The following is a 72,089-nucleotide window of genomic DNA, read 5'->3' as shown; positions in this document are numbered from 1 at the left end:
TAAATTCATGTTCAAGAATACATCACAGCTGAAATTGACTGCAGTATTAACATTCACATCAGCATACTATTTGAACAAATGTGCTTGTATTCGTTCAATTCGAAATAAAATTGAGAATGGAAATGGGGAATGTGTCAAAGAGACAACAACCCGACCAAATAAAAAACAACAGCAGAAGGTCACCAACAGGTCTTCAATGTAGCGAGAAATTCCCGACCCCGGAGGCGTCCTTCAGCTGGCCCCTAAACAAATATATACTAGTTCAGTGATAATGAACGCCATACTAATTTCCAAATTGTACACAAGAAACTAAAATTAAAATAATACAAGACTAGCAAAGGCCAGAGGCTCCTGACTTGGGACAGGCGCAAAAATGCGGCGGGGTTAAACATGTTTGTGAGATCTCAACCCTCCCCCTATACCTCTAACCAATGTAGAAAAGTAAACGCATAACAATACGCACATTAAAATTCAGTTCAAGAGAAGTCCGAGTCTGATGTCAGAAGATGTAACCAAAGAAAATAAACAAAATGACAATAATACATAAATAACAACAGACTACTAGCAGTTAAGGTATATTTATGGTATACCGCCATCTTGGATTGTACAATCACAGTACAAAATCGGTCTAGTTATTTGCCCAAATCAGCAAATTTGGAAACAGTTTTGCAATATAATGGTTAAAATGTCTAATTATATAAAGAACACTTCTTAATTTATTGTTTTATTAAAAATATTTTTACAAATATCAACCTTTTTGGTTTTTAAAATCATTTTTTTCAAATAAGCCATTTAAGGAGAGATAACTCTTTTTGTACACAATTTATACTGGGCTAATAGGGAAATTGTTTATTCTGGTGGCATGGAAACAAGTTCGGTGACACCATTTTTTCTTTTTATTTTCTTAAAACATATTATGAAACCTATCTTCTCACAATTTATTTCAAAATGCTATCTCATAGAAATTTTTTTAAGCACTCTTTTGTTTTTTTTTCATGAACAAACTAACCAAATTTAGGCAATTTTCAACGACTCATAGATTGAAAAATAGCACGGTGACCCATACTTTCTATTATGTTTTTGAAAAAAGCAGAGAAAAATCTTCATTTTGGCAAATTATAAGAAAATTCTGTCTCAAAAAACATTTACTTATGATCTACCTTAACTGACATGCCAGCTCCAGACTTCATTTAAACTGACTGAAAGATTATGATTTCATCATATGAACATCAGGCACAATCCTTCCCGTTAGGGGTTTAGTATCATACCATCATAACATATATGAGAAGAACATAACCTGTGTCATGCCAACAACTGTTTTTAGAATAAATGTGTTTAGTTCCGATGCAAAGACCTTATCAGTGACTCAATATTAACGCCAAAATATGCAATCTTTAATGACTTGACAACATTATCGTAATTATATCCCTTCTTAATAAGTCTTTTCAAAGGTTTTGTAAGTTTCTGAGGTGAATACTGACACCTTTGTGCTTTATAAAGAATATTTCCATAAAAAAAATTGGATGTGAAATACCTGAACGTATTAGAAGTCTGTATATTAACGAAATTTATCCTGGTGAACTTACTTTAAATAAAGCTAATACTAACAATGACCACTGCCCTTTCCTCGATCTTGATATCTATATCACTAACGGAAAGCTGAATACTAAAATTTATGATAAAAGGGATGATTTTTCATTTCCTATCGTTAATTATCCGTTTTTAGATGGTGACGTTCCCTTGTCACCATCTTACGGTGTTTATATATCTCAACTTGTACGATTCGCTCGTGTATGTAACAATGTTTTAGATTTTAACGAGAGAAATTTATGTATTACTGAAAAATTATTACACCAGGGTTTTCGATATCACAAACTAGTCAAAACATTTACTAAATTTTATCATCGGTATAAAGACATCATTCGTAAATATAGCTCAACATGCAGACTTTTTATACGTTCAGGTATTTCACATCCAATTTTTTATGGAAATATTCTTTATAAAGCACAAAGGTGTCAGTATTCACCTCATAAACTTACAAAACCTTTGAATAGACTTATTAAGAAGGGATATAATTACGATACTGTTGTCAAGTCATTAAAGATTGCATATTTTGGCGTTAATATTGAGTCACTGATAAGGTCTTTGCGTCGGAACTAAACACATTTATTCTAAAAACAGTTGTTGGCATGACACGGGTTATGTTCTTCTCATATATGTTATGATGGTATGATACTAAACCCCTTACGGGAAGGATTGTGCCTGATGTTCATATGATGAAATCATAATCTTTCAGTCAGTTTAATTGAAGTCTGGAGCTGGCATGTCAGTTAACTGCTAGTAGTCTGTTGTTATTTATGTATTATTGTCATTTTGTTTATTTTCTTTGGTTACATCTTCTGACATCAGACTCGGACTTCTCTTGAACTGAATTTTAATGTGCGTATTGTTATGCTTTTACTTTTCTACACTGGTTAGAGGTATAGGGGGAGGGTTGAGATCTCACAAACATGTTTAACCCCGCCGCATTTTTGCGCCTGTCCCAAGTCAGGAGCCTCTGGCCTTTGTTAGTCTTGTATTATTTAAATTTTAGTTTCTTGTGTACAATTTGGAAATTAGTATGGCGTTCATTATCACTGAACTAGTATATATTTGTTTAGGGGCCAGCTGAAGGACGCCTCCGGGTGCGGGAATTTCTCGCTACATTGAAGACCTGTTGGTGACCTTCTGCTGTTGTGTTTTTTTATTTTGGTCGGGTTGTTGTCTCTTTGACACATTCCCCATTTCCATTCTCAATTTTATGTTGAGCTATATTTACGAATGATGTCTTTATACCGATGATAAAATTTAGTAAATGTTTTGACTAGTTTGTGATATCGAAAACCCTGGTGTAATAGTTTTTCAGTAATACATCAATTTCTCTCGTTAAAATCTAAAACATTGTTACATACACGAGCGAATTGTACAAATTAAGATATATAAACACCGTAAGATGGTGACAAGGGAACGTCACCATCTAATAACGGATAATTAACGATAGGAAATGAAAAATCATCCCTTTTATCATAAATTTTAGTATTCAGCTTTCCGTTAGTGATATAGATATCAAGATCGAGAAAAGGGCAGTGGTCATTGTTAGTATTAGCTTTATTTAAAGTAAGTTCAACAGGATACATTTCATTAATATACATACTGAAGTCGTCATTATTGAGAGCCAAAATATCATCCAAATATCTAAAAGTATTATTAAATTTGTTTATCAGATGTTGTTTCTTTAAGAACACCTAATTTGAACGGTTGACTTTAAATCTTCCTGATGATAATGTCCTTATTTTCTTATTCTTATAGATAAACAAACTAACATGATACCTCAAAGACTGAAGATTGTCTGTAACGAATCTGACATTTTGCGATTTGATACGTCATCAGTAAACCCTACATATATCCATCCAGAAACAAACGGTAAACATTGACACTTTAAGCTGAAATAAATAGTTTGTTCGCATTCGTGCTTATCGTGAACAACTTCGTGACAAGATAAGATGGTCACTTTTTTTTATTCCAGTACTTTAAAAAAATGTTTTATTATTTCAAGATTTAATTCAAAAATAAAAGAAGGAAAAAGAAATTGTTTGCACTGTCAAAAACGCTTTTCGATTTTAATAAACAGATTAAAACATAAACAGCCGTTGATACTGTCTGTACTTATCTAAACTAAGAGCCTATCTTATTTATCACAAATGTGTATTTGCTATGTGTGTAGGAATTATTGGTATTTAAGGTCTATAGTATTTCAGTTTTTTTGTATATATATTACATGAAATAATCTGTATGATTGATATGTATACTATCTTTTCGTCTGTATAACTATAAAACGAAAATGTCGGATGATTGTCAATGAGACAACTCTCAACAAGAGACCAAAATGACACAGAAATTAACAACTATATGTCACTGAACGGCCTTCAATAATGAGCATCAGTAATAAAAGACCGCGAATTGACAAATTTTAAATAATTCAATCGAGAAAACTAACGGCCTAATTTATGTGCCAAATAATAAACGAAAAACAAATATCAAATATCAACAAACGATAACAACTGAATTACAGGCTCCTGACTTGGAACAGGCAAATACATACAGAATGTGGCGGGGTTTAACATTTAAGCGGGATCCTCGCCCAAACATTGGGCAAAGCCGAGAGCAAAAGTTGGTATGAGAGGGGACAACAAACATGCTATTACCCGCACAATCAGTCATTAGGTGTTTTATTATACTGAACAACACAATCATTAAGTGTTTTTATATACCAAATTAACTAATTTTCTAAGAATGTACTTATATCATCTGAAAGAAAAGAAAAAAATGTCACATAACTTAACATGCACAAGATGAGCTATACGTTTTCTTTTATAGTTCTTCTTGTATTTGTTTATACTTCATTAATTGCAATCAAGACTAGAAATAATTGTGTTAAATTTCCGTCCATATGATAAATGTAAGCTAAAGTACACCAAACGTAAATTCACTTTTAGACCGAACTCATATTATGAATAAGGTACTATATTTTAGATCTTTAAAAAATGCGCAAGAAGATTTTCTCTTTTTTATATTTGCTTCTTGTCAGTGAAATTACAATCGACCCAAACAGATTATACTGTGAACAATATTTAGTCCAGTCAATCTAGCTAAAAAAAATGCCCAACCTCAAACTAATTGCAACAAAAGGTTTCTTGGTAAAATTCGATCTATTGGTATATGCTATTGATCATATAAAAAATCGACAGAAATCGATCGGCTAATTTTCGCTGATTTTGGGGTCAAAATATGTGTTTTTGCACAAAAATCGCTGAAAACTGGAAATTTCTTATATTTTATTATACTGACAAAAATATAAGACATGACTTAAATGTACGAGAACAGCTATACGGATTTCTTATATAAGAGACAATATTTCATAAAAAATCTATTTAAAAAGTGGAAATTTTTGGTTAAAAAACTGTATTTTTGTGAAAAAAAATCGATAAAAACTGGAAATTACTCATCACTGATAGTCAAAGCAGAAACAAGGCGATTTTAAAACATTTTGTTACCTCACAATACGATGATCATCTTTACTGTTTAGTAAACATCCAAATTTTTGGGTAAAAAAGTAACTTTTTAATTAAAAATTACAGAAAACTGAAACTTAAACTGTTTTTCTGTGTAAAATGTACTTAAATAAAACACGCTATAGATTATTTTTTTAAGAAAAAAGTGATTGAATATTTGTGATTGAAAAGAACGATATGGAGCTTATTTAAAACAGAAGTTTATCTTCAAAATTGATAAAATAAAAGGACATTTTAAGTGGTTGCCTCCTTGACGTACAAAATATGTAACTGACAACAATATATCATGAATAATATCAGTTTTTAACTTGAATCTGAGAAAAGTTCGTCAGCTTCTACATCAATGTCACCATGCCTTGAATTCATACAGCTCTGACCACGACATTCACCACATGAGATATTACATTCTAAACCGTGTTTTCGACATGTGCAGCGACGAGTATCACAATTAGTCTTACAGTTGCAACGTATGATTGAAAGGAGTCTTTGTGGAGCGGGTTGTCTTTTAGTCTTAATAGGCATCAGTTTTCCATTAACGATTAACCAACCGAAATCACAAGGATCTATCTCTTCTCCTCCAATCCATGTCTGAACTTGGAAATATGCTCTTAAGCTGTGATATGTAGCAGTTTCAGTAGTTGGTGGTAGAGTATGTATTTGAATCACTTCTTTGCAAGTAAGAACTCGGTTTGCAAACTTTTTATATCTGAGAATGTCAAGTGCCTCGTGCGGAACTCCTCCGTACAAAAATGGGATTACTTTTTCCCCGGCATTCTTGACGTCTTCAACAAGAGACTCTTTCAAAAAGACCTCACCAAGTTCTTTTAATGTTGGACTATCTATGAATTTCTTTAACGTAGCTACCTTCCCTACACCATACAACTTTGATGTCGTATCACAACCACTTATTGCGTGAATGATCGGAAGGACTTTACACATGTCTTGTCCAAGAACGACTTTCGTTTTATTTATGTCCCATATATTTGACTTAGTCTTTTTATCATGGTTTGGTTTGAAGATCAGATTTTTAGATCCAAAATTATAGTACAACAGAAGTACCAACAGGTCAGTATCTTCACCAAGGAGTATTGTTGGGTGTGAAATGGACGATTCCACTGCAGTTTTAGCGATGAGGACATCTGCATCTGCTGAGGCATGTTTCGTTTCAATACCATTGGAATGCATCTTTTTACTCAGCATTTCAATAAAGTTCTGTTTATTTTCATTGTTAGCCAGAAATGTTTCCTTCTTTGACCTAAAAGGCGTTGTCTCTGAAAATGTTACCTTTGTCCCGAAGATTCCTTTCGTTCGCTTAAGATGCATTGCATCCTTCGAATCAGGACCAGATACGTATCCATCAAATACAACAACGACTGAATTTGTTCCATTACACTTTACAGAATCAACGTACCTTTTACAGATTTCTCCAAATGTTAACCCACTTTTCCACGGTATTTTATGCATAAGTGATCCGCCGTCAACAACATAACTGTAAACAGTATCTGTATATTCAGTGGTGCAGTCTCCAAGATTCCAAATGGCATCCGCTAGAGTTGACTTTGATGCTGTCCTCAGAAATCCGGACGAATCAAACATAGAACTTGGTTGACTAGATAGTTCATAACTAAATATTTCTGATTTGTCTTCATAGATACTGTCTGCAGCTACGATAAATCTCTGAAATAGAAGTTGTGGGTCGATTGTTGCTATTTCAGGTTCTGCATTTATACAAATAGGTTTGTCTTGAAGTGTGATGGCTTGGTGTTTGCTTTTGAAAGTGAAATTGGATACACAGTTACCTTCCATTGATTTTAATATACGGAGTCCAATATCTTTAGCTCTATCTGCATTTACATCTGATGTTGCTGATACACCCGTCTCTATGTTTCTCATACCCTCTTCTTCAATAAACGGGTTTCTCTCCTCCAGAAAGAAAGCAAATATCATTGTATCTTTCGTGTCCCTTTTTTGACGACTTACACCATCTTCTTTATGCTGATCTGACGAATAGAATTTTGTCCCCGTAAATGACATCATTGCGCTATTTAACTCGGCACAATCAGGCATAGATAAAATCCAGAGTGCTCTTTGACTTTCACTCATACCTCGTCCTCTGGTAAGTCCACCTGTTGTCTTAATGCTTCGCATTAACGCTTGCTCTATCGCCAAATCAGATGAAATACCTGCCCAATATTGATCGGTACGTCAGATCACATGATATCCTGCTTCAAATAGAGCTGCTACTTCCGCATTTTTGTCCTTAAGACATTCCATTTGGTTTAGATATATCCATGCAGACTTCGCATACAAATTGTGCCCAGAGGCTGTAAAATATGGTAGCATAGCCTTTAGAGATTCCAAATGTAAATTCAAATTCCCAGTTCTCTCAGCCTTTATAAAATCACGTAAGATGCATATCATGTCCATATACTGGAACCAAAGATTAGCTGTTTTGTACTTCGATCGCGACTGTCGAAATTGTTCTATTTTCTCTTTTATAGTGTCCAATGAATTACTCTGATTTACGTCTGCCAGACTCACAGCTCCTTTTAAAAATAAATATAACAGATCGGTAGCATGTGACACTTCTTCTGTGTAGCATGTGTCATGAATTTGAACTTTAGAAGTATCGTAAGTTTGAGTAAAGTTTTCCTCTGCATTTTCTTCTGAGTTTACTTCAATTTTCGGAACTGGAATCCCATAAATATCTGAGAGTATTAATGCAGTGAGAGCAGTGTCTAGTAGGAAGTGACCCCTTACAGCCCTAGCAATTGCTTTTCCACTTAACATATGTGATACCGCTGTGGATGCATATACAGTTTCGAAGATATTCATCAATCCTTATCCAGACATAAGGTATCCGATGCTCCCGACAAAACTCATCTCTGCATGGAATCCTCCAAGTTTTAGTACAAGAGATTTAAGTGAGCTGGTAGTAGGTTCGTTTTGAACTATCATCATAGCCTTCCAGTACAATGGCTGATCAAAAGTTAATTTAGGAGTGCATTTGCTCTTCTTATCCTCGTTACAGACAAAATGAAGTGTTGTATAGATGCATGACTCGTCGCTATGATTAAGATCGATCATAGGAAGAAATGTTATATTTGACTGCCCAGGTTACGATCCACTAGTTTTATGCATTATAGCTGACCAACTTGCACTGAACTTTATGGGCCAGCAAATTTTTGATAGTAAGTCGAGCTTCCATGACTTATTTTCTATCTCTCTTTTCTCGAATACTTCATATTTCAATTTTTGAAACGAATTGGATTGTTCTTTATAGAATTTGATATTTATTTTAGCTAATGCAGTTATTTCTTTTATACTTGGTTTGTGCGAGGAACCGATCTTGCTGTTTTGATGCCAGGAGTTGAGGCTGCTATGATACCCATCCCATGAAAAGTTCCGAAACCATCTAAAGATCTAATATTGTGGTCAACATTATCTGCAATGTACTGTACAACTGATTGGTTTTCATTTGCAATCTCTGTGCTTCTTGACGCAGCTGCATTCATCTCAAATTTTTGTACCTCACTATATGATGAGCAGAACCCAAGATTGAATAGTGTGTCAATAAGAAATCGAGAACTAAAGTGGTGGTGCATTTGAATTCCTAACCCAATCTGCAATGGTGCTATAACACTCCGCGGTCTTGTTGCCTGTATAATTGCATGTCCAATAGCTGAAATTTTAGTGACACAATCTGCTTCGCTAAATAATGAGTTCAAAAATATTCGTAGTGAACGAGGGACATAGTCAGCATTTGAGGTCTCGGACTCCATTTCTTCTGCAGACGCATAGAACATGTCTTTCGATGTTACAAGCTTGATGTCTTCTTTTATAAGCTGTGCTGCAGTTGATATAATAGATTTTTTTTCTTCTTCCTTATTTTCTTTTCCTATACGGTTATAAAAGTTATGCAATATTGGCGAAATATTGTCACGAAAAGTCAGGACACTTGGTTTTCCTTCTTCTTCTGTAAACATCATAGATTTACCAAAATAATCCTGGATTTTCTTCTTCATGTGGACAACTGAATAAGTATTGTCTAAACCACATAACTTTTCCATTTCCCGTACTAATTCGGCGATTGATATCTGCTTTTGATTCTTTTCTATCCTCAACATAATTGCCTGGAATCCGTTTTCTGCTATGTCATTTTTTGGTCTACCTGCGTAGGATAATTTTCTCTTTTTCAAATTGTCTTCTGGTGTTTTAGCAATAGTTTGTGGCATTTGCTTGCTAGTTCTAAAGTTTGAGTTGCATTGTGCATGGTACACCGCATCTGCAGCATGCAAATCAGAATGAGCCATTTGTATTCTGCCTAATACTTCTTCTCCCCATTTGCCATTTCTCTCTCTGCATGAACTCTCAACTGAAGACTGAAATTCTAAAGTTCTGACACAAACAACGTCATATCCTCTTTTTCTTTTGTAGTTCTTTGCTGTTTGGCCGCAGAACAAGCAGTTTTCTTTAAATTTGACCCTCTTTCCGGAGTACTAATTTCTGTGTCTTCATCTACGCTTTTTTTCCATCTCGTCGATTTTAGGTTAATGAAATCACGTCTGCAATCATGGTGAACTCTAAGACCTGGAACAGTTAATATTTCTTGTTGTCTGTCGGAGCTGATTTTGTTGATGTTATCACACCCTTTCTTTCCCAGTTTAACTGTTTGTTCGCCGTTTTCCAGGAGCTTGTCACAAAAGATGCAGTTGTCCATTGTGCCATTTGAAATAATAATAATAAATGTTAATTTAAATATCAACCTTTTAGGGTTTTTTTTTTCATTGAATACATATATGCATGTATGTTATTTTGAGTCACGCATTAAACTTTTGGTTTTATTTACAGGATTTTAAAAATATAAAACAAATAATTAATTATTCTTTTGCCTCGTAAATTGTATGTATTCATTCACATTAGATGAAAACGCAAATAAATAAATAATATCACTAAGAGCCGCCAATATTTAAACAAAAATATACATAAACGCATATATGACATACATGAATATAAATAATAAAACGGCAATTTACACTATAAAATGTATAAAAAGTGAAAATATCAATTGGTTTTAAACGAAATAAAATAGTGATAGAAAATATTTAACTTGCAAAGGACAGAATTGCCCTTAAAACGTTAAAATTACAATGTTCTTTTCGATAATTGCAAATATGTAATAACGCTAACGGCTTTCCATACTTTTTTTTCATCCGAAATAGCGTAGGCTAGCAGTGGTCACCAAATGCGATTTTTTCGATGTTTTGGATAAATTATAGTAAAGGGTAATTGGTTTTATTAATAACCAAACGACTTATGACAGTTTCTGGGCTTAAATTCAATATTAATTCATAAGAAGACGTCACAAGAGCCAAGGTGTACAATATTGATTGAAAGATTGTACAAACCAAACAATTGTCATTACTGAACGTTTGTATATGGATTTCACACTATAAATATACCTACAATACTACTCAGGGTCTTTTATTTCATTAAAATACTTACCAATACTGGCAAAATCGTCGATACCTAAACAACAAATTCGTCTGCTACATTGCGGTTATTTCCCTTTTGTGAACTCTTTCACTCTACGGTAGCCCGAACGTAACGTAATTTACACGAAAGTTATTAGAAAATTTGAAATCGATTTTAAGAAATAACTAGCCGATCGATTTTTGTCGATTTTTTATATGTTATTTAGACATATATTATTATTCAAATTCACCAAAAATTTCTTTTGTTGCAATTAGTTTGACGTTAAACTTTATTTTGACTAGACTAATTATAGTTTGACGTTGCCAAGCAAAATTTTTGATGATATCATTATTGTTCAATGAAAAATTAGCATAAAAAAGAACCGGAAAGATGGTTATGAAACTATTAACCGGGGTAATAGTCTTTGAAACTATTGACTGGCAAATAGTCTGTGCAATGAAATAGCACAACTATTTCATTATTTTTTATATAGAAAAAACATACTGAGGTATAATAATACACCAAAAGAACTATTAAAATAAGTTGAAAAAGGCTTAACTCATTAAATGGATATGTCCGCACAATATTAAAATCATATGAAACCGCAAATTAAAAAAAAAGAAATGCAAATGTTTTTATAACTAAATGGATAGTTGTCATTATAAAACTTACATGACTTATGTGCATATACTTTTTTTTGAAAAATGTTCTTTAATTTGTCCATATTTAGAAGAAGTTTACTTTTAATTAACATCTTGCTTCCAAGAAGCAATTCGCCGGAATATGTTCCGTATACAAGTTACCTAAGCCTGAAACTTCTCGTAAAAATCCGGTAATCGCAATACGCAATGATGTGTTATTTTTAAAATAAACTATTATCTGATGTTATACACATGTATACATGCTTCTTTGTTAATTGTTTCCTATACGGTGACAATCAGTTAACTACGGCAATTTAACTATATTTTTGTGTAAGAAATGATAAAATCATGCACAGCAGACTAAGTTTATGATATATACATGCGTTGGTTTAATAATTTAATAAACATAATGTTTCGCCAGCCACAGGTTCAATCCACCAATGTCTACATTTAAAAATGCCTGTACCAAGTCAGGAATATGACAGTTGTTGTTCATTCGTTTGATGATGTGTTTTGTCATTTGATTTTGCAACTGTGATTAGGTACTTTCCAATTGAATTTTCCTCGGAGTTCAGTATTTTTGTGATTTTTTTTTCTTCATATGACTTAAATGCAATGATGGAATCGACTAACATACAAATTACCACTTAATTGATGGCATACATTGAATAGATTCAATACTAAACCTTGTCTTGAACAAGTCGACAATTTAATGATATTATTTTGTAATTGCATCGATAATTCCCTCTATGCATAAGATATATAAAATCCTTCATAGTAAGTAAAAGATTATTCGCCAGTTATATTTGTTTATTGTTCACATCAAAGTTTAGAGTGTCTTAAAAGTCTCGTTTTGTTAAAAAGAGAAAGAAGATACCAAAGGAAAAGATAGTGGCGACACAATGTTCATTTCCATTGGCGCAAGTGTTGGGGCTTTGATTGTCATTATCGTCGGTATCATTGTTATCGTCATAAGAAGGTAGGGAATGATAGTTTAAGATTGTTTTATTATTGCTTGAAATCAAATAGAAGAAAGATATATAAGACTATTCAAACTCACGAGTCATTAACAAAACGAAAATATCATGACGAAAAAAGAAAAATAAGATCTATATACAAACAACATTATACAAAGACAATAGGAATCATTTGTGCTATTTTGAATCTTGATTGATTGTATATTTGTTTGGCGATTTTTGGCTCTTTCCATTTTTTTTTATCATCTGGCTTTTTAGATACAAATCTGTTGAATGTCCAAAAGATAATTTGCATCTTCACGTCGCAAACAAGTCTTTTAAAACCTTGCTCAATAAGTAAGTAATTCTAATTAAACAAGATTTACCATTTGTGGTGATTATATAGCAATATTGCACCAATATGCTGTCCCACATATTCTCTCATTCTTGTCTGAAACTATTAAAACAATTCCATTTTGTTTAATATATTCATGATCTTCTAATTATACTCACTGCATTTCAGTAGGTAATAAAACCTCTGTTGTTGTTTGTCTTTTCGTGTTGATAACGCACCGTAAATTGAAACATCTTGGTAGGGAACTTAGCAAACAGGTTTTAACAAGGATAAGGTCAGTAATGATAACATAATAAGAATTATGATTTTTTGCAGACAATGTTGCAAGATAAAGGAGCCAGTGTCAATAGAAAACCTAAATATGCAGTATGACAACCTATCTGAGTCCAGACATATCTCAAACTATAGCACATTAGACAGACCAACAATCGATGATCAACAGTATGAAGTAATTCTATAAGGAAAATGACATATGAAAAATGCAACTAACACAAATGTTACAAATAATTCACGATACAAGTTTTGTAAATATTATAATCAAAAGAAGCTCTCTTTTCAATCCTTGTGACATTTCTTTATTTTATCACTATAACCTTTTGTGATCTAAATTTTCTTCTGACGAATGATGGAGGACTGATGATATTGATCACACTATAATTACTTGACAACAACTGCACAAATAATACACGATGGTCTTGAAGTAAAGATCCTACGTACTGACGTTGTTTATCATCTAAATAAAGTGTTATAGTATTGTTTCATTTGTTTTTATGAATATTTCTTTTCCATTTTGAATTTTCCTCGGAGTTCAGTATTTTTTTGATTTTATCTTCTGTTTATATATGTATCTTTGTCATTTTGCTTAGTTCTTTTGTTAACTATTATGACATCGAACTCGGACTTTAAAATTTAAACTGAGTTTTACTGTGTTTTTACTGCGTGTTTGTTTATTCTACAGTAGCTAGAGGTATATATATGGGGGAGGGGGTTGAGATCTCACAAAACATATCTAACTCCGCCGTATATTTGTGACTTTCCCATTTCAGGAACCTCTGGCATTGGGCAGTCTTCTTGTAATTCATTCATATGTTTTGGAGTTAAGTTTGTCGTCCGATTTTGATGAAATAGTATACAATTTTTTGTATGGTCCCAGCTGATGTCCACCTCCATGTGCGACAATTTCTCGCTGCATTGAACCCCCATTGGTGGCCTTTGGCTCGTATCTTCTCTTATCGGGTTGTTGTCTCATTCACATATTCATCATTTCCGATTTCAAAAGTTTAATTAAGCCGGGTGTAATTCTGTAAACTTAAATTTGGTATTTTTTTTTCTTTCTGAGCACTCTACCATTTACAGAATACCACACACATTAAAGTAGAAAACAATATAGGAACTACAAACCACACTGAACTATGATTTCAAAAGAGAGATTATAAAAGCAATAATTTTGATTTTAGGATAAAAAGAAAGTGTTAATATTTGAGTTAAAACGTTCAATATAAAACAAACAATGCAAACAGGAATGTGTCAAAGATAAAAAGTACACTAAAAGCCCTGAATGACTTTTAGCACCCGGAATCGGGTTTTGGCTTGCCCCGCAATAATAAAGTATACTTGTTCAGCAAAATGGACACCACACTTAACTCCGAAATATATGAATGAACGAAAGTCATAAGAAAAAAAAAGAAGGAAAAACACACAACCCGTTTATGGTGTATAAATAAAAGTCATTCTTTTAATGCAAAAACCATATGAGTAAAATTTAAAACATAGAAACGTACATTTGGCTTAAAATAAAATGAAACAGAAAAGTTGGGCACACATACCTAAATATATACAGGGGTAAAATATATTGCGAAGAACAATGGCAATACCGTGTCAATTATAATTAAAAATTGTCACACAACACAACATAGAAAATAGAAAATAAAGAATTAGAACCTTGCTATTTTAGTGATTAACTTATAATGTAGAAGTTGATGTTTGTTACTCTAGATCTATATCAATGTATTAGATTTATTTTTCGTTCATTATTTCGTACATACATGAAAAATAAATTTGCTTGTTTTAACTGTTTCACATTTGTCATTGTTTGGCATTTTAAACTTTTTGGATTCGAGCGTCACTGATGAGTCTCTAGTAGACGAAACGCGCGTCTGGCGTATATTCTAAATTTAGTCCTGGTATCTATGATGAGTTTATTTATATGAACATAGACATTACTTAACGTGTTTTGTATAGGCTATTTTGTCTTTTATACAGCTTTTTAACTATACTTAAACATGTACCGCGCATAAGTCAGCTGATGTTCCCACACTGATAATAACTACAGCACAAAGTATAAAGGATCTAAATCAAAAGAGTCGGAGCTATGTTTGCTGTTAATAAAACACAATGGAATAAAATATAAACTACTGCATTTTAATTAAACGTGTAAAGCAAACCATGTTCACCTCTACACAGAAATAATAACAAAGATTATATTCACAAATATAATAAAACTATATTAACTTTACAGATGGAAATTAAAAACGAAAGAAAAATAACCTAGCAGAGCAGATCATGTTGACCTTTACAATAGTCAACGTATTCTAATATATTTAAAACAGTCTTGTTGATCATCACAAAAATGACTCACGATAAAGAAAAGCATGCCATGTTGACTTCTAATAAGGCACAGAGTATGCTACTTTGATTATATTGATATTCATTGTGACAATTATCAAGTCATATATTATGTTGAAAACTATTTGACTTCCATCTACCCATGTATTGGTTCAAGGCTAAAGACATCCATCTGCCAGCTGCAGCATCTGCAGCTCCGATTTTGCATCCTTTATATATATGAAGAACTGAAGAAACGATGTTTTCCACTTTTAAATCGAAATAAGGATCGTGTGGAAAATAATATAATATATATACGTATATCCCCCAATAGATTTAACAGGACAGAGATCATTTTCATGACGTCCAGCTAAATGTATATATAATGTTCAACATTCCTGTAATTCATAGTAACTGTTATATTGCTCACATGACCATTTACTCTTTAAACTTTATATCTTCGCTTTGAATCAAATTTAGACTCATATATTTGACTGCATGTTCACCAATAAAATTAGCTATAGACATCATAGCATTTAACAAAACTTGATAATAAATACCCACTATTACTTTTAGTTAAGTTCTTAACTTATTTTACATCAATATCATAGGTTGTTGGCAAATGTTTATCAACAGAATGTCTCAACTGTTTTGTACCTTCCAACAAAAAAAAAAATTGTCTGAAGGTCCAGAAGAGACTAAATTTTATGTATAAAAACTGACGACTGATATGAATGATTCAAATGTAGTTGGCATACAATTTTGAATCAACAAATGAGAAATAAAATAAGCATTAGAAGATGGAAGTAGTATACCTCATGCAAAACTTTTCTGACAAAAATTGGAATAATCACTTCACATTCTATTATATGATGAAGCAGTAGCATCAGATAATAATTAAATAACAAGCTTATAATGTGGTCATTTTTATAAAGAGGTAGGGCCAATTTGCCTGGGATTTTTTTCACAGAAGGGCCAATTTAAAAAAAGTGTCGACAGAATAAAATTTACTATTAAAACAAAAAATAAAAATGCTTTTTGATCAATATCTCGATTTACATATATTATAATATGTGTGATCAATAGTTATTTTAAAATCCAAAAAGGCTGAAAGTCCAATATGCGGATTTTCGGGTGTTTTTAGGTGAACAAAAAACAGGGAATCCACCCAGAAGGACATTTCAAATCAAAAAAAAGTTATGCTTTTTATGACTGTTGTTATTCATACTACTATTTCCTTCAAAATGAAATTGGTTTAGTGTGTCCTTATTACATAAAAAACAAGTCTTTAAAGAAAAAGTTGTAAAATCGATAAATTGTACCGATATAGCTTCTTCAAAAAATATATAATGATAAGCATCGCCGTAGCTCCATCAGTAGAGCACAGAACTATTATTAAGTTATGGTTTTGAAGAAAGGGTTCGTATCTCGCTCAGAAATTTTGCATTTTTTGTGTTGTTATATAAAATTTTAATGTTTCTATCATATTTTTTCGGATGTTTGCTTAATTCATAGAGTCATTCTGGTTCATTTTAACTATATAGTTTACTAGTATATCATTTTACATGTATCAAAGAAAAAAATGTATCGCTTATTGTGTGCAATCTAATGACTGTCCATACTCTTGACTTCCTTTCTATTCATGTGTTTACATTTATTAAATATATTCAAGGGACAACTGCCGTTTCTAAAAAACATTTTTTCGAAACATTTTTTGAACATGGTATTATATGTTACAAATGCAGTCAACAACAATTTTCTCGCACACTGTATAGATACTAGTATTGAAATTGTTACCACCGTCCCTACACCGGTACCTAAGTCATCAGAAAAAAAAACCCCAATCAACAGAACAAATCAGTAACACTACAAATCGTGATTGTAGGTAAAACATCAAGAAGCTGTTGCATCTGTATCACAACGAAGGGTCGATTTGTTAAAATGACACAAAAGGCAATATAACATGTGTTAGTAACACAGGGTGATCTATGACCAACTGATGTAAGATGTTCTCCGGTTAAAATTTATCCATGTATTATCTTGTCTTATCTTATAGACGATAAAACCTTGAAATACCAGGACGATTCAGATATACATATATTCAGAATGAGAAAATCACGATTTGAATGTGTTCGATATTATTTGGCTCATTGACAAGATACGTGGTATGGCACCTTGCATAAAGGATGTTAATAATAAAATAAAATCAATCTTAAAAAATCAATAGTCTTGGCCTTGTTTTTGTAGGAATACCTGTTCAAGGTTTGAAAATAGATGATGTGACGTATTTTCATGTACTATAATTAGCATCTATCGGGCTATTTAAACATGATTTACCTATCTTATCGAATGTAACAAATTGCCGGCAAATTGGCTCTACCTCTTACCTGTTTACAAAACTTTGAATTTTTCGAAAAACTAAGGATTTTCTTATTGCAGTCATAACTATTCACACCACTGGGTCGATGCCACTGCTGGTGGACGTTTTGTCCTTGGGAGTATCACCAGCCCAGAAGTCAACACTGTGGTGTTGAAATGAATATCAATAATGTGGTCATTTTCATAAATTTACTATTTACCAAACTTTGAATTTTTCGAAAAACTAAGGATTTTCTTATTCCAGGCATAGATTACCGTAGCCGTATTTGGTACAACTTTTTAGACTTTTGGATCATCAATGATCTTCAACTTTGTACTTGTTTGGCTTTATACATTTTTTGATTTGAGCGTCACTGATGAGTCTTATGTAGACGAAGCGCGCGTCTGTCGTACTAAATTGTAATCCTGGTACCTTTGATAACTATTTACCAGTCATAAATGCAAACATTAAGGTGGAATGGCCACATTAAATGGAGTTCATTAAGGAGAGACACAATAATAATATGATGAATTGCCTGAAACGTAAAAAGGAGACAACAAATCACAAATAACGTTTGTTTTCCCTGGATTATGTTTAGCTCTTAAATAAATTTTGTACTCTATCACAGGAAGCACTTATCCTTGAATCGATTTCGTAATATTCGTTTACAGAGATATGTTTCATTAAAAATTTCAGCAACATCTGAATTATCTGTTTAACACGTTTAATGTTGATTTGCCACAGCGCAATATATGTATAAATAGTTGAAACAATTGGGAAATGTTGTTTCATTTTAAATTCAAAACCAGTATCAGAACTACTTATACTAGTCCCCATCTATACATAATCACTACAAAAAGTAAACGGAAAAATCCAATTTCAAACGAAATAAATATATTTAATGTTTAAATCAAATAACTCTGGTGACCATTAACCTAAACATCATTTGTTGTCGGCTTTTTATCATGATCAGTATGATAACCAAAGGAAACAAACTATATATAGGGCACCAGCAGTACAGTCATGTTTAACCCAGCCAAATTCATTATGAGGTCGTCATGAGTCTTGAGTTCAGTTCTTGGAGGGTGCATGTCTGTCATGTTTGCTTTTTTGTAAATTGTTTTAAGAAAAATATATTTCGAAATCAAAGCAGTTTATATGTAATCCTTGCTATGCACTGACTCAACGTTCGAACACAAAAAAGGAACATACAAAACATTAAGCTCTATGACGTCCAAACCCTATTTGATTAGTGTTCAAAACATCATTTTCCATTGTAAATATATCAAAATCTACCTATTTATACAACTAAGGTTTTTAGCGATAGTTTTAATAGTCTTAACACGGATATGAAACAAATATAAAATGCGTGTATGCAATTTATATAAACACATTTAAAGGTCCAATTTTTGGAAATCCAAATCAATACATTTATCTAACACACAATAATAAATATATGTGGCACAAACATTGCCTCCAGTACAAAAAAAGTATATGTATGAGATTTTATTTCCTTATTCACACAAAAATGATAGTAATTCAAATCGTAATTCTAATTGTGTGGATGCATTTTAAATCAATACAAGGTATGATTTTTAATTCATTGTTCTATAATTGTTAACCTTATCTTTCGCATCAATCCAGGTTAAAATGTACTAACAAAAGACAGGACAAAAACTGGTAAACAAATGAAACATAATGTCAATTATGAAAAGATAGACGTTACCATTTTTACATGGATTGTATCACAGTAAATGAATTGAAAAGAGCAGCATGTTTTGTTTTTAGTGTCTTTAAGTGTTTAGTTGGATTTTCCTTTTTTTCAAGTTGAAAGCAAATGAGTATTTGATAAAAAATCAAAAATCAAGTTAAATATATTTTATTGTCAATTAAAGACGTCCATGACAGGCAGAATAATCACAAGTTAAATATGGTTCAAATGACTAAAAAATGATAACAATTATTGGAATACAATTAAATAAATGATTACAACAACGAAGAGAAAAGAAAGACACATTAATGTATATTTATAAAATGTAAAACAAAAAAATATAAACGAGTCTAAATTGAAAACTACAATCAAACCTATGATTGCGTTGAATAAAAACCTATATATACAACTCGTCTAAACATCAACCCAACAATGTTAGATCTGTAAATTTGCTTTCGCAAATTTATTGTTCTTCCCTCGCGGGGATTCGAACCCATGCTACTGAGATATCGTGACACCAAATCGCCTGCACTGCAGCCGTCCCGCTAGACCACACGACCACCTGGGCTTCACTGATTTATAAAATATTTTGGGATGCTTTGAATAACAAAAGCTAAATTCATTCAAGTATGGACATCACAATAAGGCAACTAATTACATAACAATTAATTATGTAATGATTATGTCATAATGAAATTATCACAAATTGACAGAATACTCCTTCTTTTTTCTTTTGGGACCTCATTAATAAAATTTAAAGAAAGATGAGTGGAATTACATCAGTTTAAAGATTACTGATTGGGGATGAAAAATCTTTGTATTGTGCTACCTTAACAGAACACAAAAACATCTATCTATAAACATATTCATTGATTCGCGTGTCTGACGTCAGAAAAATTTATACGTCACATATATTTGTCGTTCAATGTACATACGAACAATTTTAAAATTTCACATAGGCAATGTTAGGATACAGGTTTAAAAAACTAAAATCATGTAAGAAGACATTTCAGAAATAGACCGATATTTAAAATAGTTCAAAAGTTACATACAAAACTTTGAATTTTTCGAAACACTAAGGATTTTCTAACCCAGCAATAGATTACCTTAGCCGTATTTGGCACAATTGTTTGGAAATTTTGGACCCTCAATGCTCTTCAACTTTGAACTTCTTTAGCTTTATAAATATTTTGATATGAGCGTCACTGATGAGTCTTATGTAGACGAAACGCGCGTCTGGCGTACTAAATTAAAATACTGGTAATTTTGATAACTATTATATAGAATTTATAAGAATCCCAAAATAGTTAATTCCATTACGCAATTGAATGATTTTGACGTTTATGGTTCAACGAATTTTGTAATTCATAATAGAATAATATCATAATGACATAAAATAGAACCATGTCATACTGACGGGATCTTTTAAAAATTATTGAAGGAGCGAGAATGCTATTGTGTGGTTTTTCCCACAAAATGGTCCCCTATGAGATTCATAAGTTGATGTGTATAAAAAAATTAAGTTAGGTGTCTTAATACCAATACATAACTTATAATGTTAAGGTATGTGGACAGTATTCTTATCTCTATAATCGTTTATATAATACACTGGTTATAATTAAGTTTCAAATGATACAATGAAATTAATGTTTCTATTCAAACTTCTTATTTGACTGGTTTAAAATCATATAACAGAGAAAACTTAAAGTTATTGTGAACTTTTGAGTTCTATGTAGCACAACTCCAAGCAAGGCATCCATACTCAGAATAAATTTCCTAGTTGATCCAATAATCCAGTGCTTATATTTCCAATATTGATTTCCCTGCTAAGAAAAAAAGTTTAGACTTATTACCGGATTCGTACTAACATGAGCAACACAAGTGCCACTTGTGTAGCAGAATCTGCCTACTTGCTGAAGCAAATACGATTACTTTTTTTTGTGGAGTTTGTGTTGCTCAAGCTTTAGTTTTCTATGTTGTACTTTGTGGACGTTTGTATGTCTGATTTTTTTCTCCTTTTTTTTTTAACTCCATATTATAAGTCAACAGAGAAAAATAATGTTAAGAGTGTTTTAAGTTAATTCATATTACAAAATGACACAACATATATTGTAGTTTTACCTTTCGTGTTCTGATACAAGATGAGCGTAAGCTCTTTATCTTTTATTTTCATACTACAACCTCACATATGATGCTTGTTGATTGGTTGCTATTTAACGCCATGTGGCTCATTCAATGCATATTTAGGATAGGAACATGTTTAACGGATGTTGTAATTCACAATGTTTTGTACAAGACTGACGTGTATTTGTTCATAATCCATAATGCCGAATACTTGTTGGCGTAGCCGCAAGAATCTATTAACAGTTTTGTTTTAACACGGCGGTTGATATAAACCATGACCACCTGCAATCGAGAGAAGAACGCTACCACGAGACAACAAAGACGGTTTCCTTTGAGAAATATATCCTTGTTGTACATTTGGAGTTTTTAATTTTAGGTTTGAACTATAAAATACCGAACCCGTGCCCTGTAAAATTAGACAGTCCAGGTATGTACTTTACATCTCTATTGAATATTAAGATATGCTTCAAATACCAGTAACCTGTGATGGGATTAGTCATGGTTGGTGGGAGCTTTGTGTGAAGTCAATATTTGTATTCTAGTCTTTCATTTTAGCTTATGTGCTTTGTCTATATACTCTTTTGTGTTTCTTTATACTTTATACTTCCCGTTATCACGGTGCATAACCATAATGGCCACTTCTGGTTATTGTGTTATTGTGTTTGGTAAAATTTAATATTCTTGTCATTCATTTTTGATAATTTCCTTTATGTCTACATGCCTTTTTGTGTTTCTTTGTTACATATTTGTTTGCTTTAAATAGTGATAAAGATTCTTTTGCAATCGTGAACTTGATAGGAAAATCTTTTGTAGAATATTGAAATAAACATAACTATACTAGTTGTTACTGTTCCCTGTAAAAAGTTCTTATTCAGCTGTTTATCATTTGATATAAAAGTTCCATATTGAATATATTAAATTTGGCGTCCGACGTCCGTAAACTTTTCACTTTTTAATTTCAACTTAAGAACCACTTTAAAGGATCAAGATATTAAACTTGTGATTTTTTTTTCAATTGTTGAAGCATCTGATAAAAGATCATAACAAGTCATTATTTTTATCAAATGTATTATCAGCCCTAGGTCAATATCAGACATCGAGCCTTCGGCTCTTAGGCTGATAATATATTTGATATGAAAAATGCCATGTCATGAATAACGTAACATTATTTATGTTATATACAATATTCACATTTCAGTAGTTGATATGTGTATGTCTTCTATTGCCAATGAAAAAGATGGAAACGGACCACAGTATCTTGACAGTGTGGTACTTCGCGCGATGGTCGATCGTGGTGATTGTACTTGTGATATTGTGATAGAAAATCAGGCAGTACAAACTGGAATAGTTATAGAAAAATACAGCAATATGTCAACAGCAGCACCAGAAAACAACTCATGTGGACTTGCAATAGATTTTGAAATGTTAAACGATGAATCTGTGTATAACTCTATTGAATGTACCAGTGGTGTAGATCGTCGCCCATTTTCCATCGAGAAGAACAGTGTACTTAGATTAACATCGAGGTTAATACAAGGAAACTTTACACGAGGATATTGTATGCATATTATCCGAGGTTTGTATAGTTTTTGTTCCTGGAATGATTAAAGTCAGTGCAAAGATAAAGCAATGAATATCAAACTTGCAGGTACAAAATAAAGCAGGTATCTGAAATAGACCATAATAACACATTCTAATATCGCAACTTTACGATATCAAGCCAACTGACTGTAATAAAAACAATAACTGAATGTGTGAGAAAAATCAATTAAAATATAATTTATTACACTTCAGTCCTTTTTCTTTACTTTTGTTTGATAAACGTATCAAAATGATGTAACAATATATTATGTATATGACTTTACACACAATATATCAATTGGTTTTAAACACACTATTCAAACTATAAGTTTTAATATGGCGGATTCATACAATCTAGTACAAATCAGAGCTAGAATTAGTTATGATATTTGTTATGGTATTATAACAGGAGCGGGTATCTTCAATTTAGAAAATTATAGATAATGGTTGATCATCTCAACGAGATTGATTTTGTCGCTTCTACCAGTACGACGAAAGCGAGAAAAGTAATCGAATTAAGATAACCAAAGAAAATCTGTCTATCGCTATTTTACTTATGAGGACGTTGTCAATTTCGTGCCTATTCTATATGCAACTCACGTGCCTACTACGTTTCCAGCGATAATTTTCCATGACAAGCGAGTTGCATGATAAAATTATCACAAAAAAAGATCAAAGGAAAAATGCACAAAATAGCGAAAATTAGTAATACATGCTCACGTTTTATTATCATTTATAGATGATCTAACTGATAGAATACCTCAAAGACTAAGAATTGTCTGCAACGAGTCTGTAATATTCCAGCATGAATCTTCATCAATAAGCCCGATTGAAACCAAGCCAGAAACAAAAGGTAAAGTATACTTAACTTTAAAGTTTAAAATGATTTAGTATTTCTATTTGACCAGCTGGTACGTAATGTTTTCTCACATTTTCATTCAAAACAAATAAAAAGATAATTGGCCCCAAGTCTGTCCGACGACGTAATTTAACGCGGATTCCTATATTCATCCGTTTGTCTCATTGGTAAATTATCCATATCGGTAATGCTTAAGTTACATTACATTTAAGAGAACTGCCTTATATCTAATTTACGTGCTAGTCGCCCATAGTAATTCTTGCAAGAATAATTAATTTTAATGTTTTTATCAATTCTCAATCCCGCACACGAAACAGGCGACCTTGTTCTAATATTATATGAAATGTGTAAAGCGAACATAGACCATATATTTCTGTCTATATAATGTCTCTTTTAAGATGACGACAAACTGTTTGTTGCTATTGGAATATGTGCTGGGGCCCTTGTCGTGATTGCCATGGCCATAATACATGTAGTTATATTTATCACCAGAAGGTAAGACATAGTTGCTAAAAAAAATGCTAAAACTAAATTCTTTTGACACATTATCAAGTCAAATGCATTGTAATGCGAAATTTGAAACATGCTATTAAGGATACTCGTACCCTTCTTGGACATCTGTAATCGGTCAAGATATTTATAATGTGGACAGAACCTGTCTGTTTTGAAAATATATGTCCATTATTGCCAAGTCTTGCTTTTTTTAATTTTTTTAATCAGAGGAGAGACACAATCTTAAAGCTCTGCTGAAAAATTTAATCCCGTCATTAAGTTTGTTCTGTAAAGAGTATGAATAACTCGATATGTAGATGGACCAAACGAGACAAAAGACTGTAAATATAAATATGTCACCATTTGTCTAATCATCAGATAGTTTCTTATACAATAGTTTCTTGATAGCCCGGAATATAGACTATTTGTAAATGAAATAACAGAGATTTTTTTTTATCTTTTTCATTTAATTTGGTACAGGAGAAGATCAAATATGAGACCTGACTCATTTCAAAGGAATATTGTACAAGTTACAAATGCAGAAAATGACGATGCACAATATGATGGATTGAAAGACAATGTATTATATGTATCAGCTAGACAGCATCAGGACATTGACATCAATTATTCCACTGTTGATTTAGAAAGGTCACAAATTACAGCTCGGCATTCTGAAATCGATACTCACTACAACACTGTGGAGTGCAATGTAGAAACCAGGTCTTTACAAACATTGCAAACATTTCATGACAACGAGGCTATTACCAACAATGAAACTTCACAATTCAGCAATCAGACTCTCAATCCACCTAACGCATGTAGTGTTGTGTATGCTGTCGTTGACAAGGGGCTACGAAATCCGATTCATAGTTCATCTACGAACATACAGGACGATGCAAATCCCCACCAAGCTTATGCTATTGTTGATAAAACACGAAATCAAGATCCGTGACGTATTTTCATTTTTTTTTATTTATTAGAAATATGTATATTTCAATTTTGAAAGAACATAATGGTTAATGTTGTATAAATGAGGTATACAATGTGTATAAATTAAACTCATCATAGATACCAGGACTAAATTTAGTAAATAACTAGACGGCCGTTTCGTCTACAAAAGACTCATCAGTGACGCTCGAATCTAAAAGAGAGTAAAATGCCAAATAAGGTACGAAGTTGAAGATCATTGAGAACCAAAGTTCCTAAACGTTTTGCAAAAACAGCTAAGGTAAACTATGCCTGAGGATAATTTAATGTGGATGCACGTGATGAAGCAAGAATATTAGAGCAGATTTAAAATATAAATACATTTTTTGTAAGTCAAACAACGAAATAATCTCATGTTTAACTTGTATTATAGAATATATCAATCAATAGAGTATAATGGGATTCATAAAACATCTTATCGGTTTACTTCCCTTTAAAGTTGTGATCATTGCGTGATTATAAGTAAGAATAGTAACCACATTGTTATCTGTAAGATAATGTCAAATGTAGTAATGCATTGTTAAAATTCGAACATCGGCCTTAAACTATGTAATGCAATGTCAACCAAGGGCAAACCATTGTTATACCTGATATGTTTAAATTGTGTAAGTACTTATTTTATTTACAGTATACAAATGGTCATTGTGTATTACACATTTAGTTTATTTGTCAGAAAATATGATAGATTTGTAATATTTTAAGTACTAAGCTTTAAAGTAAAATATCCATGTGTAATATTTTGAGTATCGAGCCTTTAAGTAAAATACCCATGTGTAACAATCGCAATCGATCGAACCCTTGAAATTTCACTATAAATGTTGGGTTTTAAAGTTTATTTTAATTTTGTTAACCCTTTCATTTATTATAGATATAGAAAGATGTGTGGTGAGTGCCAATGAGACAACTCTCCATCCAAATTACAATTAATAAAAAAAACAAAACATTATAGGTCAATGTACGGCCTTCAACACGGAGCCTTGGGTCACACTGAACACCAAGCTATAAAGGGCCACAAAAATACTAGTGTAAAATCATTCAAACGGGAAACCCAACGGTATAATCTATATTAAAAAACGAGAAACGAGAAACACGTATAAATTACATAATAAAAAACGACAATGAGTGAAAAACTAAATATATGTTCCTTAAACTGTCAAGGCTTAGGGCAAAAAGAAAAGAGAGAAAGATTAAACCTATGGTGCAAAAACCAAAAATGTAATATTTTATTCATACAAGTATCACACTTTATTGAAAAACATGAAAATGTCATAAACAATGAGATAAAAGGGAAACTTTACCATAGTTTCGGAAATTCACAATCAAGAGGCGTAACAATTCTTATAAAAGATAACATAAAATACAAAACTATTAATGAAACTAGAGATAATGATGGAAGAATAATACTCATTAACATAGAACTTGATGGTAATATCTTTACGCTACTGAATGTATATGCTCCGAACATTCGAATTCGTCGAAATAGAAACTCTTTTTTCAAGAAAGTAAACAATATCATTAACAATAACCGCTTAGGAATATTAATAATGGGGGGTGATATGAATGAAAGTTTAACTTCATTTGATAGAAAAAGTATTAGCCCTAATAATCAAAATAAACCTGTTAACAGTTTAAAGCAACTTACAAAATAATATAAACTTATTGATATTTGGAGGGAACTAAATCAAAACAGCAGTCAATTTACATGGAGAAGAAAAAACAATAGAAGTGTTGCAAGCAGAATTGATTTTTTTCTAATAAGCCCAGATATAAGACCGCACATAATATCAGCAGACATAAGACCTGCACTAATATCACATACAGATCATCAAGCAATCTCTTTACAAATAAGACTTAAAGCTCCAAATAAAGGCAAAGGATTCTTTAAGATAAATAACAGTATACTGAATGATACAAAATACAAAGAAATAATAATTAAACTAATTGATACTCATCAAGAAAAAATACTCACCAAAAATAATGATCCTCGAGTTACTTGGGACATTTTCAAAACTGAAGTAAGGGAGGTAACCATTGCATACTGCAAACAAAAGACTGCTGAAAGTAAAAATGAAATTAAACATTTAGAAATTAAGTTAAAATTCTTAATGAAAAATCAAGTAATTCTCAACCTCTTAAAAAAGAAATAAATAATGTAGAAAACAATTTACAAAATTTATATGTAAAAGAACCTATAGATGCACAAATTAGATCCCGAGTCAGATGGGCAGAGGAAGGGGAAAAAACACAAAATATTTTTTGGGTCTTGAAAAATCAAGACAAACCAAGAAAACCATTTCCGCCCTTAGAAATGACCAATGAAATATTGTTACAGACGCGTCGGATATTCTTATTCTAGGTAAAAAATATTACCAAAATTTGTATAAAAGTACTAAACCAGACCCTTCAGAAATAAAAAAAATATATAAGTCAAACAAAGATAGATCACTCACTATACAATAATGACAGTGAACTATTGGGGGGCAACCTAACATTAGAAGAATGTACAAATGCTATATTTAACATGAAACTGAATAAATCCCCTGGACTATATGGTCTTAGTGTAGAATTTTATCGAACATTTTGGTGATACCTAAAAGAATCTGCAGTGAATGTATTTAATACATGTTATGAAAAAGAAGAAATGACAACTCTCCAAAAAAATAGGTGTTATCTCCTTATTATATAAAAAAAAAATGATCCATTATCATTAGATAACTACAGGCCAATCACTTTATTGAATGTAGACACTAAGCTTATGGCCTATGCCTTAGCGCAAAGATTAAAGATGGTGTTGTCCAAAATTATTCATAGCGATCAGAATGGATATATAAAAAATCGGTACATATGTTTTAACATTCGCCAGATTCAAGATATTATAGACTACTCAGAAAAATTTAACATAAATGGGGTTTTATTGTTCATAGACTTTTCCAAAGCCTTTGATTCTTTAGAATGGCCCTTCATGTATGAATCTCTACTAAAATTTGGAATACCACACTCCTTCTTAAAATGGGTTAAAACGTTATACAATGATACTAAAGGATGCCTGTCTAATAACGGCTGGATCTCAGAAACCTATAGTCTTCACCGTGGTATAAAACAACGATGTCCGTTAAGTTCTCTTATTTTTGTTATAGCAGTTGAAATTCTGGCCTGTAGAGTAAGACAAGATTCAAACATAAAAGAGTTTCAAATTAAACTTGATGAAAAAACGCATAGTTTAAAAATTTCCCAATTGGCTGATGACACAACACTCTTTCTCAGTTCAAAAAATGAAATACACCAAGCATTAAACCTAATAGAATTATTTGGAACACTTTCTGGTTTGAAACTGAATAAATCTAAAACAGAAGGTATATGGTTAGGTAGACTTAAACATTGTAAAGAAAAAATTGAAAATATACACTGGAGCAAAAAACCAATTAAAAGTCTAGGTGTTTACTTTGGATTAGATAAAAGTGAATGTGACAAATTAAATATTGAAAAAACAATGAAACAGACAAAAAAATTAATACTTGATTGGGAAAAAAGAAATTTAACCATGATAGGACGAATAACAGTTGTTAAGTCGCTTATTTTACCTAATCTTACTTTTTTGGCTTCGGTTGTTTCAATACCCCAAATGTACATAAAAGATTTTTAAAAAACTCGTATATAATTTTATATGGAATAATAAACAAGAAAAGGTAAAACGTTCAACACTTTCTAAAGATTACACAAATGGAGGTCTAAAATGACAGACATTGATTGCTTCTTAAATGCACTAAATATTTCATGGGTTAAACGATTAACGGCAAAAGAATTTGCTAATTGGAAAGTCATTCCAGCATATTATTTCAATAAATTTGGTAAAAACAACCATATATTTCATATGATGCCTGACAACATAAAATCATTACCTAATTTAAGTAATGTTCTACCCTCATTTTACTTGAACATATTAAAGAGCTGGTATGAAGCAAATAATACACCAACAAGTTATACACCGATCATAAATTTTAGAAATATTAGGCAGCAAATGTTGTGGGGTAATAAAAATATGAAATTTAAAGGAAAATGTTTAGTTTACCCAAATTGGATAAAAGATGGTATTATTTTCATTAATGATATAATTGATCAAAAAGGGCACATATCACAAAAACTTATATTGGAGAAACTAACCTCAAAAACCAATTGGATCTCAGAACTTTTAAAATTGAAAAATTGTATTCCAAAAGAATGGGTGAGTAGATTAAAATCTGACAAATCTTTGAAAACTTCTGTAAAAACAAAATTAAACTTGTCCTTGATTGTTAACAAAAAAAACCAGAACTAATTGAAAATATGTCATCCAAAGATATATATAACTATTTGAATAACAAAAATGAGGAGAGACCACTAGGGTTCTCCAAATGGAAAAACATCTTCAATCTAGAATCAATCACTCCAATAAATAATGTGCTTCAATTTACTTTTACCTATTTAATTAATAACAAATATAAAATGTTAAGATGGAAATTACTCCAATTCATCCTACTATGTAAACAATTATTACTACAATGGCACATACAAGAAACAAGTATGTGTGACTTGTGTAACGTGACTGAAGATTACGAAGACTTTTTTCTCAAATGTCAATTCTTTCATGAATTTTGGAAGAAAATATATGTACTTGTAAGCAAAATCAAAATTGGGTCACATATTTTTAATTTTAAAACTTTAGTACTGGGCTATAAAATACATGATCCTATGTATAATGATATAAATCTCTTCCTAACTGTCTTATTATATTCAATTCATAAAAGTACTCATATATCAAATTATAAACAAAAAGACATAGACGCTTATGTAGTTTTCAAAAATGAATTTTTAAACACATACGAAATTAACATATATATTAATGCTAAAAACGGCAAATTTTTAAATGATGTAAAAAGATACATATGATCATGAATAGCTAGATATAAAAAAAATTTCATGTATAGAATTTGTGTAGCAAAAGTTGACAATATATGTGAGCACGTGGTAATAAACCAAAACAGCATGCTTTGTGAAAATGTACAGAATTTAGTCTCAAAATACTTTTATACACACTTTATCACTTAATCAAATGAATTTCCAACTACAATGTCGAAACTTACCACATGTAATTTTTAACTAAAGTTTAAGTTGTTCGTGAGTATCAATAAAACATATAAATTAATCCGGACAATTGATCGACCAGCTTCAACGGTTTTCATCAATAAGGTTAAAGGTCAACGATCATAAAGTTTTAATCAGTAGAAACAAAACCGGACAAAACTGTACACTTTCCGTAATCATGAAACAATATAGTTTGTAAAATGTATGTAATAACCATGAACTGTAAAACTAACAAACTATCTTATATATGAATTCACTGAATAAATTCCCTGGTTATCCAGTGACTAATTCACAGGGATACTCGGCCAACTGCTGTAGGTCGAGTAATTTGTTACAACAGCAAAGAAAAGTGCAATAAAGACATTATTTTATTAAAAAAAAAAAAAAAAAAAGAAGATTAAAACTAATAAATCTATTTTTAACATAAAAAAAAAACAACGACAACTACTGTACATCAGATTTCTGACTTAGGACAGGTGCAAACATTTGCAGCGGGATTTAACGTTTTAATGTATCCAAACCTTCTCCCTTTTCTGAAACAATAGCATAACATCACAACATAGAAAACCACACGATAAAATATCAATTGGCAGGCTTAACTCAATAAAAAACGTAAATTAAAAACACTTTGAACGAATAAATTTGATCGACGATATCTGAATGCAAATGCACAGTTAATAAAGTGTTAGGGACAAATATTCAAGGCCAAAACGCAAATAAACAAGTCCAAATAAAGCCATGGCAAGACACCCCTGCGAAATATTTTACCCTTCGAAAATATTATGTTTGATTTTGTCAGTTTATATGGGCTTTACTCCTCCTTTATTGAATTTACGTTTTATTTCGGGCGTTTGGGCCTCGAGCATCACTGAAGATACATGTATTGTCAAATACTCATCTGGTGCAGAAAAATATATACCTTTTAAGTTTTGGAATGAAACCAGTACATGTTTGACTCAGAAATTTGATTTGTATTGTGATCTATTAAAATATCATCGGAAATGGCAAAATTCTGAATATGATGGTTACATTTAAAAAAAGTCAATTAATTATGTTCCTTAATACTTTTTTGACTGATGCATGTCTTTTTATATGATCCTTGGAAATATTTCTCACTGTGTCTTCTTTAAACAAAAACCTAGTACTGGTATTATAATTTGTGTTACTGTTTAGATTGGAATAAACTAAGATTCAGAATCCTACTACTAAAAGTTAGCATTCAACTGTATATTTGACTAGTACAATATTGATGTATAATTGATTAATTAATTCAGCTTAAACTAGAAATGGTATATTAGATATCAAAATAAGGATTTTAGCTGCATATATAGATATAACATAGGTTATCAAAGGTACCAGGATTATAGTTTAGTACGAAAGAAGCGCGTTTCCTCTACATAAGACTCATCAGTGACGCTCATATCGAAATATTTGTAAAGCCAAACAAGTACAAAGTTGAAAAGCATTGAGGATCCAAAATTCCAAAAAGTTGTGCCAAATACGGTTAAGGTAATCTATTCCTGAAATAAGAAAATCCTTAGTTTTCCGAAAGTTTTGTAAACATGAAATTTATAAAAATGACCACATTATTGATATTTATGTCAACACCGAAATGTTGATAACTGGGGTAGTGATACCATCGGGGACAAACGTCCACCAACAGTGGCATCGACCCAGTGGTTTAAATAGTTATAAAACGTATCAAAATTATAATTTAGTTTGCCATCAGGCGAATCATGCATTATGTCAATCAAGTAATATATTGAAGTATTTCTAATTACGTTTGCATGTATATTTAAATAAAAGACAGACTAACATTTTGGATCGTCTTTGTTTCATATCTTGACTGCAATTTAGTTCTTTATATGACATATTATTTCATATTAGCTATTATTGTAGGTTAACAGGTTTCTGCTTTTGCAGTTATTCTTTTTTTTTTGGTCTCTGAACAATGTCGAATTGAATTTTAATCAAACTGTTTTCCTCTTTCAAATCAATCAGTGTTTTTTCTGGTTCTCTTTAGTTTGGAAATTCTGAAAGTCAACATGAATATTTGAGTTCTTCCAATGCCGAATTAAAAGTATCATATCATGACTTAATTTTTGTTTTTCAGATATTTTTCATACACAGCCTCCAGCTACACGAAAATGTACGTACAGGTAAAATGAAATGCTTTTTATACAGCTGGTTAATCAAATAACGCAATTTATTTTATGTTGTGAAGCACATCAGTCATGTCGAGTCAAGAAAGAGATATTTACAGTTTGAAATACGCTTATTTATTATTGTCGAGTACTTACAATATTGGTGAATCACACAATATTTAAAACAAAAAAGCAACCATCAGCTTACTCTCATGCTTCTATAATATAAAAATACAAATAATAATAATCAACAAGGTCATAATAAAATAGTTTGGATTTTCTTGTTTTATACATTCTTTGCAGTACGAACTATCAAATATTATAAATTGAGAAGTTTAGCTTAATAGCAACTTGATGCCTCAACCACAAATTGCCGAGTTTTGAGTACTTTATGATTGTATTTTAGGGACCTGAATCAAAAATGCCTATGATAAATTTTGATCTTTTGATATGTTATTGACAGATATTAACGCTGATAAGCATCCACTCTGACGACGGCAGAAATGTACATGTTGAATTTACTGCATTTGGAAAACTCCGAGAATACCATGTATTAAAATCATCACCTCCAATTCTACCCGATGAGCTGCCAGTTATTACTATAGATAAAGAAAGCACAAAAACCCAATATATTAGTTTGCAAGAGGTATGGACATATTCTATTAAAACCCAACGTTTGAGGTTTTTTTTCAAATGCTTTTACTGTCAATTTTCAAAAGTAAAATACATAAATTGTTATTAACAGAGGTCGCACTTCCAAAAAATCCATAAATTTATATTAATTCTCCTTTTGAATTGACAGTGGTAGCTGGGAAAACTGTTCAATGTTAGTTGATGTTAATTAATAATAAACAAAAAATATAGGAACAACACAAAAAACAATATTAGTCAATTAGAAAAACAATATAGTGATTCAACGACAAGAAATACAAAAAATATAATATATCAAGTTAAAAGACAAAAAAAAATACAAAAATGCCTCACTTCACAACGGTTGTGATTTTGGTGCTGCATTTGGAAATAAAGGGCCACAGTAGAATACAGTAACTAACTAGTCATTAATCTATTAAAGAGTAAAAGTTTATTCTGGTTTTATGACTAGAATCAATAAAAAATTTAATATTATAAAACAACATGTAAACCACAGAATAACGACAGACACCTTTTACGACTATACGACAGTACACAAGAACAGCACAAACTAAGTCTACGCTGCTTTTCACACGGATTTATCAATGCCAAAAAAATGCCGTTTTTTTTTTTGACTATTTAGCAGTGATGTGTATTCTGTTCGTAAAATCAAGTCATGGTCTAATATGAATATAAACTAATAAAATAAAATATGATTGCCTACTAGACGTATTATCGTAGAAGTTACAACTATAGGCCACCGTGTGGCTTTTAACAATATAAATGGCCTTGAAATGACAAATGTTAATCAATTCAAACGTTCACAGTTTATTGTTAATATGTATTTTTTTCAGCATGGCATTGAATTTTACAGAGAGACTGAAGGACTTGGTGTCTTTATTCTAAACATGTTGCAGAATTCAAACAACTGTTTTGCACTCGTAAGTACGTCATAAACATATACCCTATTTTATAAAGTAATGATTATCAATTACATTTGAATTAAGTTTTCCCCATATTATAATCATGATAACCAAAAATGTCTTTAATTAAAGAGGATATATGCTCAAAGGAAGTATTGAATCCTGGCTTTGTACTGGCGAAATTGAGAACATTTCGTCGATAGTATTTTCAAAAAACTTCATGGTTTGGTTATGAAAATCATGTTGCATTAATGATATAATTCCTTCCTCCTTTCAACGAATTTGTGTTGGCAATACATTTAATAAATCAATATTAATGCTAAATGTGGATCTGAAATCATAGGCAGCTTGAATCACTAAGGTTTTGTTGAAGTTCGTGTTGCTAAGTATGTAGTTGGCTATGTTGTTTGTGAGCAGACTGTCTGATTGTCGTATTTTTTTTGTTGCCATGTTGTCCAAATTTCCTCTTCGTATTATGAGGGTTTAGTTTGCTATTTCTATCCAAATTATTATTTTTTCTGTAACGATTATTATAATAATGTAAAAGGCAACACATTAGTTTAGCTCGAAAAGCTGAAATGTTTGCTAGATTGTATACGTATATGAGCGATGATTACACTTTTCACTAATAATTGCAACAACATATTTCTATGTTTCAGAATGGTATTGTCTATGAAGATGGCCATTATCTGACGATTGAACCCGATGAACACAACGTTAATTGTTCGTCTCTGTCTGGAATACGACATTTGGTACATCGACGCCGGTATCATTCAGATGAATGTGAGTATTGTCAACTTAAAACATTTCTCAAACAGACACTTTTTGAAGAAAAAAATCCCCATGATTTACATGTATATCATTTCATTTGCAATTAATGTGTTCAATCAAAGGCCTTGCACACACATATGTCAATCAATCACCTACAATAAGATTTTGGTTATCTACAAAATATACGAAATACATGTATATAAAAATAATATATGTTTTTAATTGTATATGACTTATGATGTTTTTGCAGATGGCCTCAATTTGAAGACTAAATGCAAAAACACAACGAAAAGATTTCTTTTAGATGGGATCGCAAGTCATCCGGATTCAGTATTACCAATACCTGGAAATGTTGATGCGAAAGTGGAGATTCTAGCCTGGACAGATATGTCATTCACAGAATCTTTCCAAAAACAACTCAAACAGAAAGATGTGGAGTTGGATATTACAAAATACATAGCAACAGTGGTTCATGCTGTAAGTCATGGTGATATTGAATATACATACAATTGTATCATACAATTTAACAGGAATAATTTTTGCTCTACAAGTTTGTACAACTACAATGGTTAAAACAATATATTCTTTAATAAATCGTGAATAACACATATGATGTGTCTGAAGAATATTTGTACATTTGTAAACGAATATAAAGTGTCCCTTCAAATATGTTATATAATTATTTTATTGAACAAATGTATAAACGTATTAAGCTGTCATGTTCATGAATTTTATTTTTTAACTAATAGTACATTGTAGGCAAATGTACTTTACCAGCATGCAATCGTGGACAAGTCTTTGAATGTCTCTCTGTATTTAACAGGTGCTGTAATATGCAAGGTGATTATATCTTTCGATTGAAGATTACACATTTGCGTTCAATAACCAACAATTGCCTATATGGAACACTTTTCCTCAATCAAGTTATCAATAGCGTTGATCAAAGGTAAAAGAGGGACAAATGATACCAGAGGGACAGTCAAACTCATAAATAGAAAATAAACTGACAACGCCATGGCTAAAAATGAAAAAGGACAAACAGACAATCAATAGTACACACAACACAACATAGAAAACTAAAGAATAATCAACATGAACCCCACCAAAAAACTAGGGGTGATCTTAGATCCGGAAGGGTAAGTAAATTCTTCTCCACATGTGACACCCGTCTTGTTGCTTATGAGATATCAAATCCGGTAAATAGTCTAATTCGGTAGGTCATATTTATGAAAGGGACGGGAATTGTATTTACGACGTAAGGAACATACCTGATATCATTGTGAAACGGTTATTCCATAACGGTCAACCAACTCGTGATGGCGTCCGTAAAATTTTCGAAGAGATCATTTCAACTTTTCTATTTGGAACTCTTGAAAAAGTGGTTTTGACTGATTGTAATGTTGACTGATTTTTTTCGATATCTTTCAAGATATATAAATTAACTCACCATAGATACCAGAATTAAAATGTGCATTTACGCCAGACGCGCAATTCGTTTACAAAAGACTCACCAGTGACGCTCGAATCCAAAATAGTTAAAAAGGCCAAAAAAGTACAAAGTTTGAAAGCATTGATGACCATAATTCCTAAAAGTTTTGTCAAATACAGGTAAGATAATCAATTTCTGAGGTTAAACAGGTGAAACATATCGATTTGAAGTGATGGCTAAAATCTTGAGACACTACCTTAGATAGTCTTGCTTCCGAAGCGTCTTTGTTATATATTAACCTTCACCAGGAAAACAAAAGCCGAATACTTGAAATATTAGGTGTATAAGGCAAAGCACAATTGAAAAGCTTTATAAACAAAAGGAACCTATGATAACGCAAATTCGTTTAAGGTCAACATTGCCATAGTTTCATTCTTAGTTTTCTGAATTTATGATTAAGTAAAGTTTAGAATGCTTGTTATTAGTCATGCCAATATAATAAGCTGAATATACATTCAAAGACTAATACTCCATCAGCAACTGAATCGACCAAGTACTGTCAAAAAATTAAAACAACACGTAATAGAATGGCATGCCTCTAAATCACTTTTCGAGGTTTATCTTCATCAGGAACGCTAATTGTCAAAAATAAAAACTACCGAAATATTCAAAACGAAATGTTTGTAATCAAATGTCAAAATCATAGCTGCAAAACATCAAACGAACTGATGGCAACTGTAATATTGCTGACTTGGTACAGACAAATGCTGATGTATAAAATGATAGATTAAACTTGGTTTTATAGCAAACTAAACTGATCACTTGTATGGTAGTCGAATTTAAATCCATTATATTGACAACTATGTGAGAACAGAACAAACAGACATATAGAGATAAAAATGTCAAAATTTTGGTACAGTAGTCAACATTGTATTATAATCTTAATCACTATAAACCCAAACAAAAATGTAACACGGAAACACTAAAGGAATACAGAAAAAGCACATAGGCAAAAGAAAAGATAAGAATACTAAAATTTATCATAGGACAATAACAAAATGACGGAAAGTATAAGTACAGAGCCGTGTCATATGTCAAAAAGAAACACAAAAAGCAAATAAACAAAGCATATAAGCAAACATGAAAGACAAGAAAACGAAAACGTTTGCAATTAACGGTGTACAGAAACCTAAACATTAGAGAGTTTCCATTTCTTTAACTAAAAAAACTCTTACAATAGCCAGATCCTTCTAAGATCAGGAATATTAAAAACACACAATTATCTTATAATGTCAATTACATTTACAGATTCCTGATTGCAGTAGATTTACATCTGATTTACAACATAACAATAGTGTCGACAATCACAAAGCACTCGATAAATTTGCAGAAACGCTCAAAGATGCTTACACTAACTCTATGTTATCCTTTCATTACGATTATGCAGTAGCTTTTACCAGGTAATTTAAGGTGCTGGATGATATTTGCTTCCGATTTGTATCTTCCTCGTGCAAAGCGCTTATGTCTTGTTCGGCTTTGCAATACTTTTATGTCCTTTAAAGTTTATAGCTCTTCATCCTTTTAATAAGCTCCGAATTTTCAAATATGTTGGCCTCTAACAGCACTGTCGAAATGTGCATCAGGTGCAAACAAAAATTGGGAAGGAAATGGGGAATGTGTCAAAGAAGCAACAACCCGACCATAGAGCAAACATAAGCCGAAGGCCACTTATGGGTCTTCAATGTAGCAAGAAACTCCCGCACCCGGAGGCGTCCTTCAGTTGGCCCCTTGAAAATATGTATACAATAAAATTGAGAATGGAAATGGAGAATGTGTCAAAGAGACAACCCGACCAAAATAAAAAAACACAACAGCAGAAGGTCACCAACAGGTCTTCATTGTAGCGAGAAATTCCCGCACCCGGAGGCGTCCTTCAGCTGGCCCCTAAACAAATATATACTAGTTCAGTGATAATGAACGCCATACTAATTTCCAAATTGTACACAAGAAACTAAAATTTAAATAATACAAGACTAACAAAGGCCAGAGGCTCCTGACTTGGGACAGGCGCAAAAATGCGGTGGGGTTAAACATGTTTGTGAGATCTCAATTTTACGTTTTCGAGAAAATATTCCAAAATATTTATCATGAAAGTATTTATTTCATTTTGATTTTTGTTCAGTGATAATGGACGTCATACTAAATTCCGAATTTAACACACAAAAAAATAAAAATCATACTAAACTAATAAAGGAAAATAAGAAATTCCACGTTTTGACATGTGTGCATTAAAAAATATTGGTAAATATAAAATATTGGAAACAGCATTGCTTATTTGACATTGTGAAAAGCTATCAATCTTAAAATTTTGTTTCCTTCCTGTTGGTCAAGTTTCCCATCATTTGCGAGTGTGTATTTTACGTTTTCGAGAAAATATTCCAAAACATTTATCATGAAAGTATTTATTTCATTTTGATTTTTGTTTTGCCTTAAATAAAAAGAGGCCAGGTCCTCATTTTACATTCATGGTTTGATAGGTATTAGATTGAAATAATAACTTTGATGCTCGTCTTTGACTTTTATATAAAGCCATGCTGTTATTAAAAAAACATGCGTGTCTTTGCTACGTAAGTAACAAATTTAGTAAGTAAGTTTACACTTCAATTTATCGATAAGAAACGAACTTTGTTTTTGATTCCTTCAGCCAAAGTTAAGCTTCTTGTTACTTCTGTATGATAGCTTTTAAATTTTGGGTTTAGAGTTTCTGATTAAGGTAATGCAGTCAAAATCATTCGGACGCACTTCTCTGTAAAGTGTTATTTTCATACTAGTACATCCTCGATCTTTGTTCTCTTTTCTTTATAGAGATGACCTGACCGACCCACATGGAACACCAGTTGGTAGGTTTTGTGTGTCTTAACAGTTGTCTTTCTTTAATTATGTATCCCCGGTGTTCTACTCTGTGCATGATTAATGATGTATGAACAATCTGTCGAATCAAAAATTACTCGCCCCTCTTTTGTACCTTTTTGTCAATCGACGAGAGGCAAAAGATACCAAAGGGACAGTCAAACCAACGAATTATAACATGACACACTTTTATGAAAAGCTTTAATATACTGTAAACCAACTTATTTTCGCGACCTTCGCGAGTAGAACAATAACGCGAATATAAATCGTCGCGAATATGAAAACCTTGGATCTTTCCTTATTCAACTTCATCAAGTAAATCAGAAAATCGCGAAATTAAATAACCGCGAAGTGGTCAAGAAAGGGTAAAACGCGAAATAAAGTATCCGCGAAAATAAGTTGGTTTACAGTATTGGAGTATTCAACTAAAATGCATTTCCTACCCATTCTGTGCATCCAATTCAGTGTTCATTAACAAATTCTATTTTCAAAAATACAGGATAAATTTGATATTGCTTAAGGATGCGATTTTACAGTTAATTTCAAGCACGTTGATATTAAACTTATTCAACAGTAATTGGTTGACATATCGATATTGAAAACCATAAAAAAAAATTAACTGACATCTAACGTGAACTTTAAACGAGCAAACATTACACATATTTACATGTATAATAATATCTGCATTTATTTTAGGTGTATCCTTTACTGATGACATTTGCTCTATATCAGATGGGAAATCCTCATCTATTATCGAGGATCAAGGCGGGTATAGCTGTATAGGAACATTTGTACATGAAGTGGCTCACATGTACGTTGATACAATGTTTTGATCAAATAAAAATTATCTTCTGTCTATGGAAAGCTTAATCTTTATATGTAAACAGAAGAGAATACATGGTACATTATATTATACCTATAAACTTCAATTAAATGTAATTAGGATTTTCCGTTCAAACTTATTTTAAAAGTGATATATGTGTATAATCTGGGTACACACTCCACATTGTTTTATCGTTTTTGTCATTGTTCTTTTATCCATAGAGTCAATGTTTAAGAATTTCAACTATACATGTACAGTTTTAAATAACTATGTCAATAAAATGACACGTTTATATTTTTCAGATTAGGATCTGACCATGATGGATACTTTCGTGGAAAGAAATGTGATCCTTCGAATGGTTTCCTGATGGCATCATTTAATCCACTTGCGAAAACCGCGTTTTATTTCTCTCAGTGTACTGTCAATTCTATAAAGGAAAACTTACTGTAAGTTTTATAATGCATATTCATATGATACCATACATCCTCGTCCTATACTGTTCAGTTGATCACCACATCGAAGTCAAATCCCGCATTTTACCATGTTTTACATTTTAGATATAAGATGAAATGATATTACTGATTTGATTATAATATCATTGATAAGGCTGTCATTAAAGTGAGAGGGTTAGCGCTATATAACAAGGTTTAATCCACCATTTTCTACATTTGAAAATGCCTGTACCAAGTCAGGAATATGACAGTTCTTGTCAATTCGTTTTTGATGCGTTTTGTTATTTGACTTTGCCATGTGATTATGGACTTTCCGATTTTGATTTTCCTCTAAGTTTAATATTTTTGTTATTTTACAGTATACTACTTTAACTAAAACATTAAAAGGACGAACGGACGAACACATTACGAAAAGATCTTCCTAGATTTGACATGTTTCATTTTCAATAAACTGTTATAAACTGTAAGGGGTTCGTGTTACTTATTCTTTAGTTTTTTTTAACTGTGTCATGTATACTATTGGTTGTCTGTTTGTCTTTTTCATTTTAAGCCATGGCGTTATCAGTTTATTTTCGATTTATGAGTTTCACTTTGACTGTCCTTCTAGTATCTCTCGTCCCTCTTTTATGTAATTACTTTCTTCAAAATGTATTGTTTTGATGGTATCTCTTATAGAAAACCAAACGCATCCTGCGTATTTGATACACCTCACATCAACCATCGATACCAGTCACTATCAACAGAATTACCTGGGCAAATATACAATGTGACGGAACAATGTCGACAAATATATGGTACATCATTCTGCTTGGTAATTATTATATTAGCTGAACTACTTATGAATCTGGCTATCGTTAACGTTATTAGAGAGTCACCTTTTTATGAACGTTAATACAGGTCAAGTTAATTCTCAAATGGTATCGCCAATGTTGATCTAGCCATTAACTCAAGACTTCGTTCGAAATATTTCCGTTGTAATCTTTTAGAAATATTCAAAGTATTCAAAATATGATTATTGTACAACTTGCAGATATTTTCTGACTCTAAACAAACAAAATAAACATACAGCAAATTCTAATGAGTGCAGTATATGTTACACTTGATTAAACCATGCGAAAAGGATTCAGTTCATTTTACGCAACGTGCTCATGTAACATTAAAAGATTTGTGCAGGGGTGCTTACCTTGATTTGGAGCATTGTAAAGCGTATAAAAGGGCGAACACAATCGCTTTGTTAACTTCCTGTGATTGGTATTTTCTTATATGCAAGGAAAAGTTGTGAAAAACCTTTATTTAAGCCAAGTATTTCTTTATTTCAGACAAAAATAATAAATCCTGCACTCTTTTGATGAAAAATGCCAATTTGGTTAAGACTTGTAGGTTATCAACAGTAGTGTTATTATCCCTATATGAACTACTGTAATAAAACTTGAGCAGAGTTGTTTAACGTTTTCAGACCTGAACATATCTATTTATAGGAGATATTTTGACATTGTTCTTTCACTTGTTTTAGATTATCGGTACTTTAAATGAAGATACGTGTTATCCTAGGATGATTTTATGCAGTTGTTCCTTGTTTCGAAAAATAAATATGTTCTATATTTAAAGATACGTGTTATAAGATGATTAAAGCAGATTCGTTTCGTTTTTTTAGAGTATTGGGACTAAACTAGAAGATATATGTTATAAGATGTATTGTTGGGATCCACACTTGACAAATGTGTGTTCCACGAAATCATCTGCAGCGCCTGGTACCTCATGTGGACATAAAAAGGTTTGTATAAAAGACATAGGTAAATAATCGGTGTGGGATAATTATTTCGATAATTATTTCGGCAATTCAACACTTTCCATGTTTTGTTTTATTCGAAAGAAAATTTCAAGAAGGGTTCTACAGTGATCCAAGTCATTTGATTTCCAAACTACCCAAATTGATCACTAATTGGCAAAATGCGTTGGATCTATTTTGTTTAAATTATGTATTACATATGTACTTTCTTGTTTGTTACTTCACATTGGGTCTGCAGTAATGGTCTATACCAAAAGTATCATGGATGTGTTGTCAGAGAAAAACACCACCTTGTGTAACGTCAACATACTGTTATCTACAGAATATGCATATGTTTATACATGTGTATACCACAAATATTATTAATTTGGCTTTAATTAGTTATCAAAGTTACCAGGATTATAATTTAGTACGCCAGACGCGCGTTTCGTCTACATAAGACTCATCAGTGACGCTCATATCAAAATATTTATAAAGCCAAACAAGTACAAAGATGAAGAGCATTGAGGATCCAAAATTCCAAAAAGTTGTGTCAAATACGGCTAAGGTAATCTATGCCTGGGATAAGAAAATCCTTAGTTTTTCGTAAAATTCAATGTTTTGTAAATGTTACTAATTACAAAATCAATAGTTTTACCAACAAAACAAAGTATTTAAGATTTAATTACAGTGTTTGTCTGTTTAAAAAGAGACAGAATACATATCACTGGCGTCAACGTGATGATCGTAACTGCAGTTACGATCATCCCAATATGGCGGACTGAAATAAAGGTTTTTTTTAGAAGGCTTACTCCTCTACTTTAACAGCTTATTTTCAGATTTGTATTATTTCAAGAAACATCTTTATAAGCATTGCCATTGAAATATTTTTTTCGGACAGAATTGTAAAGCAAGAAGAAGAATGAAAATCGCGATTCAAAAAATCACGATGATGATCGTAACTTTTATTTATTTTTATCAACGATGATCGTAACTTGTACTTAAGAGGATCGTAACTGTCTGCTCCCACGAAGCAATATCTGGGGTCTGTTGTTCAACTTGTCGTTATTTTAACGATTGATTAAATTTAACGAGTCATTAAATCTTTTAACCAGTCGTTACATAACGAGTCGTTTATTTTCTGTTGTTCAACAAAATTTAACGTGTCGATTAAATAATCAATGAATTAAAATTTAATCAACTGATTAATCAATGCGTTAAAATTTAATCAACTGATTAATCAAGTGATTAAATAAAACCTACCCATCATGCATTGTTCTGGAGCATCCTGTCTGTAAAACAATGGCTGAATCTACTGAACCAAACCCAAGCAAACTAAAAAGACTGAAAAAGACCAACTTCACTGTGGCAGAGGAAGACCTGATACAACAACTAGTCGAGAAACACTCCAGTATAATCAATGGAAAACTTACAAATACAGTGACTAACCAATTGAAAAAAAAGGTATGGGATGATATAGCCATCAGAGTCAATTCTCTTGGAGTTGCCATCCGTACAGCCACAGAAGTTAGGAACAAGTGGAGGAATACCACAAGAGTGGCCAAGGCTGTGTACACAACTCACAGGAGTGAGTTGTTCAAAACTGGGGGAGGACCAGCTCCAAAACAACCAAGCTCAGCAGTCGAGAAAGTTATCCATCTTATGAAGGACACCACCAGCTTCAGGGGGATTCAGGGTGGACTTGAAACTGAATCATTCCAGACAAGTAAGTAAATATTTTTTAACACTTTGAAATAAATCCCCAAATGTGTTTTCTCCTTAATTAGAACTTCTCAAGGCTCTACCCTTCTTATTGAACTTTGTAAACAGTAACTTGATCAGTTTCACTAAACATGTTTTTATTTATCATATAAAAACAAACATTTTTGGCAAAATTTTGTTTTGAAGGTTCTTTTTATTGTTTTTGTTAATTTTCAATGAAATTGACACAAATATTTGTATCCTTTTTAATACCGGGATACATAGTTTCCATTATTAAATTTTGGTAAAAGTTTCGTCTGCTCCGCCGTCACAACAAGTAGGGGAATTCCCAACTGATATCACGTGACTGATAACAATTTATTTTAACCAATATTTTCTATCATTAAATGATTGCCATCGTGTTTTTTGTTGGTTTGAAGGTTTTCCACTTGATATACTATTGAAAGATTGCATTTGCTTAAACTGATAACAGTTTTAAAGTATTATTTTCAACATTAATTCACAAGTGGCTGCAGGTGCCCGCCAAGTCGTCTTTAAACTGGTATCTGTTGATGGATTAAAGGGAACAGCAATAGCTAATTTCGACCGAAAACCAGTCATAATTTATAATATTAAAACAGATACGGACTGGTTGTCATAAATCCGAAATAAAGTTGATAAATTTGCTGTTGCAGACTGAACCTAGACAGGAACACATATTAGTTTATAGCTGAGACCCTTGGTAATCTGAAAAGGGTTGAAATAGGGTCTTATTTAGTCTTGTGCAATATTTTTTATCTTGCAAAAGTAATTGTATCTGAATTTAATTGAATGATGATGATATATATATATAGTATGCCTTTTCAATTGCCCCCCCCCCTTTTAGAATTAATACACAGTATCAACGAATAATTTTGTTCTCGTTTATTACAGATCAACCATCTATCAATGCCACTTTACCGGAAGAAGATGCCAGCCAGGATTTGTATGAATCTGCTGCATCTCTGATAAGGGACAGTCCACCCCCCTCCAGTCCACCAAGTCCGTCTCTGCTTTCAGGATATGACCCCATCCTGACACAAACAGTCGTACCACATATTCAAGAACAAACAGATAGGACAGATAAGCAGAAGTAAGTTGTAAATGTAAAAAAAGAAGATGTGGTATAATTGCCAATGAGACAGCTCCCTACAAGAGACCAGAAATTAACAACTGAAGGTCACCGTAAGCCACCTTCAACAAAAACGATTTTTAGTTCATAAGTAGAATGAATATTTTCCCGAAATTTTAGATTTAAAAAAAATAAATCTACCGTACAATGGGGATGTATACAAGAACTCTTTAAAAATGTGTTGTGGAAACAGTTTCCGCTAGATTATTTGGTCAATATTTCAAGTTTTCTTTTTTTACCTTTTCATATATTTCTGACAGTTTCCCCCACCTATTCACATATTTCAAGCCGGAAAATGTGACATATTCTGACTGGCTATTTCATGGAACTATGACGTTGAATCGATCAATAAAAAGAGATGTAAAATTAATCGATCTTCTACAGAATTCATTATGTTTTTATTATTTGTAGGACAGTGAGAACACCTTTGAAAAAGGTAACAGTGCAGGATATTCACGACATGCAGTATCGTGCACTGCAAGGTAAACTAGAAATCCAAGAGAAGCAGAAAGTGCATATGGACTTGGAGAGGAACAAACTGGAACTACAAATTGAGCTGTTGCAGAAGTTAGTGGGTGGCAATTCTGAACCAGTAACACTCTCTCAGGCACTTGCCTCTATGTATTAAATTCATTGTTATATTGTTGATTTGTATTTCAGAAATTACTATGAGGCCAACACATTCATTTAATTTTGTGTGCACACTCCTATGTAAAAGAAAATAGACCAGTAATTACAATTTAGACACACATATTGCACCTCCATCATTCAAAAAATAATAAGTGATACACAGATAAAAAAAAATTAAATGACCTTGCTTTGCTATACAGTCCTTGCACTGTCGGCCATGGCTTGTGCCTTTTATGGGCATTTAAATATTATTTTTTTTTCATATGGTAATTGATATAATCAATTGGCAATCATACCACATATTCTTATTATTGTACTGACAAACAGTTTCCTGGCTACTGGGTTTTTTATTTCATAGGCGACTAACTGCTCACCATTTACTATAGATCACTATACCAGTATTGAAGTCGCGAAAATGCACACTTCCTCTCTCAACACATTGCCAAACTGATCATACAAAGATTTGTTACTATTTTCAAATTTCCTCATTTTTTTAATGAAAGACAATTTATGAAAATATGAAAAAATAAAAACATGCAATTTATTAGGCAAAAAAAGTGGTAGCAAAATGATCCCGTATGCCTTTTCCGTCCTGTGGACCATTATAGGGTGGCATCTGAGGTTGATTGTCAATCAATTGTTCTTCTGCAACTTCAGGTTCATTCCTCATGATGGCAATATTGTGCAGAATACCACAAGCAATGATAATTCTGCAAGCTTTATCAGGTTTCATTCGGATCTGGAATACAATTAAAAAACATTTATTTTAAAGTGTGACAGAAATACTATTTGTTTGTAGCATGAATTAACCTTGCTCATGAATAAGTCTGAGATTAAGTAAATCTATTACAAAAACGTTAACACTATAATTTAATTAAACAAGAGTGCACATACTGAAATGTCTCGCCTTCTTTACTAATCATTGATACTATCTTGATAGACCTAAATATAAAGCTTTTATTACAACTGTCACATAAACTCAACATAAACCAAGAAAATGAAACATTGATCAATGAACCATGAAAATGAAACATTGATCAATGAACCATGAAAATGAAACATTGATCAATGAACCATGCAAGGCAGACATATACAGCTAACAATTCTTCAATACAACAAATATAGTTGACTTATTCCTTATAAAAAAAGAAAAACAGGCCAAAACACAAACACTTTTATAAACTTAGCAATGGACCGTGAAAATGAGGTCAAGGTCAAATAAAACCTGCTTAACGGACATATAGATCATAAAATATTTCCATACACCAAATATAGTTGATCTAATGCATAAAGTATTAGAAAAATAAACCAAAACTAAAAAACTTAACTTTGACCACTGAACCATGAAAAGGAGGTCAAGGTCAGATGACACCTGTCAGGTAGACCTGAACACCTTACAGCCCTTCCATACACCGAATATACTAGACCTATTGCTTAAAGTATCAGAAATATGGACTTGACTACCAAAACTTAACCTTGTTCACTAATCCATGAAATGAGGTCGAGGTCAAGTGAAAACTGTCTGACAGGCATGAGGACCTTGCAAGGTAGGCACATACCAAATATAGTTATCCAATTACTTATAATAAGAGAGAATTTAACATTACAAAAAGTCTTAACTTTTTTCTTCAAGTAGTCACTGAACCATAAAAATGAGGTCAAGGACATTGGACATGTGACTGACGGAAAGTTCGTAACACGAGTCATCTATATACAAAGTATGAAGCATCCAGGTCTTCTACCTTCTAAAATATAAAGCTTTTAAGAAGTGAGCTAACACCGCCGCCGCCACCGGATCACTATCCTTATGTCGAGCTTTCTGCAACAAAAGTTGCAGGCTCGACAAAAAGGGACCAAATCAAACATAAAGCTGAACAAACAGTCCAACAACTGATGATGTACTGTTACATTCACCATTTAATAAAGTTATAGTAATGTCTTTGAGCAGTTACCCAAACATGACTACATAATTTGGTTGGTTGTTGGTTGCTTAACGTCCAGTGGCAAAATTTCATGCATATTCAGGTCGAGAACAAGTTCACAATAAATGCAATAGGTAGATCTTGTCATAATAGAGGCCATTTGGGATGATGGTCGGAGAAATTTGGACTGCCACTGGAAAATGAGGGTATATTGGATAGGGACAGAAATTGTGCCTTGCAACAGGCCACTTACGGGCCCTCAATGAGTCGTTGCAAGGGTTCTTAACGTGCACAAAGCGTGGCACTCTCTTTACTCGAGACATCGGATTCAACGTCCACATTCTGACCGGGCGTGACTGCGAACTTATACATCCCGCACAGCCAAACGGACGCCCCACTTCGGCAAGCATTTTACTGCCGGTCGGAAGAAGACTACGTGACCATATTTCTATTCCCCATTCACCCTTGGGGTACATTAAGTTACCAAACTAACATCACCAATTTTCCAACTGAATCCCTGTTATCAGTATAATTTTCGGGTTTTGATCTGTGTGCAGATGAATTGTTGATCATTGTGTTCTTGTCCTGGCTTGATATTTAACTTGTTTTTGATGTCAGCTTTATCAGCCCTTTAATATACAACTGATTTTTCAGTTTTTCCGGGTTTTATTACGTGATAAAAATACGGAGATTTGGTGTGATTGTTAATTTTATAACTAAAATGTATGTATCCTGCAAAGTTAAAATGAAGTCGATGTAAGCAATTATAGGCAACCATACTGTGGTCAGCAAAAAAAACCCAAAAACGTATAGTAGCTACATGTATATAGAAAAGATAGAGAAGGGGACCATTAATACCTTAACCGAAATTTAGAGAAATCGAAAAATGAACTAATGAAAGATTTAGTAGACAGCAGTCTCACAAGAAAAAAAAACATGACTTTTAAAATATAAGGGCATACATGGCAAACATCATGTCAAATATTCATGTTACTATACTGTGATTATTTGTAAAGAATTAATTGTACCTCTGATCCTAGAATGTGAAAGCGCTTCTTCCATATTCCAAATGTCCTTTCTATTGTCGACCTTGTTGAGCAATGTCTTCTGTTAAACCTTGCTTGACCTCTTCCAGCAGCTGGTTGTCTGTATGGTGTCAGCAAAAACTGTCTGCAGGGATAGCCACTGTCTCCTAACAATACACCTTGTCCAATTCCTTGATATACATTCTCAAGATGTTGTCCTATGGCTGAGGTTCTGAAAACGTGGGAATCATGTGCTGATCCTGGCCACCTAGCACTGATGTTGGTGAATCTACCTTTAAACAAAAATATGATAGTTACAAAAGTTAAAAAAGTAGTTCCATAATTCATTTGTCAAGGCAAAGCAAATCAGTGATTGTGATTAAGTATGGTGACCCAAGCTGTTTATTTCTGTGTCATTTAATCTGTTGTGGAGATTTGTCCCATTGAAGCAATCATTACCACATCTTCTTTTATGTGCATACATATAGTTTGTCCATTATAGTTCTAGTCATTAAAATGTTAGCTGAATTTGCAATGTGATGAAAGCAAAATATGTATAGTTTTATAAACAATCAGTCAGATAAATAATACATCGGGGATCGAAGCAGTTACTTATATATGCTCCCTTAACATTTAAAAAAAAAAATATTTGGAACAATGACTGGCTTTTTTTCCAACCTAAAAGAATGGGGGCGAACTTTGGATGACAGATTAGACACTTATTTTTTGTTCAGTTGTCACGTTTTTCAGTTTTGTATGGTTTTTTTTTCAAGAACGTGTTGTTGTTGCTTGTTTTTTTTTGTTTTTTTTTTGGGGGGGGGGGGGGGGGGGGTCTTCTCACTGAAACATTTAGAGGTAGATCTAGAATTTCTTCAAATTACAAGGGGACACTATTTGTTGACGATTCAAAGTTTATAACTTATAAGCCTGACTGTGACAAATTCTACCTATTTAAGCAGATAAGGGTTGGCAAAATCTATATAACTATTTTGATCAATAAATTTATGTTCATTAACTCTTAGCAGTTCACTCGATCCAGCATATTTAAAAGTGAAACAGTAAAAACAGAAAAGTGAAACGGTAAAATTAGAGACATGTCTCTGGTAAAAAAACAATGAGTCTACGGATCCAATAGAAAGTATGACAAGATTGAGTTGTCTTTCTTTTTCCATCGATTTTCAAATAAGCTGAAAACCAGTTCAACAGAAAACCAGCCATGTGTATGGTCAAGGACGATTGAAGATGTCAAGAAAAAGGACGCACACAAAGCATGTTGTAAATATAAAATAGGTATAATACAGTGTTTTAAATTACCTTCATGGTCACAAATGGCTTGTACGTTGATGCTGTGGAACCCCTTTCGGTTAACAAATGCTGGTTCATCAATGCTAGGCCCAGTAATCCGTATGTGAGTCCCATCAATGCATCCAACCACGTTTGGAAAACCAGCCTTTTCATAAAACCCAGCCCTTATAACGTTCTTCCTCTGATTATCTGGCCACGATATGAAATCATCTTTCATGGCAACTAATGAATCCGTCACACGGTTAATCACCCGATATACAGTTGATTTGTCAAATCCCATTGTGTCCCCAACTACTTGCAAGTGTGATCCACTTCCATAAAACCTCAAGGCAATCATAATCTGTTGTTCCACTGAAAGGGCTGTCTCCTTGTTTGTCCCACGCTCAAGATCCCCTCTCATTAAATCTGACAGGTATGCAATAGTCTCCCTGCCAAATCTATATCTCTGCCTTAGCTCCTCATCAGAAAATTCCCTTTCTAGAGGGTCAAAACCGCGAAAATGTCGCTCTCTTCTTACAACAGGTGGTTGAAACAAAACATTGACAGCCATCTTAGTTTGAGGTTAATCAACTGATTAAAATTTAATCACCCTCAATGAGGTCGATTAAATATAACGACACTTTGACATTTTTAAACGACTCGTTAAATTTAACGACAAGTTGAACAACATGATAATGGACTGATTAAATTTAACGCAGTGATTAGTAAAATTTAACGACTCGTTTAATTTAACGACAAGTTGAACAACAGACCCCTGATAAGTATGAACAAATAAAGCTGTCTTGTATGCGAAAAAATGTACGTTATCAGCTGATAATGTGATGATAATAAGGAACGATCACTGAGGGGAGGGTAAAGTCATATTTGTAAGTGCACAAATGGTAACAACTTCGAGAGATTTCTAATTTATCTAGTTCAATATTTAAATGCATTGGGGTTTAACAACTTTATATTGATTTCATATGTTTTATATAAATAAGGTATTGGACAGTTCATATTAATGACCAGTTTGTTAAAATTAAAAAAAAAAATCATTTTTCCCTACACTTTATAGGGACAATAGTATCTTTCGAGGATCTTGTATTTTTGGGGAATTCAGACTTTATAGTTTCTTTTATCAACAGATTTATGATTTTTAAGGGAGAGGTTGAAAAAATAAAGCATTAAGAAGTGAAATCATATCTGTTGAATAAAAAACATTAACAACAATGAACCGTCAATAAAGAGAGCTACTATTTGATTTTTATATGGGGGATGGGCTAGGATGAATAATTTTTTCCTGCATTTTTTATGTTGAACTCTTTATCCGTGTTTTTTTAACTCTCTTCGGTCCTGCTTTTTCAATCCTGATTTGTTTTGGCATAAATTGTCATCCTGCCTTTTTTTTTGGCCAAGATGTTCATCCGGCCTTTTTTCACTCAAATCTCCTGTCCTACCCTTTTCCAAATTTCATCCCGCCTTTTAAATATCAAATGGTAGATCCCTTATTGATATGTTTTGCTTAACACAACTTCTTCGACCAACTTCAATAGTAATATACCGTATAAATGTAAAAATTTGTAGCTTGAAAAATCTAATATGAACGTGTATACCATCAATTTCAACTTTTCCAACTTTTATAGGCCACAGTAGTTTAGTGGCCTAGCCAGAGATTTAAAAAAGGGATTGGGGACTCGCGGTCTAAGAGTAAGCCCGCTACAGTCATGCTTCATAGATTCCTTATACAATCAACCAAATTTCCCACACAAAAAGGTGATGCGAGCACCTTGATCCTCCCTCGAAGTCCGCCTCTGTAGTCTATCAATTTTAAATAGCCATAGTTTGATTAGAAAAACCAAGACCAGGCAATTTAAAACAATTTAAGACAATTTAAAACCGATAGAAAGTCATCAAAATAATGTAACTTCATGCCCTCGTTTACTTTAATCAGTGAAAGTTTTGGCCTGTATTCTTAAACTGTATCATGAGAATGATATTTATATCAACTTCATATCCACGTAAATCCATTTTGAATATTAACTAAATAATTCATAAGAAAATAATATTGAGGACATTTGCATTTGCAAGTCTGCTAATCCCCCTTATATCATTTCTTTTCAGAATAGCGATTTTCATTTATTCTTTGTTTGATTTTGAAATAATATTTCTTTTATCGTGACTGCTAAATAGGGTGTTCATTTAGCGGAAAGAAACATTCGCAATTTTGAGTTACGATCGTCTTTTTATAAAAACAAGTCAAAGTTACGATCATCTATAGACGAAGTTACGATCATCATCGTGATTTTTTGAATCTCGATTTTCGTTCTTCTGGTTGTTTTTCTTTAATTTATGAAAAACACGTTCAACGGCAATGCTTATTAAGATTTTTCTTGATATAAAACAAATCTGAAAATAAGGTGTTAAAGTAGAGAAATCAGCCTTCTAAAATATCTCTATATGTGTGTCCGCCATATTTGGATGATCGTAATTGCAGTTACGATCATCACGTTGACGCCAGTGACATATGGAACATTCGAAACTGATAATTCAAAGATAAACTTGATGGGTAAGCTTATTCCATGCTAGTAAGACAAATTTCACGCCAGTAATTAAGATACCTCTTGTTACGCTCTTATCACCAATAGAACTTTTCAACACACTTTGAATTGTTTCGGGAGTGGCTGTTGTAAGGCAAAAAGAAACACGCATTTTCAAAGGCAGTCCAAAGTTTCCACACCTAATAACAACCGAATAAACTTGCGAAACCTCACTATCTATCAAACTGTGAATGCATGAAATAATTGCTACTAAAGGCAAGCAGTAATCAATCAACGATTCTGGCATCTGGTCTGGAAACATCAACCCATATACACAAGGATTAGAAGGAACATCTATTTACTATCCGCCAAATATCAATTATGTTTACATTATGCATGTTAGATTTTTATTTGGGAATCTATAATACTAAATTAACGAGGTCCAATTTGTCAGCCGTCATGGGGTAAAAACGACAAATCAAAGAATTCAACTTTATATAATGCAAATATTAGACAATAGTGTACATTGAAAATTACACAACACCAGACCTTTTTGTTTTCCACATAATTAATATTGCCAATAATTAACATGTTCAGGGTCAAATTCGATACCGACACCAATAGTATATTCACAGGCAACCTGTTACCTAATATGTACGTTCCGCATCTGACAGGCGCACCATCAAACGGTGTATTTAGAATTTTGCTATACACACGGGTTATAATCACAGGGTTGACACTACTAAATTAAATCATTGTCAAATTGTTCCCTATTATAGTATTTAAATCAGTAAGTCTTTTTAAGATAACAATACGAATACTAAAAATCTGGACTTAAAATAAGGCGTATAGGGGTTTCAATTTTTAGCGTGCATGACGTAAAACAGAGAAGCAAAGAATTCAACTTTATGTATAACTAATAGAGAAAAATGCTATTGATTAAAAAATACTCCATTCCAGGACATTTTACTTTCCAAATAATTTATATTACCAATATAAACTGATAAGTTCCAGGTCAACGGGTTCAAACAAAAAGTTTTGAAAGCAGAGAAAACTGTGCATCTTATAATCGGTATGACTTTGTCAGATGACAATACCAATACTATAAGAAGGTTTACGCATAGTGATATACTTTAATTCAGTCACGGACCCGCGAAATCACGGGTGTGTTCTAGTCATACTTATGATGACAGAGTTCAAAACAAACGATAAACATACTTATTTTTATTAACTGTCTGTTAAACAAGATACAAACAGAAGCAAAAGCAATCAATGAGACAATTGCGTTGACAACATTACAAAAATATTTAATAGGTAACCAAAAAAGAATATGCATTTGTTATTCACCAGGTTACCCTTGTGTTGGTCTAATTTTTATATGTTTTATATATTTACAGTGGTGTTCAAATGGAGAATGTGTTTATGATGCACGCGCACCCTGATACATGCATTGCATATCCGCGACCAAGTGGTGGTAAATAAACTCATGATAGATACCAGAATTAAAATTTTGTATTTGCGCCAGACGCGCGTTTTGTCTACAAAAGACTCATCGTTGACACTCGAATCAAACAGCAAAAAAGGCCAAACAAAGTACGAAGTTAAAGAGCAAGATAAAATATGTTTGGTCTGCATTTATTAATCATATATTCCTTTTATTGAAACTCAGTCTCATCACAACAGACACCAGACACCAAAGAGTTCGCTTCCCTGGAAACATTCTGGGCATCTTATTTGCCCTTCGCTGGTCACTGGACACACCGAAGGAATAGTGCAGCCAATATCTAAAAATAAAATTCAAATATAAGTACTGTAAATATTATAAAAGTGATAAAATTAATTTAAAGATCTTCTTTGCATATTGACATCAGATGTTCAATCGATACAAACGATCTCACAAACAATTGTTGTCCAACATCTTTACGAAAAAATTTCTTTAAATTAATCATTTATGTATTGGTAAATATTTATTATTAATTTCATTGAATATGTAGAAGTTTGAGGCGCATTGTAAAATAACGTTTATAAACCATACATATAAACTAAACATATAAATTAAACTATGAACTCACCTGGTAACTGCACTAAAACAAAAAGATAATAATAAGTACAGGTTTTAAAATTTCAAACTTCAATTTACATCTCCCTATATTGAAATATGATGGAAGGATAAGTATGATTTTACTTTTGAGATTGTAGTTTAGTTAAAAGCTTTAAAATATGACTCATATTCAAAGTTTTTCAATTGTCATAGATACGCAAAAGTGGCATATGAGCTATTATAACTCATGTATTTCCATCCATATCACATTTATCACATTGCCTACACTACAAAAGTCTACAAGTCTGAAAAGATCAGTTTTTGTCTTGATTTGCATGAACTTTTACTCGACATTCTCTAAAAGTATGACTTGTGCCTTAATTTTTCTTGACAAATTCTCATTTATATCAAATTTGTATGAAATTTACTTGACATATTCTTGAAATTCTGAATATGGTCTTAAAATTTCTTGACAAATTCTTGACATCTGAATACTGTCTTAAAATTTCTCGACATATTCTTGACATTCTTATTTTTTCTCAGTATGGCCTGACATATTCTGAACATTTGGAATTGTGTTTTAAATTTACTTGACAGTTCTCAGTTTTACAAATCATGACAATATTCATGATATAACTTAAATCTTTTTTTCTCTTTACATAATATACTGTTTTTTTCAAGTTACACTTTTTACAACAACAAAAAAATGAAAGTTGGGCATGTAAAATAATTGAAAATTTGGGTATCAAAATATTTTTACAAATGCAAATGTGGCTATAAAATCTAATGTATAAAATAATTTAAATGTGGGTTTTTAAAAAAATACAAATTTTGATTCCTAAATCTAATAAATTAAATGATTTAAACCATTCATACTGTAGACGTATTTTATTCTACATTCATAATATATTATTCACTGGACTACTAACACAAAGGTTCCTGGTTCGATTCCCGTTTGGGATGAAAATTTCAGGAACTCAATTTTCGGCTCTCCCTTGACACCATTTGCGAGTATGGTCTTGAGGAAACGATGATTGTCCGTCGGACGGGGACGATAAATGGCTGGCCCGTGTTAAGAGAGAGCCACATCTCTTGCACGTTAAAGACACCCTTGTAGATTTCGAAAAAAGAGTAGGGTAATGCCGCTACAAGGCAGCACTCGTACCCGCAAAGTGGAAAGGGATTAATATAAGTTGTAAAACTTGTTTCCCAATCCACTATAAATAAATATGTTTAAACTAAACTAACAGATGAAAAAATTGTGTAATGTCATCTGTTGGAATATACATTAAGTATTACACACAACTGTTAAATAGAAATTACTGTTTTACCTGTAATTAGCCATGCAACTTATCAGTTGACTTACCATGCCACTACAATATCAAATTTTTGTTAATAGTTAAAAATCATAAAATTCAACACTCAAATTTGAATAAAAAATGTTTTTGAGTTGTTCTAAAAAATTATTATTTTTTTTAAACCAAGACGAGAACAATTTTTTTTACCTACACGGACCCCTCCTTCTTTTTTTAGCCCCACAAACCCAAAAGATGAATTGTGGGGTCCAAAAGAGACACATGGTCAAATTATAAACTGCCTACAAGACACCTATTCTATTAAAGCCTATTTGACTGGCAGTTTTGCAAATTGCAAAGTCTAAATGCTGTTTGTCAGTTTTTTCGAAGTGAAAACAATCAAAACTAAACTACAAGGGGGATTATTCCGGGTATTCCAACTTAGGTGAACCAAAAGGGTATTATACTATACCAAATTAATCCCTGATTCTTCAAAGTTTAGTTAAGCCATAATAAAAAGGAGTGTATAACAGCAATAGAATGTCATAAACAGTGCAGAATCAGTCCGTACACATTTCAGGCCAAATTTATACTGTTGAGAAAGTGCCAAGACATATTTAAGACTGTCAAAGAATGTGTCAAGACATATTCAGACATTATTTAGAATGTCATGAATATGTCAAGACATGTTAAGACATTATTAAGAATGTCAAGAATATGTCAAGACAGATCGAGACAAATTTAAGACAGTCAATAATTGGTCGAGACTAATCCAGACTCTTATCAGATAATACAGGAAGTGTCGAGAAATTTTAAGACAATGTTCATAATGTCAAGACTCTTGTCAAGAAAAATCAAGAACCTTATTAGACAAATTAATACTATGTCAAGAATTTTCAAATATTATTTAGACAAATTAAGAATGTCGAGTAAAAATTCATGCAAATTCAGACAAAAACTGGTCTTTTCATACTTTTTGACTTTTGTAGTGCTATGGCAATGTTTTTGCTATGCAAAATACCATTGCGCGATTTAAGTACATGTGGAGCAGGATCTGCTTACCCTTCCGGAGCACCTGAGATCACCCCTAGTTTTTGGTGGGGTTCGTGTTATTTATTCTTTAGTTTTATATGTTGTGTCATGTGTACTATCGTTTTTCTGTTTGTCTTTTTCATTTTTAGCCATGGCGTTGTCAGTTTGTTTTAGATTTACGAGTTTGACTGTCCCTTTGGTATCTTTCGTCCCTCTTTTAAGTAACCTGATTCTATGACCGAAAAATAAAGTATATCGACTTATGTTAAAAAGTATACATTTAATATAATAAAATGATGCAAAAGTAACATGGAAGTTAATTTGTTGGCAGATAATGCGTTTTTATGTATTATAACTGATGACATTCGTTCATAATATTTTTTTATAAGATTGGTAACCGGACAATTCTCTATCACAGACCAAAGCTAATTTAATTGACCATAAGTCCTTCAACAATAAGCAAAGTCCATACCGCATAGAAACGGAACGTTTAGTTGTCAATGCGTTGAACCGATGGTAATACCAATTCATATTCATGAATAATGTTGTAGTATTATGTAGTCCTAAAATATCCTAAGATGTAAGGTCGTAAGATAAAGGAAAAGGGATAAAATATCTATATACAACAAAAAGGATTGCTAAATACTACCGTAACAACAAATGTTGATAAAAATACTTACCGACTTTGCAATCTTAAATAAAACATAGATATATATACATAGAGCATATCTGTTCACTTTTCCCTTTTCTGAACATTTTATAACAAACTTTTGAATTTTCACATGTGAGGATTTATAAGTTTTGCCAGAAAACAAATGGAAAACAATCATAACAAAAACCAGACACACATGAATCCCCCTTTCAATTTGGTTCTGCTATGATAAAATAATGACCACATGAAATTTCAAAAATGTGGTGTCCTGTCAAAACTGTTTTAACAGTCCTGCCAATTCATCAATATGATTAGGTTCTTTATACCTTCCTCAGAAAAAACTGAATGTAAAAATTGCTACGTAAGGATAGCTTACAATCCTAGTCAGTTTAAAATGTTATAGAAAGAACGCACTTGCAACGCGGTGTCACAAAGTTACAAGAGTTTGTTTCTCTAGCCGTTAAAGCTTTACTCATCCATCGTTCTCATCCACTGATTACAGGTCTTCTCGTTCATCGTTTATTCAAGATGTCACTGTGAACAAGGTTAAAATACAGGTCTAAGATTACCTACATGTTTAAAGTTGACAAACAAAAAAATCTACACTAGTGTTTACTTACCAATAACGATGTCTGAAATTTGAAAATAACTGTTTCAAAAATAATTTTAGAAAGGTTCTTATATCGAAATTAGATTATAGACTAAAAGACGTACCAATGAAATATATCAAACTCTGAATTATTTTCTCTATAAGGGTTTGTGCATATATTTTGACAGTTTACCAAATTTTCGGCTATTTCTTTACTATTAAGCGCAAGATAAAGACACACGTCTTACAAAAAGCAATGTTCACTGTATTTGGCAAAACTTTTAGGAGTTTTGGTCCTCAATGCTCTTTAACTTCGTACTTTATTTGGCCTCCTAACTGTTTTGGATTCGAGCGTCACTGATGAGTCTTTTGTAGACGAAACGCGCGTCTGGCGTATATACAAAATTTAGTCCTGGTATCTATGATGAGTTAATTAGGTACAAAGATGAAAGATTTAAGTCTGTGATTTGCCAATTTGACCAAATTTGATAAATCATCAATCAGATATGTCTGAATGGCAAACGAAGTAAAATGCATCTCATAGCCACACAAGCAACACCAAGCATATTATATATGGTTGGTTCACCGTAATGGTAAAAGCGATCTGGAAAGAAAAGATATTATACAGACTTTGAGGCAGTAAATCAGAAGTTGCTCATGCTAATTACATTTCGTATGTGTGACTTTTTTCACAATAAGTGTCAGTTGTAAGTTCAGGAAAGCTGTACACTTTCACCGCGTTTTTTTTTAATCAGAATAAAAGACTTTCATTTACACCGAGGCTTAATGACATCAAAAACATTATGCACTTCACTTCTGGATGAGTAGATCATCCATGCGTGATAAGTACAACATGTGGTGGTACTTTAGATTTAGTGTCTATTGAGTAGGTTAACGGGTTTGAGAAATCAATTGTAAATAAGATCTTAATAATATACCTTTAACTAACTGTAAAGAAGGAAAATCGCCATCACATACATCACACACAGTTGGAGGACTATCATAAGGCTCTGTAACATATTTAGATTTTAAAGTCTTTGTAAAATATACATTGTAATTAATGTATTCAGAATTACTATATTTGCAACATGATGTTTGACGATTCAACTTGATGTCGTTACATAGTAGGAAACGAGTATCATAGTACTGCGAACACAAAGTTTATATGAGTAAAACGAGAAATATATTTCAAAATGTTTTTTTTAATTAAAGAATATTTGCAAACGTAAAGTCGCAAACATGGAGCATTTGGAAACATTTAAACATTTCATTATATTTCTCAGTTTTATTCCGAACAGAAACAATTGCTAAACCTCTTCAATACAAGAAGATAATAAGAGTAGATTTATCATAGTACATGACTGGTGTTTATTTGCACACTCAAAAGTATATAATTTGATGGGCTGACATACATGTGAGAGGTTTAGCTAGCTATAAGTCAATGTTTAATCCACCATTTTCTACATAAGAAAATGTCTGTACTAATGCAGGAATATGACAATTGTAATAAATTCGTTTGATGTTTTTGTGCTTTTGATTTTAACATTAGATTAGAAATTATCCTTTTTTGAAATTTTCTCCGAGTTTTAAGTATTTTTGTAATTATATTTTCTACTGATTTGAAAAAAACCCCAACAGTATTGTTGGTTAAATTGTACAGCGCCAGTTTAAATATAAAAATAACCGTCACACTCATCCAAACCCATTCCATCATTAAAAAAAAGGAACTGACCATCATTTTCTTGTGATAACATATAAACGAAAAAAAAATACCAAAAAGCTTCTAAACGGCTACATGTATATTCTATCATTTCTCTATAATTTGATATGTACAGTTCATCATATTAATCGTCTTATTTAGTCTGTTAGAGATGTACTTGTCACGGTTTTGCATTTTACAATACATAAATAAAATGTTGTTTGTTGCTGTTAAAACAGTTTACCCTATATGTTACTGTCTCAAAATAATTTTAAACTGCTATTCATAAACTTGGGGTATGATTTCTAAAATATTTGTTTCGTAATATTTTGAGTATTTTACATCCAAAAAATATTCGAGAAAAATTTTCTGAACCAAAGTTTCTATTGAAGGTAAAAATATGATATCTTTTAAGCATAAACTAATTCATATTTAAGAACAATTCTATTCATTGATATGCAATTCAACAATAAAATGCAAAATCGACAACAAATATAAACAGCAATATAAAGTGCAACTTACACTAAATGTACTAACAATTTACTATGTAAAACATGTAAAATTTGAATATAAAAGTGTAAAATCCGCATAGAATCATATTCAAAACAGTGTGGTCCTGGCCATTGATTGACGACCTAAATTATCCCATTGACTGGGACAGATTAGGTGAACGTTTGTCGGTAACAATCACTGTTCACTATGTACTTGTTAAAGACACTGAATCTGTGGGGTCACCAAAGGTTCTCAACACCTAAATAAAGCAATTCGAAAAACGATTCCGGAATAATACGATGTGTTGATTTATATCCAATAATATAAATCAAAACATAAAGGTTATTCCTGAATAATTTTTCGAAATATTTTATTATAAAAGGCGTTAAGAACCTTTGGTGACCCCACAGTTTAAATTCTATAATAAGTAAGAAGTGAGCAATGGTCGTTACAGACAAACGTTCACCTTATCTGTCACAGTCAATGGGATAATTTAGGTCGTCAATCAATGGCCAGGACCACACTGTTTTGAATATGATTCTATCATTTATATCATAATGTTTCTTTTATATTCAAATTTAATTAAGTAAGAACCTTGATATTGACACGGAGGAAATTAGACATATTACCAATGTTATTTCAATTGATCGGGCGGAGCTTTCGTTTAAATTTGCATAAGGACAGTCTATTTGAAGATATGTGCGATAAGGACGAATGCCGTTATAATTATTACTGATTTCTAATCACATATCAGTGTCATCAAAGGAATTTACAAAACAATTACTGAACACTTCATTGATGAGTTTATCTTAAAACACATATCTAAGAATGGACTAGTTTATCATGAGCGAACCGGTTAAACTCCGCCCAGTCAAGTGAAATAAATCGAGTAATACCACCTCATTAGACACAATATATCTTACTTAGTGGTTTGACAAAAGACACCAGCACGTCCGGGAACCCATTTGTTATAATATTCTTACTACATGAGTAGAAATCACCACTTGTAAATGTCCGTCTGGAAAATATTCAATATTAATCTTTACAAAAGTTTTTCGATATTTTTAACAAACATGTTTCCTTATCTTACATATCGTATTGTATTTGATCTGATGCAATATATATTGTGTATATCTAATATTTGATTATGTATAAGCCATTTTCATAGTGTTTATATCACATAGGGGACAAATTCAGCCTATCACAATTTTCTTCAAATTGCACATTTTTTCTTTTTTCTTGATCATTAAAATATGTGGTTTTTTTCAATCCAGTTCTCCATTGCGTATTTTTTGCTAAATGTCATTCAATTGTCTATATCAGAAAAAGTAAGCAAATGACAATTTGTCAGGTTTAAAATTAAATTAAAATATGCCTGCTTCTGCTGATGTATAAAGTATTTACAAGAAAATTGGTTATCACTAATATCAATGAAGACCACGATTAAAAAAAGACAAATTATATATATATACAAGTATAATATTAATATAAATACACATCAAACTAATTATAAATATATATCAAACTTATTATACATACTTAATCACAGTAAATGGGCCTGATCTCGCGTAACATTCCTGTGTAAATCTAGTTGAACCGTTGACCGACACTTCAAGTGTAGTCCGGTTAGTTTTACTGACTGCGCCGACAAAAAAGTCACTGCCGTCTTCATTTATTCTTGCAAATCCTCGGTTCTGCTGCCAACATGGAAAAGCACAGATTCCTAACGCTGCAAAACAAAATTGTTGAAAAATTCTAGTAATGTTATAGGAATTTTTATAAAGGACGTTTAGCAAAATTAATATGTAGAAATTAGTTTTTTTAAGAATACTAAGTCTTTTAACTTGAATACTTTAATAGATTTAGTATATCTATGACTTATCAGTTAAATAAATTAAACTTGCCATATTGAAACATCAACGATACACAAATGATGTTGAAAAATATTTCCATTTCTTGACAAATAGTATTACTACTTCGATTATATTAAGCAGTTATCTGTTCTGAGTCTGGTAAGATATGATACATGTTTCTATGATAATTTAGCGCGCTCATGCTTTGGTGTGACATTAAACCATTATAAACATGAAATCGAATTAGTGTTAAAATTAATAGACGTAAAAAGATAAGAGAATGATTTGTGACGGCTGACTGGTGAAAGATATATTTATAGAAATTATTAGATAAATGTAAATATCTTCAAGGGATTTAAACATGTGCATTAAAGATACAATTGTTTGAAGATGTCATAGCTGATTGTACTTGCACTCCTTTATGTGTGCATCTATGTCAAGAAAGTTCCAGGTGTAACAAGGGTAATATTGAATATGATATAGTCTAAGCTAACTCATCGCATGTTACTGTATATTACAAGATCAAGAGAACATGAATTAGAAAGAACCCAAGTGTGAAAACAGGTATTTGATGTAGTCCTTTTCACTGACATATTCACTGTTTTGCTTGGTTTAAGTTTCACAATTAACCATCTCCACATTTTTGCTTGGTTTATGTTTCACTTTTTGTCATGTCCACTTTTTTGCTTGGTTTAGTTTTCACTATTTGTCATATCTAGTTTTGCTTTGTTAAAGTTTAAATATTTGTCATGTCTACAGTGTTCTTGGTTAAGTCTCCCTGTTTGCCATGTCCACTATTTTGCTTGGTTTAAGTTTCACTATTTGTCATGTCAACTTTTTTGCTTGGTTTAGTTTTCACTACTTTTCATATCTAGTTTTGCTTTGTTAAAGTTTAAATATTTGTCATGTCTACAGTGTTCTTGGTTAAGTCTCCCTGTTTGCCATGTCCACTATTTTGCTTGGTTTAAGTTTCACTATTTGTCATGTCAACTTTTTTGCTTGGTTTAGTTTTCACTATTTGTCATATCTAGTTTTGCTTAGTTTAAGTTTTACTATTTGTCATGTCCACTGTTTTTCTTGGTTAAATTTCCCTGTTTGCCATGTTCACATTTTTACTTGGTTTAAGTTTCACTACTTGGCATGTCCACTGTTTTGCTAGGCATAAGTTTCACTATTTGTCATGTCCACTTTTTTGCTTGGTTTAGTTTTCACTATTTGTCATATCCAGTTTTGCATGGTTTAAGTTTCACTAATTGCAATGTCCGCATTATTGCTTGATTCAAATTTCATTCTTTGTAATGTCCGTAGTTTTGCTTGGTCTAAATTTATCATTTTCCATGTCTACTGTATTGCTCGGTTTAATAACCACTTGTTGGCATGTCCACTGTTTTCTTAGTTAAAATTTCACTATTCGCCATGTCCACAGTTTTGTTTGGTATAAGTTACACATTTGCCATTTCAACAGCTTTGCTTGGTTTAATTTTTACTTCTTTTCACGTCCACAGTTTTTCACTATTCGCCATGTCCACAATTTTTCTTGGTTTTAGTTTTACTATTTGTCATGTCCACAGTTTTACTTGGTTTAAGTTTCACTATTTGTCATGTCCCCCGTTTTACTTGGTTTAAGTTTCACTATTTGTCATGTCCACCGTTTTACTTGGTTTAAGTTTCACTATTTGTCATGTCCACCGTTTTACTTGGTTTAAGTTTCACTATTTGTCATGTCCACCGTTTTACTTGGTTTTAGTTTGACTATTTGTCATGTCCCCCGTTTTTCTTGGTTTTAGTTTGACTATTTGTCATGTTCATAGTTTTGCTAGGTTTAAGTTTCACTATTTGACATTTTCACAGTTTTGATTGGCTTAAGTTTCACTATTTGTCATGTCCACCGTTTTACTTGGTTTAAGTTTCACTATTTGTCATGTCCACCGTTTTACTTGGTTTTAGTTTCACTATTTGTCATGTCCCCCGTTTTTCTTGGTTTTAGTTTGACTATTTGTCATGTTCATAGTTTTGCTAGGTTTAAGTTTCACTATTTGACATTTTCACAGTTTTGATTGGCTTAAGTTTCACTATTTGTCATGTCCACTGTTTAGCTTGTCTTAAGTTTCACATTTGACATTGCAACAGTTTTGCTTGATTTAGTTTCACTATTTGTCATGTTCACGATTTTGCATGGTTTTAGTTTTACATTTGCCATATCAACAATTTTGTGTGGTTTAAAATTCCATTATTTGTCATGTCCAAAGTTTTTCTTGGTTTAAGTTGCACTAGTTATCGCCACAATTATGCGTGGTTTAAGTTTTACTTTTGCCATTGCCAGTTTTGCTTGGTTTAAGTTTCACTGTTATTATGTGCACATTCTTGTCTGGTTTTCATTTTACGATAATTGTCATGTTAATATTTTGCTCGGTTGTTGTTTTTCAACTGCATTTTCACATTTTCTAGGTTGAAATTTCAATATTATCACCTTACAGTTCTCGCATGATTCAATGTTTGATATTGCCATGATCATTGGTTATGTTTAGTGTTAGTTTCACGGTTGTTGAGCTAACAGTAGAGTTTGTATTTTTAAAAGTTTCATTGATAACATGCCACAGTGTTATTTGGTTTAATTTGTACAAAATTTTAACCATAACTTTGCTTGGTTTAAGTTTTTCAAATGCCATGTTCACATTCGTGCTTGTTTGAATATCGATTTCGCCTGGAATGAGTTTCATTATTGTCATATTCTTAAATTTTTCAGTTTCAGAGTCATTATTACCATATTTACATATTTGCTTAGTTATGTTTTTGGTGCCTTGTTTCAATTTTAATTGGTTTTATTTTCACTCATGCTTTGTTCCTTTTTATATTCGACATAACGAGATTTCGGAAGGTAATTTTTTTTATGACTCATTCATAGTATACATGTAAGTACATTCTTTTAAAATCTGAATGAAGGTTTTCACTAGTCATAACCTCTTATGAATGGTGATCTGAAATGTTTCACCATTTTTTGGATGATGCTCAATGTCATTTCTAGTTGCCGTGATAGAACCTTTAATGTTTTTAGATCCTGATCAAATGCAAATGAAGGTTTGATTCTACTCATCAAACTCTTAAATGAGTTCGATAAATAGACTGACAAAGAAACGGAATATATTTGTTTTTCATTGTGACTGGAATTAAGATATCAAGTATCAGTTCTAGTTGACGAGATAATATCCCCATTTTTTGTTTGACCAGGTAAGCTTTTATCACCACTTTACAAATGCTAAATCGTATTTTTAAAACTCTTAAAACAATTTCGCCTCTGAATCCAACGAATCAATTCCGACCACATTTATATTCAATTGTCTCTATGGTATCTAGAAAATAAAGTTGGCGTTATTCGTTGCTGTCAATCAATCAATATTTGCCACCACGGGTACATGTAGAACAAAAATGTATACATTATCAAGGACCTCATTTCGGGGGTTAAGGGGTTAAAGAAGTCATCTACTATATCAATAGACGTCTCATGAGGTTATTGACGAGGCTTTCAACATAGAGTATCATGGTTTGATATTTATGTGAAACATAAGTTTCTTTCAGTAAAATAATCCCTCAAGGAAAACATAATCTAAGCAATGTGAAATAGTCACAGCCTTAAATATGCAAGTAGGCCAATCTTTGTGAATATTCAAAGCCTTTTTCACCTGACAGTAATATATCCTTTGTGCAATTGTTATGATAATTGAAAATAGATATATCCAAAACAGGTGGTTATGGAATGAAAATTCTGGAGACAAATTGAATCATTATCCGTTTCGTTTGCGTCGGGCGATGTTCAAGATTTTTCTATTGTAAGAGTTGTCTAACTTTGAGAAATATTTGTTTCATATCTCTCTTTGTCAATATTATAATTTGGCAACTTTCTTTGTCCAGTTAAACCAGGTTCGTGTCATTGAAACAGCCGTACAAATGTATAAAGTTAAGCTTTATTGTGTATACATGTAGCATTATGATCTATACTAAATACGTAGTATACGTGTATGCAAAAGAAAAGAAAATACAATATTATAGTCATTGATCACCAATTATTACATTTCACATTTAAATTTAACAACACAAGGCCAACTTAAAACTGATCGACTTCTCTGAGACCCACAAAGGAATTACATTACCCTCCCTCTATATCAAATGCAAAGATGTCAAATCTGCTGAATTTTAATTGCTTACATAAAACATTGAGTAAGATAATTTTAACATTGATAGTTGATGGTTGATAAAGTTAGTGACTTCAGCTATAATAGGAAGACTACACAAATTTATCAATTGATCATAAATGTTTTGCTTTCATCTATTTCTCACAAATATATCGCAATAAATATGAGCATGGACGATCGTTCCATCGGTACGAAGCTGCTTTCCATAATTCAGCACAGTCTTCATTTGCGCCAGCATCATCAGGCTGTCCGCCTCCCCAGTTTGTGTAATCCACACCTGAGTTATCAGAAATCCAGCGCCATGTTCCTTCATGATGAATATCATGTGCACCAATCCTAAGTATATCGATGTTGTTTGCTGTAAAATAACACAAATCAAAGATTTAATAAACCATGTATTTTGACCATATAGTGTTTTAATGAGAACTTTTGTACCAAGTCTAATACTAAATGATATCTGATTGTTGAAAACATATTTAGCATTTGAAAACGATAACAGATAAACATTAAAAAGATACAAATCGCAGATACAGTAATACCACATTTACGATTAAAGCCAACAGTTGGCTTCTTGCAGGAGATATTGCACTTAACTAAAAATGTCTTGCAAGTTTAGCACTTTATCTAAACAATCTGTAATTATAATAGACAGAAACTGTACGAGGTATAAAAAATCAGCAATACGAAATCCGAAAAATTCTGCTTGCTTTGGGAAGGACATTCATTGGTTTGTGGTGGGGTGGAAAGTGGGGGGGGGGGGGGGGGGTAGTAAGCGTCTCTTATGCATTATCAGTATGACATTTTTATAAAATGAGTGATTCATGAAGGGAGGAAGACTTCGTATTATCTATATAAACTTACCAATCATTACAGTTTGAAGCCAGAGATTTTCCGATGCGTCCTCTACTTTAACCAAGTTAGAACCTCTCCTCTGGCAATCAGTCTGAAATATAATAATGTACATTCTACAATAATGATATGTGTGCCATTTGTTTATAAATATTGTAAGAGTTACATTAATATGTGCACTACATTTGTGGCGTTATACAGACGACATCCCGAGCTAAAAAAAGATATTATATATATTTAATAAAATTCCTTCTCTTTTTTATTAGGTATAATTGCATTTGTAAAAGATGCAGGTTCGTTGGTATATTTATCCTTGGTCGATTTCAAATTCCCGAGAAAAAACGCTGTTGTTCTGTTAAATCAATCATCCTTAATCAGAACGATAGTTGTATGTGTGAGTGTATGCGAGTGGGAGAGAAAGGCTTTTTATTTTTACTTTATGTGATTACATGCTTGTTATGAGCCCTATGATTAGGAAATAAAATAAGTTTATCTTATCTGTTTTAAAGAAAAGAAGTGAGTAAACAGTTTGATTCTATTGAAAATGAGTGATCAAATACACAAAACAAAGCAAAACATTGAATTTGATGAAAAGATATAAAAATGTTGTAGAACGATTACCAATGACACAACTCTCCGTTAGAGACCATATAACTCAGAAAATAACAACTACATGTATAGGTCACCGTACGTATGCAAAACCCATACCTCATAGTCACATATAAAAGGTCCTTAAATAACAATGTAAATTTAAGAGTTCAAACAAGAAAACTCACGGTCAAATGTATGTATAAAAAATCAACGAAAAACAAATATGAAACACATAAACTGGCGACAATCACTGGTTAAACATGTTATTGGGATCCCAACCCTCCCCTAACCTTGGACAGTGGTGTACAGTACAAAGTTTTTTTGTCTCTATGTGTTATGGAAAAGTATATGTTTTTATTTTATGTTTATTAAATTGTCTTATATCTACTTAATTGTACGTATTGGTGTCCGTTTGTTTATTCTACACTGGCTACATGTATATATAGATATAGGGGACCGTTGAAACCTTACGCGGTTGTTTTTTTTACATTTTTGCGTATGTCCTTAAGTTTGTTTGTCGTTTATGGTCCGAGACCACCATTGTCGTCCCTTGATTTTACAAATATAGTCCCTAGTGTTGACAGTGGGTTACTTGCCATTAATTTTTATACCTCTTCCAAATTTATTTCTCCATGTTTAATGCCTCAAATTGCAAGTAGGGGGATAAAATTACACTGTAAAAAAATTTGGGTCCAGAATTTTAAAGGAAAGTAGTGATTTGGTCCAGCTGAAAAAGGTTGAAAATGAGCACTTCGGAAGCTGTCAAAAGATTTCAAGACGCCCTAAACATAAAATTGTCCATATTTTGAGTTAGATGCGATGAAGTTTTCTATATTTTTGATATAATTTGTCCCAAAAGTAGTACAACACACTGTAAAAGTTTCTTTGAGAAAGCGCAGGTGGGATTTTTTTTATTTTCATTTATGTTCTAAAAGAAATGCACTACGAATTAATTGTGTTCTCGGACCTTATGTTGTTTTATTTTTAAATGTTGTTTCATTTATATGTTTCGGAGTTCAAAATGACGTTCATTTATACTGAACAAGAACACATTGTTTAGGGAACAGTGTAAGTCTTGGATGTTCTTGCTGTATAAAAGACCCATTGGTGGTCTTCACCTGTTTAGCTCTGTTATATGATAGTTGTCTCTCTATTTCCATTCTTAATTCTATCATTGTAACAAGTATTTGGGTTTAGGTTTCAGTGATGATTGATACACATTTGTATGGGTTTTTTTTTATAAAGAAAGGAATTTACATTTTCGTTTTTTCGACAAAAAAAACCCTGCAATTTGCTGAAACTCTAATCTCAACGTCATGTTTAGTTGGGCTATTTACAATTCATATCATAGTAAATCCTTGTATTTAATATTATCGAACATATGCCACTTACTACAGAATCTTCCCATGTCTTTGTATCTGGTCCGATGTAGTAACAGTGGATTCCAAACTTTATCCATCCTTTCTCACAGGGTCGTGACATTTCTGAGAAAAAAAAACCCATATAATTCATTCACTTAAAGGTGTCTGGAGCGTCTTAATCAAAATCCACAGAATATTTAAATAATTTGTCAATATGAAGTTTTTATCATGCTTTTTAATATAGAGTAAAAGATATAGGTCACCGGACCTACTTTCATGCTACAGATTGTGCAAAATTGTCAAAGGAGTAGATCCGATAAGGACCGATTTTGGCCTCAAATTTCAGGTTCATCTGACGAAAGATTTTGACCACTTTTGAAACACTTAAGTGTCTATTTTATTTGATTCTATCTGTGTATGTGTAAGATATTCACTGATTTTGTCATTAAAAACGATCCGATTCAAGCTCAAATATGAAAAATCAACCAAATATGCCAGAAAATGTCACTTTTCAGATGGTTTTTGCTAAAAATGAAAGTGGCCGCATCCGTGTTCATCCTCGACCTTTATTTATGTTATGTATTATCATCAAATACAACTTACATTTTAATATTAATGATGAACACGAATGCGGCCACTTTCGTTTTACACGAAAACCGTCTAAAATTATACTAAAATGCTAAAATTGTGAAGATTTCAGTGATTTAGCATGACTTTATGGTGCTAGTACCCGATATATGTGCCATGTTTTGTCAAAACCAGCCCATATTTATGTAGCAGACGCATTCTACGGTCCAAAAAATAACTAAAAGTTTACATTTTATCAATTTTGTAAAACTGCTATATTTTGGGGCCAAAAAGGTGTCTTACCGGACCTTCTCCTTTGGTAGATTATGCATGGCAAATCCAATTTTGTGTAATAAAATGAAAACTACATGATGTAATTTAAAGATAAAATGTGAAAAGATAGCTCTAATAACATGCTTTCAGTTAAGAAGAAGAAAAAATGGGGTCACACAATTCGTCTTTTTTATGCATATCAAAAAAGCTCAATTCACAACACTTTCTATGTAAAATAACAAATAGCTTTATCTGAGTTATCTCCCCTATGTTATGAGTTATCTCCCCTTATTTGGCAAAGTTTGGGGGAAAATGAACCAAACACATAAATGTTAATTTTTTTTTTAGAAATAACAGCCATAAAAATGATAAAAAACATAATTTTCTATATTTTATTTACATCATTTTACTTACACATGAATTACATAAAACTCTCAAAATTTGCATGTTTCCGAGGATACCAAACATTTGAGTTTACTTATTAAATGTAATGGTGCATTTATCTACTTATCAGACATTTGAGGTATCTGGTCAATAGTAACGATTTAATAGCTAGCCATGAACAATGTCAGACAAGGATATAATCATTAAAGGGGAGAGGGAGTAGAGGTGGTGACTAGCCGGAGGTTGGAATTTTTTGGTTCTTTCCTAAACAAAAAACATCGAATAATTACTGATTCCTTATTAGATGAGAAAAAATATTGTAGTCAAGCAGATGACAATGGCGGATCCAGAAATTTTCATAAGTGGCACCCCACTGACTGACTAAGAGGAGCCCCGCTCCAGTCATGCTTCAGCACGGTAATTCCCTATTTAATCAACAAATAGTTTCTTAGTAAAGGGGGGCCCGGGCCCCCTGCACCCTCTAAATCCACCTCTGGATAACAAAAATGGATAAGATGAATCCATATTTCCCCCACCACATACCTTATAGTGTTATGCTTTGAAAAAAAAAATAAGATTGCTAGCGTCGACAAACTTAAGTAAAATGTTCTGACTCAGACGAAAACTCATACCCCTCTTTTCTGCCCTTAAGAAGTTGAACGGTTGCTCCCTTGATAAACGTAGATTATTTTTGTACCTGCATCTAAATCCATTTCATCAGGAATATAGAAATAAGGAGATGTGGTTTGATCGCCAATGGTATAATACAACTATCTACTAAGGTGAAAATGAAGTGGATGTACATATAGGCAACCGAATGACCTTCAACAATGGAAATACCCGTAATGTATGGAGGGCTAAGAAAGGCCCCGACACGACAACATTACTGGTAATTTAATTAATTAGTAAGTTACAGTGTTTTACCGACTCAATTAATATGCACCCGCATAAATTAGAACTTAAAAAAATATTAATGGATTGGCTACTAGTATATAAATATTGTTTTTAGGTCTATGTTTTTGATTACCTTCATTAAAAGTTGAGATAGTGCATGTATATTGCTCTTCTTCTTTTTTTTTGACTTAGTGTCAATAGTATCTCACCATTAACATTAAAAAAAAGCTTACCTAGAAACTGTTTGGACAATTTTCCATTCCATACCGACATACTGGCTAATTGTTTATAAATTTCCGACACCTTCGATTTTAACGACTTTTGTTTTTCCTCGACGACGTCATGGAATCTGTCAATAAATGTTATATTTATAGCATCATCAATATATTCTTTTAGCTGCTGGTTAATTATTGATACGTCCAGTTCAGCTAATAATGGAGCCTTTAAGTTGTCTGACACTAACGGCATTTTAACTGACCGACACCCAGAATCGGAGCATGGTTTAGCCAAATTAATATCCCCCATTGTGAGAACTACAAATAAAACAATATGAACTTTACGTGCTTCCATCGTGAAAGCTGTACAATCTTACATGTATATCATATAAAACATTTTATAATCATGTATTACAAAGTACGCAGTTATCACGCGAATATAAACCTGAGATTCAACAAAAAAAAAGGGTAATGGACAAAACATGACAAAATATTTACATTAAAACGCTATCATTTCTCAAATCAATGTTTTTCGAAAGAGTTGGCTGGCATTAACAGAGGTTCTTTAAAACGTGTTTACAACATTGAGATATGGTACTGTCAGTTGAAACAAGTA

The 72,089-nt window shown here is 32.3% G+C and overlaps 4 protein-coding genes across 4 annotated transcripts; 2 read left to right on the top strand and 2 right to left on the bottom strand.

The window, feature by feature from the left end:
• Nucleotides 1-25,582: 25,582 nt before the first annotated feature.
• LOC134688114 (A disintegrin and metalloproteinase with thrombospondin motifs 3-like) lies at nt 25,583-53,971 on the top strand. The gene is made up of 14 exons (XM_063548585.1): nt 25,583-25,860; nt 32,490-32,525; nt 32,984-33,166; nt 33,978-34,091; nt 34,733-34,856; nt 35,095-35,321; nt 35,604-35,684; nt 37,582-37,733; nt 39,139-39,173; nt 39,880-39,994; nt 40,309-40,452; nt 41,134-41,269; nt 42,113-42,232; nt 53,894-53,971. The coding sequence occupies exons 1-14, from the start codon at nt 25,813-25,815 to the stop codon at nt 53,936-53,938; spliced, it is 1,560 nt and encodes a 519-aa protein (XP_063404655.1). The 5' UTR covers nt 25,583-25,812; the 3' UTR covers nt 53,939-53,971.
• On the top strand, nt 43,529-45,788 carry LOC134686554 (myb/SANT-like DNA-binding domain-containing protein 4). Its single transcript, XM_063546225.1, has 3 exons — nt 43,529-43,952; nt 44,861-45,059; nt 45,510-45,788. The coding sequence occupies exons 1-3, from the start codon at nt 43,529-43,531 to the stop codon at nt 45,724-45,726; spliced, it is 840 nt and encodes a 279-aa protein (XP_063402295.1). The 3' UTR covers nt 45,727-45,788.
• On the bottom strand, nt 46,257-50,732 carry LOC134686553 (putative nuclease HARBI1). Its single transcript, XM_063546223.1, has 3 exons — nt 49,990-50,732; nt 48,679-48,968; nt 46,257-46,467 (listed from the first exon to the last, which is right to left on the bottom strand). The coding sequence occupies exons 1-3, from the start codon at nt 50,528-50,530 to the stop codon at nt 46,273-46,275; spliced, it is 1,026 nt and encodes a 341-aa protein (XP_063402293.1). The 5' UTR covers nt 50,531-50,732; the 3' UTR covers nt 46,257-46,272.
• A 12,353-nt stretch (nt 53,972-66,324) lies between the features above and the next one.
• On the bottom strand, nt 66,325-71,870 carry LOC134686552 (perlucin-like protein). The gene is made up of 4 exons (XM_063546222.1): nt 71,492-71,870; nt 69,172-69,263; nt 67,201-67,282; nt 66,325-66,697 (listed from the first exon to the last, which is right to left on the bottom strand). The coding sequence occupies exons 1-4, from the start codon at nt 71,826-71,828 to the stop codon at nt 66,474-66,476; spliced, it is 735 nt and encodes a 244-aa protein (XP_063402292.1). The 5' UTR covers nt 71,829-71,870; the 3' UTR covers nt 66,325-66,473.
• Nucleotides 71,871-72,089: the final 219 nt, after the last annotated feature.

Source organism: Mytilus trossulus, chromosome 10 (assembly GCF_036588685.1).
Source record: "Mytilus trossulus isolate FHL-02 chromosome 10, PNRI_Mtr1.1.1.hap1, whole genome shotgun sequence".
Taxonomy (NCBI): Eukaryota; Metazoa; Mollusca; class Bivalvia; order Mytilida; family Mytilidae; genus Mytilus; species Mytilus trossulus.
Note: the sequence above shows the minus strand (reverse complement) of the source record. Positions and strands in the feature narration are given on the sequence as shown.

Coding starts and splice junctions, on each gene's coding strand:
- LOC134688114 (XM_063548585.1), top strand. CDS start 25,813: ATGTCAACCAAGGGCAAACCATTGTTATACCTGATATGTTTAAATTGT. Junction 34,857..35,094: donor CCGGTATCATTCAGATGAAT/GTGAGTATTGTC, acceptor ATGTTTTTGCAG/ATGGCCTCAATTTGAAGACT. Junction 39,174..39,879: donor CCCACATGGAACACCAGTTG/GTAGGTTTTGTG, acceptor CATTTATTTTAG/GTGTATCCTTTACTGATGAC.
- LOC134686552 (XM_063546222.1), bottom strand. CDS start 71,828: ATGGAAGCACGTAAAGTTCATATTGTTTTATTTGTAGTTCTCACAATG. Junction 67,283..69,171: donor AGACATGGGAAGATTCTGTA/GTAAGTGGCATA, acceptor ATTATATTTCAG/ACTGATTGCCAGAGGAGAGG. Junction 66,698..67,200: donor GCTTCAAACTGTAATGATTG/GTAAGTTTATAT, acceptor GTTATTTTACAG/CAAACAACATCGATATACTT.
- LOC134686553 (XM_063546223.1), bottom strand. CDS start 50,530: ATGGCTGTCAATGTTTTGTTTCAACCACCTGTTGTAAGAAGAGAGCGA. Junction 48,969..49,989: donor AGCCATTTGTGACCATGAAG/GTAATTTAAAAC, acceptor TTTTGTTTAAAG/GTAGATTCACCAACATCAGT. Junction 46,468..48,678: donor TTCACATTCTAGGATCAGAG/GTACAATTAATT, acceptor ATTGTATTCCAG/ATCCGAATGAAACCTGATAA.
- LOC134686554 (XM_063546225.1), top strand. CDS start 43,529: ATGGCTGAATCTACTGAACCAAACCCAAGCAAACTAAAAAGACTGAAA. Junction 43,953..44,860: donor AACTGAATCATTCCAGACAA/GTAAGTAAATAT, acceptor CGTTTATTACAG/ATCAACCATCTATCAATGCC. Junction 45,060..45,509: donor GATAGGACAGATAAGCAGAA/GTAAGTTGTAAA, acceptor TATTATTTGTAG/GACAGTGAGAACACCTTTGA.